The following is a 72089-nucleotide window of genomic DNA, read 5'->3' on the forward strand; positions in this document are numbered from 1 at the left end:
ATTTTCCAAAGCTACCAGATCTGTTAGTTGGTATGTATTCTCCAAAGCTACCAGATCTGTTAGTTGGTATGTATTCTCCAAAGCTACCAGATCTGTTAGTTGGTATGTATTCTCCAAAGCTACCAGATCTGTTAGTTGGTATGTATTCTCCAAAGCTACCAGATCTGTTAGTTGGTATGTATTCTCCAAAGCTACCAGATCTGTTAGTTGGTATGTATTCTCCAAAGCTACCAGATCTGTTAGTTGGTATGTATTTCTCTAAGGCCTTTTTCTCTAAGAAAAGGAATTACTTATAAAACATGTATATGTAGGATTGTTCAATAATAACGTGTAATATGTATGCATTTAGGTACTAAAGATTGAAAAAAAATGTAATTTACATAGCCTGATATTTCATTCAATCTCTGTGTCTCTCTCTCTCTTCGTGTGTGTTGACAAGGATCTGTAGCGTCAGGGGGGAGCTAATGACCCCTGTCACCCCCCAACATGTGGTTGTGTTGTAATGACCTGTTACCCCCCAACATGTGGTTGTGTTATAATGACCTGTTACCCCCCAACATGTGGTTGTGTTATAATGACCTGTCACCCCCCAACATGTGGTTGTGTTGTAATGACCTGTCACCCCCCAACATGTGGTTGTGTTGTAATGACCTGTCACCCCCCAACATGTGGTTGTGTTATAATGACCTGTTACCCCCCAACATGTGGTTGTGTGTTGGGAGGTCGTTCGGTTACAAACAGAGAAACATGCTGATAACATTATTTTCTAAGAAAGGAATTAAAGAATATGTAAACATTTAAAGGATATAAATGGCATATATGTATTAACATTTCAGGGTTATAATAAAGGGTTTTAAAAAATGAAAGTGTATTTATCTTCAATGAATGACCCTTTAAAATCATTCATTTACTAAACTAAGTAATTCACAGAAAGGCATACAAAGAAATGGTAGAGGAATGTGCCCTAGTGGGCTAAACCGGCATGACGGCTTGTTAACCTCTATGGCTTCACGGCTGGATAAAAAACGTACCCGATTTAATCTGGTTACCACTCCTACCCAGTAACTAGAATATGCATATACTTATTACATATGGATAGAAAACACCCTAAATTTTCTAAAACTGTTTGAATGGTGTCTGTGAGTATAACAGAACTCAAATGGCAGGTCAAAACCTGAGAGATTCCTTTACAGGAAGTGGCCTGTCTGACCATTTCTTGAACTTCTTTGCCATCTCTATCTATTACAAAGGATCTCTGCTCTAACGTGACACTTCCTACGTCTTCCATAGGCTCTCAGAGCCCGGGAAAAACCTGAATGTCGTCATTCCAGCCCCAGGCTGAAACACATTTATCGCCTTTCTCAAGTGGCCGATCAAGGGACTGTGGGCTTAGGCGCGTGCACCGGCCGCCCCCGTCTTTGTGATTTTTCCTCTGTTTGCCGAAAAGGAGATTCCCGGTTGGAATATTATCGCTTTTTTACGAGATGAATTGCATAAAAATTGATTTTAAACAGCGGTTGACATGCTTAGAAGTACGGTAATGGAATATTTAGACATTTTTTGTCACGAATTGCGCCATGCGCACGACCCTGATTTACCATTTCGGATAGTTTCTGGAACGCACGAACAAAACGCCGCTATTCGGATATAACGATGGATTATTTGGGACCAAACCAACATTTGTTATTGAAGTAGCAGTCCTGGGAGTGCATTCTGACGAAGACAACAAAGGTAATAACATTTTTCTTATAGTAAATCTGACTTTGGTGAGTGCTAAACTTGCCGGGTGTCTAAATAGCTAGCCCTGTGATGGCTGGGCTATGTACTTAGAATATTGCAAAATGTGCTTTCACCAAAAAGCTATTTTAAAATCGGACATATCGAGTGCATAGAGGAGTTCTGTATCTATAATTCTTAAAATAATTGTTATGCTTTGTGTGAACGTTTATCGTGAGTAATTTAGTAAATTGTTAGTAAATTCCCCGGAAGTTTGCGGGGGGTATGCTAGTTCTGAACGTCACATGCTAATGTAAAAAGCTGTTTTTTGATATAAATATGAACTTGATTGAACAAAACATGCATGTATTGTATAACATAATGTCCTAGGTGTGTCATCTGATGAAGATCATCAAAGGTTAGTGCTGCATTTAGCTGTCTTCTGGGTTTATGTGACATTATATGCTAGCTTGAAAAATGGGTGTCTGATTATTTCTGGCTGGGTACTCTGCTGACATAATGTAATGTTTTGCTTTCGCTGTAAAGCCTTTTTAAATCGGACAGTGTGGTTAGATAAAGGAGAGTCTTGTCTTTAAAATGCTGTGAAATAGTCATATGTTTGAAAAATTGAAGTTTTTGTATTTTTGAGGAATTTGTAATTCGCGCCACGCCTATCATTGGATATTGGAGCAGGTGTTCCGCTAGCGGAACGTCTAGATGTAAGAGGTTAAAGATACACTTCTCGTTAATCCAACCACATTGTCCGATTTCAAAACGGCTTTACGGCGAAAGCATAGTATTAGATTATGTAGATTAGAGTATTAGTTCGTTAAGGAAGGCTTGCTCATTAAAGTTTTTTAGCAAGCGTCTATCCAGACAGGTTGTTTCACTGAGCAGCCATTACGAACACAGGCTGTAAAACAATGATCACTAAGGTCATTACAGAAAACACCAGGCTGATACCTATCAGGATTATTTATGAGGATAACATCGAGGAGAGTAGCCTTTTCTGGGTGTTTGGAGTCATACCTTGTGGGATTGGTGATAATCTGAGAAAGATTTAGGGAGTCCTATTGCTTTCGGACTTGGTCAGGTGGTTTAAGCATATCCCAGTTTAGGTTACCAAATTTAGACTTGGTGTAAGGGACCAGGAGAGAGCTTAGGACAGGTAGGGTACAGGCCGGTGCTGATGGAGGACGATAACACCCAGCAACAGTCAACAAAGAGCTATTGGAAAGTTTAATTCTTAAAACCAGCAAATCACATTTTTTGGGGACAGACTTGGTGGAGACAACTGAGCACTGAAGGTGATCCTTGGTAAATATTGCCACTCCCCCACCTTTGGAAGATCTGTCTTGCTGAAAAAGGTTATAACCAGAAAGGTTAACATCAGTGTTGAAAACACTCTTCCTTAAACACATCTCAGTAATGACCAACACATCTGGATTGGAGCTGTGAACCCACACTTTCAATTGATCCATTTTAGGTAATAAGTTTCTAGTGTTAATGTGCAGAAAACCCAGGCTTTTACGAGAGCAGAAATCAATGCAGCAGATATCAGAGCACAAGTCAGAATTGGGTCTAGCAACAGTAGGTGGGCCAGGGTGCACATTTCCAGATATCATCAACAGTAATACAATCAAGACACGGCAGAGGACAGGGAGAGCTCTGCAGTGCTGATTTATGACATCTGAATGTGCACCAGATGGCAACAAGATCATATTGTACAGCAATTTCATCAGGTAACATGAATACAAAGCTGGTCAGAGATGGTTAGAATAGGATGGGAGGCCAAAAGTCTGTGTAACCAATAGAGAGTCAGAGTCCCGAGTGTGGGAACAAACATAGTCTGTCCCACGGTTGGGTAAAGACAGTTTGTTGTCAACAAAGTATGCAGGAGTCATGAGGCAAATAGCAAAATGCATAAGATTTTTTTAAAATATTTAACGCTTGGTGATTGTTGGGGCACGTTTGGCAGGAGCTTCAGTGATGAAGACTGCTGAACTTGCTGATGTTTCACAATATGCCACGGCCGTCTCAGTCACCAGGTCTCAACACAATTGAACACCACCATCAACAAAACACCAAATGATGGAATTTATTGTGGAAGAATGGTTTCACATCCCTCCAATAGACTTCCAGACAGTTGTAGAATGTTTGTCAAGGCTCATTGTAAGAGCTGTAAAGAGAGAGGGACTCGGAGAGAGAACAGGCAGAACCTGATATGTAAATGAGCAGAGCAAACGAAAGTAACTTTCTACAACCTAATGATCATTCAGACTCTGTTTCTATTGAGGGATAAAAGGTAAGACGACGATCGTGTATTAATATAGTTGATGATATTGTTATGTGTATTCATATAGTTGATGATATTGTTGTGTGTATTAATATAGTTGATGATATTGTTATGTGTATTCATATAGTTGATGATATTGTTGTGTGTATTAATATAGTTGATGATATTGTTATGTGTATTCATATAGTTGATGATATTGTTATGTGTATTCATATAGTTGATGATATTGTAATGTGTATTAATATAGTTGATGATATTGTAATGTGTATTCATATACTTGATGATATTGTTATTTGTATTGTGAGCAGACCAAGTACCTTAAGGTTGCTCTAAAGCGGAAAGGTGGAATAAACGAGTCAGGAAAAAAAAAGTTATCTATTGAGGTATTTCTTTCTTCTTAATCACTCCAACACAATCAAGGATTATCTCCCATGGAAAACAAACATCTTCTTCTTCACAAGAACAAGGTACATAACGAGAGTATCTTTAAACTGTGACACAAATCACAGGTGTGTCACCGCCTTAACGATCCGTCCGTGGAGAGCTCCCTTCGGGTGGTGGCCATTCCCCAGAGGTAGTTTGTTCCCTTCGTCTCCCTGTCGAAAGGTAGGTCCCTTGGAGAAGAAACACTTTTTTTTCTTCTCCCCTCTCTTTTGTAGGGGAAAGAGAATAGCTCATTAGTACCATCAGCTGTGCTTAATTTCCTCTGATCACCTTGACTCACATGCCAGGCTGGGCTACTGTCCATGGGAGCAGCCTGCCCTCTGGTGGTCCTTCCACAGTAATCAAATAGTTTTTTATTTTACCTTTATTTAACTAGGCAAGTCAGCTAAGAACAAATTCTTATTTTCAATGACGGCCTAGGAACAGTGGGTTAACTGCCTGTTCAGGGGCAGAATGAAATATTTGTACATGGTCAGCTCAGGGATTTGAACTTGCAACCTTTAAATTGCTAGTCCTACACTCTAACTACTAGGCTTCCCTGCCGCCCCAAACTGTTGATGATATTGTTATGTGTATTCATATAGTTGATGATATTGTTGTGTGTATTCATATAGTTGATGATATTGTTATTTGTATGAAAGACTTCAGGACAAATAGTTGGAAGGACCCCCGTGGAGAAGCCAGTACCAAGTTCTTCTGACCACCCCCACTTTGGTAAAGGTTGCTGAGAGAGAATCCTGGACACACCTGTCACACTGCAGACGAGTTCCTGATCCAGAAGAAGATGGGGCCTCACCAGTTCCTGATCCAGAAGAAGATGGGGCTTAACCAGTTCCGGTGGTGCAGTGTGGCCCTCATCTGCGTTAGCACAGGAATGCTAATAAGAACAGTAGGTTGTCCTCTTGTGGGAAAACTGACAGATGGTGAGATAAGCCCCGAGCCAAAGGGGCCAATGCAGGCCCAGAGTAGTGGCCCAGAAGTAAATGGTAATGACAGAATGAGTCCTGAGTCAAAGGGGCTATCACTGGCCCAAAGTAGTGGCCCAGAAGTAGATGGTAATGACAGAAGGAGTCCTGAGCCAAAGGAACCAACGCAGGCCTGTAGTAGTGGCCCAGAAGTAGATGGTAATGACAGAAGGAGTCCTGAGCCAAAGGAACCAACGCAGGCCTGTAGTAGTGGCCCAGAAGTAGATGGTAATGACAGAAGGAGTCCTGAGCCAAAGGAACCAATGCAGACCTGTAGTAATGGACTAGAAGTAGATGGTCATCGTAGAAGGACAGCCCTGCTGGGACCTCACCAACATGAGGACAATTTGTTCTTATCTAGAGCAGAAATGGTTGCCAACAAGACATCCAAAGAAAATGACTGTTGGGTGTGTGGGATGGGTCCGGTTAAGGTAGGGGCAGGCTTGACACTTATGGGAGTCCCAATATGGGTAAACTTTACTATAGCATTGGCAGGAAAAATACCTTTTAATACTATGACCAACAATGTTAAGGTATATAATCAACCCAATATATCCTATTACCTGAGGCCTGGTAATGTCTCAATCTTGCCCATTTCAGTGGCTGGGGTGATGACTGCCCCTTGGTGTATTAGAGGATATGGAGATCATCATTTGGGTGAATTGAAATGTAATTGTACTATGAATCTTAATGGATCAAATGCTTGCGATTTAACAGTAATACAGGAGAATGGTCAGGCAGATAAGGAACCATTTAAAATGTGGGTTGACAGACATAGTACAACTCTGAGAGGAGCCCCAAATGGCACCTATTGGCTGTGTGGTAAGATGGCTTACTATAGCCTGCCCTCGAACTGGGGAGGTACTTGTACTGTTGGGTTTGTGGTAACAGCTATGAGAACCGTTCCAAATAAGGAGAGGGATCTGATGGCTCTGTTTAAACACTACAAACTTCCTGGAATGAGGAGAGATAAGAGGTCTCTAGCTGACGTCACTCACGCTCAGGCACCTGCCTCCAGGTTCTTTGGTGTGTTTTTCTCTGGGTATGGAGTTGTATGTGCCCTAGACCAAATTCATGACATCTCTAGACACAGAGAGAAAATTGGCAATGCTAGTAGAAATGCCCTGGAACAATTGAATAGGGAACTAAAAGAATTGCTTAAGTTATCTCTGCAAAACAGAGAGGCTCTTGACTATCTTCTGGCAGGTCAAGGGGGCTCTTGTGCAATCATTGGCAATGAATGTTGTATTTTTGTTCTCCCAGATCACTCTCCTAATGTGACTGATCTCGCCACTGCTGCTAAGAAAAATCCCCCAAAACCAGAGTGGATGCTTGCAACTTGGTTGGAATCCCTGTTTGGAAGTTGGGGTTGCAGCGGTGGCTGGGCAGCAGCGTGCATTTTTTGCTTAGTTTGCCTGATTATTATTAACTATATATTATTGTTATTATTATAAGGCTATCTGTGCCTCCTAATAGTAAAGGCTAATAAGATCTCAGCAGCTGTCATGTTTAATGCTCCTTTCAGAGGACGATTGGACTGATGAGCTGCAGACTCTGGATGAGCTTCCATTTCCCCCTGTAGAGAAGGATGATGAGTAATGATTGAAGCTTGTTTTCGTTTAACAAGGTTAGAAGGTAAATTCATTGAAAAGACAGCACCAATTTTATGAAGGGGTGTCCACCTTGTAGTGTACCGTGGTTCGTCCTTTAAAAGACAGCTTGTATGGTGCCGCAGAATTCTATGGCACGTTATTTAAGTGTCAGCCACTTTTACCATTAACCTGTTGTGGACAGACGTTCCGCCAGGGGAACCCCGTTCCGCCAGGGGAACCCCTAGCCAACAGCCAATGGAACAGCAGGGCGTGATATTCAAAACATAAAAAAATCTAATAATAAACATTTCTCAAACATAAAACTATTTTACACCATTTGAAAGATAAACCTCTTCTGAATCCAACCACGTTGTCCGATTTCAAAAAGGCTTTACAGCGAAAGCAAAACATTAGATTATGTTAGGATACCACCACAGCAAAAAAACAACAACACAGCCATTTTCTTAGCAAGGACAGACATTTTCAAAGCAAGGGTCGCCGTCCAAAAGCACAAAACCAGCTAAAATGATGCACTAACCTTTGACGATCTTCATCAGATGACACTCCTAGGACATTATGTTAGACAATACATGCAATTTTTGTTCCATCAAGTTCATATTTATATCCAAAAAACCCATTTTACATTGGTGCGTGACGTTCAGAAAATGTATTCACCCCAAAATATCCGGTGTATGGGCACCATAATTTACAGAAATACTCATCATAAACATTGACAAAATATATAACAATTAATTAAAACCTCTTACATCTAGACGTTCCGCTAGCGGAACACCTGCTCCAATATCCAATGATAGGCGTGGCGCGAATGACAAATTCCTCAAAAATACAAAAACTTCAATTTTTCAAACATATGACTATTTCACAGCATTTTAAAGACAAGACTCTCCTTTATCTAACCACACTGTCTGATTTCAAAAAGGCTTTACAGCGAAAGCAAAACATTAGATTATGTCAGCAGAGTACCAAGCCAGAAATAATCAGACACCCATTTTTCAAGCTAGCATATAATGTCACAAAAACCCAGAAGACAGCTAAATGCAGCACTAACCTTTGATGATCTTCATCAGATGACACACCTAGGACATTATGTTATACAATACATGCATGTTTTGTTCAATCAAGTTCATATTTATATCAAAAAACAGCTTTTTACATTAGCATGTGACGTTCAGAACTAGCATACCCCCCGCAAACTTCCGGGGAATTTGCTAACAATTTACTAAATTACTCACGATAAACGTTCACAAAAAGCATAACAATTATTTTAAGAATTATAGATACAGAACTCCTCTATGCACTCGATATGTCCGATTTTAAAATAGCTTTTTGGTGAATGCACATTTTGCAATATTCTAAGTACATAGCCCAGCCATCACGGGCTAGCTATTTAGACACCCGGCAAGTTTAGCCTTCACCAAAATCAGATTTACTATTACAAAAGTTTGATTACCTTTTGTTGTCTTCGTCAGAATGCACTCCCAGGACTGCTACTTCAATAACAAATGTTGGTTTGGTTCCAAATAATCCATCGTTATATCCGATGGGGGGCGTTTTGTTCGTGTGTTCCAGAAACTATCCGAAATGGTAAATCAGGGTCGAGCGCATGGCGCATTTCGTGACAAAAAAATTCTAAATATTCCATTACCGTACTTCGAAGCATGTCAACCGCTGTTTAAAATCAATTTTTATGCAATTTATCTCGGAAAAAAGCGATAATATTCTGACCGGGAATCTCCTTTTCGGTAAACAGAGGAAAAAACACAAAGACGGGGGCGGCCAGTGCACGCGCCTAAGCCCACAGTCCTTTGATCGGCCACTTGAGAAAGGCGATAATGTGTTTCAGCCTGGGGCTGGAATGACGACATTCAGGTTTTTCCCGGGCTCTGAGAGCCTATGGAAGACGTAGGAAGTGTCACGTTAGAGCAGAGATCCTTTGTAATGGATAGAGATGGCAAAGAAGTTCAAGAAATGGTCAGACAGGGTACTTCCTGTACAGAATCTTCTCACGTTTTGGCCTGCCAAATGAGTTCTGTTATACTCACAGACACCATTCAAACAGTTTTAGAAACTTTGGAGTGTTTTCTATCCAAAGCTAATAATTATATGCATATTCTAGTTTCTGGGCAGGACTAATAATCAGATTAAATCGGGTACGTTTTTTATCCAGCCGTGAAAATACTGCCCCCTAGCCATAAAAGGTTAACTAGGAGGTCGGGGCACCAAGGAAAATATTCAGATTACAAAGTTATAATTTCCCTAATATAACTTTCAGACATTATAATATCTGATCTATGAGTCCTCTGATTTAATGATGTATTTTTACCTCGTCAGTCTCATTCCAAGCGTCGTAAATTGTTAATTATCTGCACGAACCCAGTCCTCACTGTGAGTCATCCATACGTCAATTGTCTTAAAATCATTTATTTACTAAACTAAGTAATTCACAGAAAGGCATACAAAACAGTAGGTATCGTTACAAAGAAATGGTAGAGGAATGTGCCCTAGTGGGCTAAACCGGCATGGCGGCTTGTTAACCTCTCTGGGCTAGGTGGCACCAAATCGTCCTACCTACGTAAAAGCCAGTTGAATCCTGTGGCGCGATTTTCAAATACCTTAGAAATGCTATTACTTCAATTTCTCAAACATATGACTATTTTACAGCATTTTAAAGACAAGACTCTCGTTAACCTCTATGGGCTAGGTGGGACGCTAGCGTCCCACCCGTGGTGCACTCCATCAACAGCAGGTGCATTTCAAGAGCGGCAAATTTGAATCCAAATAAATGTCAAAATTCAAATTTTTCAAACATACAACTATTTTACACCCTTTGAAAGATAAACATCTCCTTAATCTATCCACGTTTTACGATTTCAAAAAGGTTTTACGGCGAAAGCATAAATTTAGAGTATGTTAGGACAGTACATTTACAAGAGTTGTGTGTAATGTTTTGTCAATTCAAAGACAGGGTCACCAAAACCATAAAACCAGCTAAAATGATGCACTAACCTTTTACAATCTCCATCAGATGACACTCCTAGGACATTATGTTAGACAATGCATGCATTTTTAGTTCTATCAAGTTCATATTTATATCCAAAAACAGCGTTTTACTATGGCATTGATGTTGAGGAAATCGTTTCCCTCCAATAACCGGCAGTCAAGTCAACACCACAAATTAAATAATTAAAATTAGAAAACATTGGTAAAATATTATATTGTCATTTAAAGAATTATAGATTTACATCTCTTGAACCCAATCAACTTGCCAGATTTAAAAATAACCTTACTGGGAAATCACACTTTGCAATAATCTGAGCACTGCGCCCAGAAAAATACGCGTTGCGATACAGACTAGACGTCATGTTGGGGAGATCTAAAATCGAAAATACTATGTAAATAATCCATTACCTTTGATTCTCTTCATCAGATGTCACTTCCAGGTATCACAGGTCCATAACGAATGTAGTTTTGTTAAAAAAAGCTCATCATTTATGTCCAAAAATCTCCGTCTTGTTAGCACATGATCTAAGCCAGCCGGACTTCTCGTCATGAACGAGGGGAAAAAATATATTTACGTTCGTTCAAACATGTCAAACGTTGTATAGCATAAATCATTAGGGCCTTTTTTAACCAGAACATGAATAATATTCAAGGTTGACGAATGCATACTCTTTTATAACGTATTGGAACGAGGGTACCCAACATGAACTCGCGCGCCAGGTGTCTAATGGGCCATCATCGTTCCATGGCTCTTGTTCGGTCAGATCTCCCTCCAGAAGACTCAAAACACTTTGTAAAGGCTGGTGACATCTAGTGGAAGCAATAGGAAGTGCCAAAATATTCCTCAGCCCCTGTGTTTTTCAATGGGATAGGTTTAAAGGTAATACAACACATCAGGTATCCACTTCCTGTCAGAAAATGTCTCAGGGTTTTGCCTGCCAAATGAGTTCTGTTATACTCACAGACACCATTCAAACAGTTTTAGAAAATTTAGGGTGTTTTCTATCCATATGTAATAAGTATATGCATATTCTAGTTACTGGGTAGGAGTGGTAACCAGATTAAATCGGGTATGTTTTTTTATCCAGCCGTGTCAATACTGCCCCCTAGCCCTAACAGGTTAATCTAACCACACTGTCCGATTTCAAAAAGGCTTTACAACGACAGCAAAACATTAGATTATGTCAGCAGAGTACCCAGCCAGAAATAATCAGACACCCATTTTTCAAGCTAGCATATAATGTCACAAAAACCCAGAAGACAGCTAAATGCAGCACTAACCTTTGATGATCTTCATCAGATGACACACTTAGGACATTATGTTATACAATACATGCATGTTTTGTTCAATCAAGTTCATATTTATATCAAAAAACAGCTTTTTACATTAGCATGTGACGTTCAGAACTAGCATACCCCCCGCAAACTTCCGGGGAATTTACTAACAATTTACTAAATTACTCACGATAAACGTTCACAAAAAGCATAACAATTATTTTAAGAATTATAGATACAGAACTCCTCTATGCACTCGATATGTCCGATTTTAAAATAGCTTTTTGGTGAAAGCACATTTTGCAATATTCTAAGTACATAGCCCAGCCATCACGGGCTAGCTATTTAGACACCCGGCAAGTTTAGCCTTCACCAAAATCAGATTTACTATAAGAAAAATGTTATTATCTTTCCTGTTCTTCGTCAGAATGCACTCCCAGGACTTCTACTTCAATAACAAATGTTGGTTTGGTCCCAAATAATCCATCGTTATATCCAAACAGCGGCTTTTTGTTTGTGCGTTCTAGACACTATCCGAAATGGTAAATCAGGGTCGTGCGCATGGCGCATTTCGTGACAAAAAATGTCTAAATATTCCATTACCGTACTTCAAAGCATGTCAACCGCTGTTTAAAATCAATTTTTATGCAATTTATCTCGTAAAAAAGCGATAATATTCCGACCGGGAATCTGCGTTTCGGTAAATAGAGGGAAAAACAGAAAGACGGGGGCGGCCAGTGCACGAGCCTAAGCCCTTTGTCCTCTGATAGACCACTTAGCAAAAGCGCTCGTGTGTTTCAGCCAGGGCTTTGAATTACGTCATTCAGCTTTTTCCCGGGCTCTGAGAGCCCATTGGAGCCGTAGGAAGTGTCACGTAACAGCAGAGATCCTTTGTAATGGATAGAGATGAGAAAGAAGGCCAAGAAATGGTCAGACAGGCCACTTCCTGTAAAGGAATCTCTCAGGTTTTTGCCTGCCATATGAGTTCTGTTATACTCACAGACACCATTCAAACAGTTTTAGAAAATTTAGGGTGTTTTCTATCCATATCTAATAAGTATATGCATATTCTAGTTACTGGGTAGGAGTGGTAACCAGATTAAATCGGGTATGTTTTTTATCCGGCGGTGTAAATACTGCCACCTAGCCCTAACAGGTTAAACAAAAGAGTTGGTTCAGAGATGAATATTATACAATTGGAATGCTAATCCTTTGCACATGAACGCTCACTCATTCGGGAACAATTGCAATCAATATATATATTTACGCTCAGGGTGTCGTCGGGATGTTGAAAAGTTCTGTTCTGTTGGAGAGTTCTTGTCCTCGCGTTCTCTCTCTCTCTCTCTCTCGGTTAGACTGGATCTTTCAAAGTGACATTCATTAATGTCGTTATAGAAGAGATGTTTCGGCGGTCTTCGCGTTCAATGATACCGAATTCCTAGCTGCAGACTAGTAATTAATATCAAAGACTTGTTCTTATTCTGTCGGTAGTCTAATAGTTTAAGCATGTGGTATGGTTAAAGTTCAGTAGAGGAATGCATGGTCAAACCTTGGCCCTCTTGTTATGGAGGTAAGCTGGTCTGGCGAAATAAACCCTGGGTGGGGGTTCATATACTGAACGTAGAAAAGGCTGTCACATGACGCCTTGTCCTGTCTGTGTCCCTGGGGGCGTGCCGATGACTTGGTAAAACTTTAAACAGAAAATACAATTCTCTCACATTAATATCTTACAAGCATCCCAACATATTCCAAATAGCTTTATCCTTATTCATTAATTTTATACAACCATTCGATGTAAGTCTCATCGCTGAGGCTAGTATATAAACCTTATTATGGTAATATGGCCGTATTGTCTCTCATGAGTTTCACAAAATTGTACCAAACGGACCAGTTCGTAGCTGGAGTCTTCACCGATCTTTTATACCTTCTCCAGAACATAAATGTCGTTCGGTTCCCCCGTCCTGTGAGGTGGAAGAATTACTTTGTCTCTCTATGAAACCACTCTGTCTCAAAACTGTGGCCATGAGGCAGGACATTCCCTTTGGAATTTACGACCGCCTTCTGACCACAGCAGCCTGGGTGTAGGAGACAGAGGGAGATGGTGCAGAAGTAGGGGGATGGTGCAGGGGGAGGGGGTCAACTGTGCTCGCTGTACCCAAAGAGGGCAACGTCATGACATATGCATATCCTACCTTCTGAGTCTGAGTAGGAGGCAGTTTAATTTGGGTACGTTTTTCATCCGGCCGTGAAAATACTGCCCCCTATAGTGAAGAGGTTAATGCTAGTTTGTGCTAGTTTGACCACCAGATGGTATCTTTGAGAATCATTCGATAGCCTTCAATAGTGGCTGTACTAGAGAATTTAAAACCTTTTTTTGTAAGAACATACTACCTTCAGGCTCTGATCAGGCCCTACACCCAAGCGAGGGCACTGCGTTCATCCACCTCTGGCCTGCTGGCCCCCCTACTTCTGCGGAAGCACAGTTCCCGCTCAGCCCAGTCAAAACTGTTCGCTGCTCTGGCACCCCAATGGTGGAACAAGCTCCCTCACGACGCCAGGACAGTGGAGTCAATCACCACCTTCCGGAGACACCTGAAACCCCACCTCTTTAACCTGTTAGGGCTAGGGGGCAGCATTGACACGGCTGGATAAAAAACATACCCGATTTAATCTGGTTACCACTCCTACTCAGTAACTAGAATATGCATATACTTATTACATATGGATAGAAAACACCCTAAATTTTCTAAAACTGTTTGAATGGTGTCTGTGAGTATAACAGAACTCAAATGGCAGGTCAAAACCTGAGAGATTCCTTTACAGGAAGTGGCCTGTCTGACCATTTCTGGAACTTCTTTGCCATCTCTATCATTTACTAAGGATCTCTGCTCTAACGTGACACTTCCCACGTCGTCCATAGGCGCTCAGAGCCCGGGAAAAAAGAGAATGTCGTCATTCCAGCCCCAGGCTGAAACACATTATCGCCTTTCTCAAGTGGCCCATCAAGAGACACTAGCTTATGCGCGTGACCCCGACCGCCCCCGCCTTTGGGATTTTTTCCTCTGTTTGCCGAAAAGGAGATTCCCTGTCGGAATTTTATCGCTTTTCTACGAGAAAAATGACGTAAAAATTGATTTTAAACAGTGGTTGACATGCTTCGACGTACGGCAATGGAATACTTTGAATTTTATTGTCAGGAATTGCGCCAAGCGCGCGACACTTCTTTACTATTTCGGATAGTGTCTGGAACGCACGAACAAAACGCCGCTATTCGGATATAACGATGGATTATTTTGGACCAAACCAACATTTGTTATTGAAGTAGACGTCCTGGGTGTGCATTCTGACGAAGACAACAAAAGGTAATGACATTTTTATAATAGTAAATATGATTATGGTGAGTGCTAAACTTGCCGGGTGTCTAAATAGCGAGCCCGTGATGCCTGGGCTATCTACTGAGAATATTGCAAAATGTGCTTTCACCAAAAAGCTATTTTAAAATCGGACATATCGAGTGCATAGAGGAGGTCTGTATCTATAATTCTTAAAATAATTGTTATGCTTTTTGTGAACGTTTATCGTGAGTAATTTAGTAAAATGTTAGCGAATTCCCCGTAAGTTTGCGGGGGGTATGCTAGTTCTGAACGTCACATGCTAATGTAAAAAGCTGGTTTTTGATATAAATATGAACTTGATTGAACAAAACATGCATGTATTGTATAACATAATGTCCTAGGGTTGTCATCTGATGAAGATCATCAAAGGTGAGTGCTGCATTTAGCTGTCTTCTGGGTTTTGGTGACATTATATGCTGGCTTGAAAAATGGGTGTCTGATTATTTCTGGCTTGGTACTCTGCTGACATAATCTAATGTTTTGCTTTCGTTGTAAAGCCTTTTTGAAATCGGACAGTGTGGTTAGATTAACGAGAGTCTTATCTTTAAATGGCTGTAAAATAGTCATATGTTTGAGAAATTGAAGTAATATGATTTTGAAGATTTTGAAAATCGCGCCACAGGATGGCAGTGGCTGTTACGTAGGTGGGACGAATTCGTCCCGCCGGTCCCATAGAGGTTAAGGAATACCTAGGATAGGATAAAGTAATCCTTCTAACCCCCCCCCCCCTAAAAAGATTTAGATGTTCTATTGTAAAGTGGTTGTTCCACTGATATCATAAGGTGAATGCACCAATTTGTAAGTCGCTCTGGATAAGAGCGTCTGCTAAATGACTTAAATGTAAATGTAAATGATCCAAAGCCATGAATGAGGTGCCGGGGCTATATAACTGTCCCATCATCTTGATAATATATACAATATTTTGGAGATGATTTCGTTTTCAAAAAAAGAATATCATGGAATATAATTGAACATTTTCGTTTCTCCATCCTTGTCTCAGAGCAGAGCGAAACGGTGCTGAAATAGTCATCCACATTGGGTAGGCTATATATAACGATAATCTGGAGATATTTAGTTCTCAATAAAACTAAAGTAAGCGATTGTAATCTGAACGAAGGATAAAATAATATTTATAAACGGCAAAATATTTATTGATGTTTTTAGAGGGAGAGAAGAACATCCCGGCCAGCCAAAACCTCCCCTGACACAGATGATGCTTGATACAGCCAACCTAATAAATACATTTGACGATAGAATTCTCCCCCTGCCCTCCTTCTAGGCAAGTCTATTGTTCTGCTAATAGCCCTGCTAATAGACAAGTCTATTGTTCTGCTGATAGCCCTGCTAATAGACAAGCCTATTGTTCTGCTAATAGCCCTGCTAATAGACAAGTCTATTGTTCTGCTAATAGCCCTGCTAATAGACACTTCTATTGTTCTGCTAATAGACAAGCCTATTGTTCTGCTAATAGCCCTGCTAATAGACAAGCCTATTGTTCTGCTAATAGCCCTGCTAATAGACAAGTATATTGTTCTGCTAATAGCCCTGCTAATAGACAAGTGTATTGTTCTGCTAATAGCCCTGCTAATAGACAAGTCTATTGTTCTGCTAATAGCCCTGCTAATAGACAAGTCTATTGTTCTGCTAATAGCCCTGCTAATAGACTAGTCTATTGTTCTGCTAATAGCCCTGCTAATAGACAAGGCTATTGTTCTGCTAATAGCCCTGCTAATAGACAAGTATATTGTTCTGCTAATAGCCCTGCTAATAGACAAGCCTATTGTTCTGCTAATAGCCCTGCTAATAGACAAGTCTATTGTTCTGCTAATAGCCCTGCTAATAGACATGTCTATTGTTCTGCTAATAGCCCTGCTAATAGACACTTATATTGTTCTGCTAATAGACAAGCCTATTGTTCTGCTAATAGCCCTGCTAATAGACAAGCCTAGTGTTCTGCTAATAGCCCTGCTAATAGACAAGTCTATTGTTCTGCTAATAGCCCTGCTAATAGGCAAGTCTATTGTTCTGGTAATAGCCCTTCTAATAGCCATAATGGAACTGTACTAGTATTTTCCAGTAAGCAACAATTTGTTTACCTTCATTAGACAACTTTATTCCAATATTTCTGTAATCGATATTTATTCCCATATTAATTCATTATGGATCCATAACTAAATAAACATCTGCATTTTGAAAGAGAATTTTTATCATTATTTTATTAAGGAAAGCATAAAGATGCTGATGAAGAAATACAGTACTGTACAGCTTTATATGACATTTTGCGGTTGCATGAGGTCACCCACACACACTGTAAACATTTGGATAATAAAGCATTTAAAGCATTTTCATGATAGAAGCTGCCTGCATTTGTTTATTAGGCTACTGTCTGACAAGTAAACATAGTCTACAGTACATACTGTAGTAAACACAGCCTACAGTACATACTGTAGTAAACACAGCCAACAGTACATACTGTAGTAAACACAGTCTACAGTACATACTGTAGTAAACACAGCCTATAGTACATACTGTAGTAAACATGCCAATACCGCCTGTCTCTGGACCAATGCATCAGCTGTCACCTCTATTTCCAGAGAGACTATTCAAGCCATCGATTCACTGATGAATGAAGATGATGAGCGATCGGTCATCTGTAATATGCTGGCTTCATGGCACATCAACATCACTCTAATCACAGTCAGAAGACAGTTGAAGAAACTGGAGTGGACTTATGGTAAGGCTCAGTAAGACATGGTCCATGTAAACAGTGGGGGGAAAAAGTATTTGATCCCCTGCTGATTTTGTACGTTTGTCCACTGATAAAGAAAGGATCAGTCTATAATTTTAATGGTAGGTTTATTTGAACAGTGAGAGACATAATAACAACAAAAAGATCCAGAAAAACTCATGTCAGAAATGTTATAAATTGGTTTGCATATTAATGAGGGAAATAAGTATTTGACCCCCTCTCAATCAGAAGATTTCTGGCTCCCAGGTGTCTTTTATACAGGTAACAAGCTGAGATTAGGAGCACACTCTTAAAGGGAGTGCTCCTAACCGCAGCTTGTTACCTGTAAAAAAGACACCTGTCCACAGAAGCAATCAATCAATCAGATTCCAAACTCTCCACCATGGCCAAGACCAAAGAGCTCTCCAAGAATGTCAGGGACAAGATTGTAGACCTACACAAGGCTGGAATGGGCTACAAGACCATCGCCAAGCAGCTTGGTGAGAAGGTGACAACATTTGGTGCGATTATTCGCAAATGGAAGAAACACAAAAGAACTGTCAATATCCCTCAGCCTGGGGCTCCATGCAAGATCTCACCTCGTGGGGTTGCAATGATCATGAGAACGGTGAGGAATCAGCCCAGAACTACACAGGAGGATCTTGTCAATGATCTCAAGGCAGCTGGGACCATAGTCACCAAGAAAACAATTGGTAACACACTACGCCGTGAAGGACTGAAATCCTGCAGCGCCCGCAAGGTCCCCCTGCTCAAGAATACATATACATGCCCGTCTGAAGTTTGCCAATGAACATCTGAATGATTCAGAGGACAACTGGTGAAAGTGTTGTGGTCAGATGAGACCAAAAAGGAGCTCTTTGGCATCAACTCAACTCGCCGTGTTTGGAGGAGGAGGAATGCTGCCTATGACCCCAAGAACACCATCACCACCGTCAAACATGGACGTGGAAACATTATGCTTTGGGGGTGTTTTTCTGCTAAGGGGACAGGACAACTTCACCGCATCAAAGGGACGATGGACGGGGCCATGTACCGTCAAATCTTGGGTGAGAGCATCCTTCCCTCAGCCAGGGCATTGAAAATGGGTCGTGGATGGGTATTCCAGCATGACAATGACCAAAAACACACGGCCAAGGCAACAAAGGAGTGGCTCAAGAAGAAGCACATTAAGGTCCTGGAGTGGCCTAGCCAGTCTCCAGACCTTAATCCCATAGAAAATCTGTGGAGGGAGCTGAAGGTTCGAGTTGCCAAACGTCAGCCTCGAAACCTTAATGACTTGGAGAAGATCTGCAAAGAGGAGTGGGACAAAATCCCTCCTGAGATGTGTACAGACCTGGTGGCCAACTACAAGAAACGTCTGACCTCTGTGATTGCCAACAAGGGTTTTGCCACCAAGTACTAAGTCATGTTTTGCAGAGGGGTCAAATACTTATTTCCCTCATTAAAATGCAAATCATTTAATAACATTTTTGACATGCGTTTTTCTGGATTTTTTTGTTGTTTCTGGACTTTTTTGTTGTCTCTCACTGTTCATTTCTTTGTAAGTGGGCAAACGTACAAAATCAGCAGGGGTCAAATACTTTTTTCCCCCACTGTATATATATATTACCTGCAGACTCCCAATCCAAAGGTTGTGTGTTCAATTCCTGCGCTAGAAAGGTTTATGTTGTATTAAAGCTTTTCCAAACCTTAACGCTAATCTTAACTATTCAGAATCAATGGCTGAATTTAAGTTTTAGTTTCACGTTTGCCGAGTTTGACTGACAGCTAAAATATGGCAACACGTGGTGTAATTAAAACTTCAAGCCATGGTGTAATTCTGCTACTGCAGTTACATCACGGGTGTGTGTTTTATTTCAGGACTGGATTGTTATTGTTACAACTATTTATAAGGAAAACACAGACACATTTTATATGTGCAAATCATGTAGGAAAACAATGAAAGCATAATGTTTTGTTGTTACCATATAAAACTCGGTACAGTCCAAGGACAATTGTAGAGGGTCAAACCAAATGTGGTAAAGTGGAGGGGGATTTTTTAACAGGGTTTGATCCTCTGACACTGTTTAAAACACTCCTCCACCACACGGGCCACAAGACCACCCTTGGCCTCAATCACCACCCCGGTCCTCAATCTCTTAGCAAGCCGCCAGCCTACTAGATGGTAATAGCCACTCACGTTGCCCCTACTAGATGGTAATAGCCACTCACGTTGCCCCTACTAGATGGTAATAGCCACTCACGTTGCCCCTACTAGATGGTAATAGCCACTCACGTTGCCCCTAGTGCACGGTGTAGCTTCCACATTTCACCAGGTCCATAACTAATCTGGTACCTGCTGAATATGCAACAATAAGATTTAACAGTGATATGCTCTAGGACGCTCTGACCAAATGAACACACGTCGGTAAGCCTTTCCCCACTGCAGACACGTTACAAAGGACCATGGAATACAGGATGGAGTAAAGGACCATGGAATACAGGATGGAGTAAAGGACCATGGAGTAAAGGATGGAGTAAAGGACCATGGAGTAAAGGACTATGGAATAAAGGACCATGGAATAAAGGATGGAGTAAAGGACCATGGAATAAAGGATGGAGTAAAGGACCATGGAATACAGGATGGAGTAAAGGACCATGGAATAAAGGATGGAGTAAAGGACCATGGAATAAAGGATGGAGTAAAGGACCATGGAATAAAGGATGGAGCAAAGGACCATGGAATAAAGGATGGAGTAAAGGACCATGGAATAAAGGATGGAGTAAAGGACCATGGAATAAAGGATGGAGTAAAGGACCATGGAATAAAGGATGGAGCAAAGGACCATGGAATAAAGGATGGAGTAAAGGACCATGGAATAAAGGATGGAGTAAAGGACCATGGAATAAAGGATGGAGCAAAGGACCATGGAATAAAGGATGGAGTAAAGGACCATGGAATAAAGGATGGAGCAAAGGACCATAGAATAAAGGATGGAGTAAAGGACCATGGAATAAAGGATGGAGTAAAGGACCATGGAATAAAGGATGGAGCAAAGGACCATGGAATAAAGGATGGAGTAAAGGACCATGGAATAAAGGATGGAGTAAAGGACCATGGAATACAGGATGGAGTAAAGGACCATGGAATAAAGGATGGAGTAAAGGACCATGGAATAAAGGATGGAGTAAAGGACCATGGAATAAAGGATGGAGTAAAGGACCATGGAATAAAGGATGGAGCAAAGGACCATGGAATAAAGGATGGAGTAAAGGACCATGGAATAAAGGAGGGAGTAAAGGACCATGGAGTAAAGGATGGAGTAAAGGACCATGGAATAAAGGATGGAGTAAAGGACCATGGAATAAAGGATGGAGTAAAGGACCATGGAATAAAGGATGGAGCAAAGGACCATGGAATAAAGGATGGAGTAAAGGACCATGGAATAAAGGATGGAGTAAAGGACCATGGAATAAAGGATGGAGCAAAGGACCATGGAATACAGGATGGAGTAAAGGACCATGGAATAAAGGATGGAGTAAAGGACCATGGAATAAAGGATGGAGCAAAGGATGGAGTAAAGGACCATGGAATAAAATATGTGAACACATGGATTATGTAGAAGCACTGAACCTCACGGGTTAATATAATATCTGATGTTACTGAGATATACATAAAGAGATTCAGGTGTGTGTGTGCTTTGATATTCTTACCCTATAGGGTTTAGCATAGGGGCTAGGACATAACAAGTCAACAAGAACAGAAGAGAAACAATCAGATTAAGCTTCCAGTCTGGTGGTTCTGTTGTAGTGCAGAGTTCCACAGAGGGGGTCAGCACTACAACAGAACCACCAGACTGGATCAGCTGACTCCCTCTGTGGAACTCTGCACTACTACAGAACCACCAGACTGGATCAGCTGACCCCCTCTGTGGAACTCTGCACTACAACAGAACCACCAGACTGGATCAGCTGACCCCCTCTGTGGAACTCTGCACTACAATAGAACCACAGGACTGGATCAGCTGACCCCCTCTGTGGAACTCTGCACTACAACAGAACCACCAGACTGGATCAGCTGACTCCCTCTGTGGAACTCTGCACTACAACAGAACCACCAGACTGGATCAGCTGACCCCCTCTGTGGAACTCTGCACTACAACAGAACCACCAGACTGGATCAGCTGACTCCCTCTGTGGAACTCTGCACTACAACAGAACCACCAGACTGGATCAGCTGACTCCCTCTGTGGAACTCTGCACTACAACAGAACCACCAGACTGGATCAGCTGACCCCTCTGTGGAACTCTGCACTACAACAGAACCACCAGACTGGATCAGCTGACCCCCTCTGTGGAACTCTGCACTACAACAGAACCACCAGACTGGATCAGCTGACTCCCTCTGTGGAACTCTGCACTACAACAGAACCACCAGACTGGATCAGATGACCCCCTCTGTGGAACTCTGCACTACAACAGAACCACCAGACTGGATCAGCTGACCCCTCTGTGGAACTCTGCACTACAACAGAACCACCAGACTGGATCAGCTGACCCCCTCTGTGGAACTCTGCACTACTACAGAACCACCAGACTGGATCAGCTGACCCCCTCTGTGGAACTCTGCACTACTACAGAACCACCAGACTGGATCAGCTGACTCCCTCTGTGGAACTCTGCACTACAACAGAACCACCAGACTGGATCAGCTGACTCCCTCTGTGGAACTCTGCACTACAACAGAACCACCAGACTGGATCAGCTGACTCCCTCTGTGGAACTCTGCACTACAACAGAACCACCAGACTGGATCAGCTGACCCCCTCTGTGGAACTCTGCACTACAACAGAACCACCAGACTGGATCAGCTGACCCCTCTGTGGAACTCTGCACTACAACAGAACCACCAGACTGGATCAGCTGACCCCCTCTGTGGAACTCTGCACTACTACAGAACCACCAGACTGGATCAGCTGACCCCCTCTGTGGAACTCTGCACTACTACAGAACCACCAGACTGGATCAGCTGACCCCCTCTGTGGAACTCTGCACTACTACAGAACCACAGGACTGGATCAGCTGACCCCCTCTGTGGAACTCTGCACTACTACAGAACCACCAGACTGGATCAGCTGACTCCCTCTGTGGAACTCTGCACTACAACAGAACCACAGGACTGGATCAGCTGACCCCTCTGTGGAACTCTGCACTACTACAGAACCACTGGACTGGATCAGCTGACCCCCTCTGTGGAACTCTGCACTACTACAGAACCACCAGACTGGATCAGCTGACCCCTCTGTGGAACTCTGCACTACAACAGAACCACCAGACTGGATCAGCTGACCCCTCTGTGGAACTCTGCACTACTACAGAACCACTGGACTGGATCAGCTGACCCCCTCTGTGGAACTCTGCACTACTACAGAACCACTGGACTGGATCAGCTGACCCCCTCTGTGGAACTCTGCACTACTACAGAACCACCAGACTGGATCAGCTGACCCCCTCTGTGGAACTCTGCACTACTACAGAACCACTGGACTGGATCAGCTGACCCCCTCTGTGGAACTCTGCACTACTACAGAACCACCAGACTGGATCAGCTGACCCCTCTGTGGAACTCTGACTACAACAGAACCACCAGACTGGATCAGCTGACCCCTCTGTGGAACTCTGCACTACTACAGAACCACCAGACTGGATCAGCTGACCCCTCTGTGGAACTCTGACTACAACAGAACCACCAGACTGGATCAGCTGACCCCCTCCCTGTCAGAGAAGGTGATTCATCCTGAAGACATTCAGCAGCAAACAGACATGTTGTCATGGCTGTGACTTACGGAACTCAGGCTTTCCTTGTCTTTGAGACAGAATGTCTTTGGAGATCTTGAGGCAAAAACAAAGGTCAGAGTTGACAGACAGATGGTCTCTCTCATGTCACAAAGACAAAGGTCAGAGTTGACAGACTCTGACCCTAGGAACTAACTCCTAGCCACTACCTCCTAGGAACTAACACCTAGCCCCTACCTCCTACGAACTAACTCCTAGCCCCTACCTCTTAGGAACTAACTCCTAGCCCCTACCTCCTAGGAACTAACTCCTAGCCCCTACCTCTTAGGAACTAACTCTTAGCCCCTACCTCTTAGGAACTAACTCCTAGCCCCTACCTCTTAGGAACCAGCTCCTAGCCCCTACCTCTTAGGAACCAGCTCCTAGCCCCTACCTCTTAGAAACTAACTCTTAGCCCCTACTCCTAGGAACTAACTCTTAGCCCCTACTCCTAGGAACTAACTCTTAGCCCCTACTCCTAGGAACTAACTCCTAGCCCCTACCTCTTAGGAACCAGCTCCTAGCCCCTACCTCCTAGGAACTAAGTCCTAGCCCCTACCTCCTAGGAACTAAGTCCTAGCCCCTACCTCTTACGAACTAACTCCTAGCCCCTACCTCTTAGGAACTAACTCCTAGCCCCTACCTCCTCTCCTAGTCACTAACTCCTACCCCTTGCCTCCTAGGCACTAACTCCTAGCCCATAACTCCTAGGGAACTAACTCCTAGCCCCTACCCCTAGGTACTAACTCCTAGCCCCTACCTCCTAGGAACTAACTCCTAGCCCCTAGGCACTAACTCCTAGCCCCCCCCCTCTCTCTCTCTCTCTCTCTCTCTCTCTATATATATATATATATATATATATATATATATATATGTATATATGTATGTCTGCTCTCTATCTCTCTCTCTGCTCTCTCTCTCTATATATCTTCTCTCTATCTCTCTGCTCTCTCTCTATATATCTGCTCTCTATCTATCTCTCTATCTCTATCTCTATCTATCTCTATCTCTATCTATCTCTCTGCTCTCTCTCTATATATCTGCTCTCTATCTATCTCTCTGCACTCTCTCTATATATCTGCTCTCTCCATCTCTCTCTCTGCTCTCTCTCTGCTCTCTCTCTCTCTCTCTCTCTCTCTCTATATATATATATATATATATATATATATATATATATATATATATATAGATATATATATATATCTGCTCTCTATCTGTCTCTCTGCTCTCTCTCTCTCTATTTCTGCTCTCTCCATCTCTCTCTGCTCTCTCTCTATATATATATCTGCTCTCTCCATCTCTCTCTCTGCTCTCTCTCTCTATATATATGCTCTCTATCTATCTCTCTGCTCTCTCTATATATATCTGCTCTCAATATCTGCTCTGTGGGATCAATAGCACCCAATTTATGCATCCAAAATCGCTCCTTAGTCTGTCTGTGTGTTAACAACCGCCCTTGGTTAGATTCCAACCCTGCTATTCTTAGCTGAGCTACTGGATGAGATCTATAGTGGGGTTTTGCTAGACTCTTTACTTATATGATATAGGTGTTAGGGGTTTTGACAGACTCTTTACTTATATGATATAGGTGTTAGGGGTTTTGACAGACTCTTTACTTATATGATATAGGTGTTTGGGGTTTAGACAGACTCTTTACTTATATGATATAGGTGTGTGGGGTTTAGACAGACTCTTTACTTATATGATATAGGTGTTTGGGGTTTAGACAGACTCTACTTATATGATATAGGTGTTTGGGGTTTGACAGACTCTACTTATATGATATAGGTGTTTGGGGTTTTGACATACTCTACTTATATGATATAGGTGTTTGGGGTTTAGACAGCTCTTTACTTATATGATATAGGTGTTTGGGTCTGGCTTCCAAGGAGTTCCTGGTTTCTCCAGTATACACTTATCTACATTGTAGACATTCAATACAATATACAATGTTGGTGGTCTTCAGTTGAAAAACCTCCCATACTGGAGCCCCTAAACCTGACAATTTGTTATGAATATATTTTACTTGTCTAAAATGTAATCCACTCCACACTGCCTTATCCCTAAATCCAGAGTGTACCAGCATATCTTTCAAATGTGTATATCACTGGTATGCTGATATTACTCTGAATTGTGGGAGAACCTCCACCTCCTCTGCTGGAAAGGACCCTTCACTACAGAGTTAAACTTCATAGAAGACTGTGAATATGTGGTGACCAATGGGATAACACTTCCCTCATTACTGGTCCCCTCATGTATAGGTTCAGTTCCAAACATAGTGCTCACCTCTGTTCTTATGGTGCAGAGGAAACATTTGAAATAACCTCTGGGCCTAAGAGCCTTAAATTATTCCTATATCCTCCTTCACATGTTTTCCTGTGTACAAATCCTGTGAAATCTGATAAGCTGTGACTTTATCAAGCCTCTGTATGTGTGTTTTGGATGAAAACTCGTTTTGTGTAAGAGGGCATGAGTGTCCGTAGGTTTGAAATAAACCTTTGTTGCTAATTGCTTCATGTTATCACTACCTTCTACAGAAAATACCTCAGTGTCCAAAAATTATATTTGTTCCGGCTGAACATTATGTTTAATCGTGATTGACGGATGATGTGTACTCAAAATCTGCACAAATTCCATAAATTCGAAATACCGTAGATACAAGGGTGTAAGATTTATGCATTTTTGGAAGACTAATTTTTCCCATTCAGCCATACAAATATTGGCATATGACGGGGTGAACTTCTTCCCCATAGCTGTACCATGCATTTGAAGAAAACAATTAGATTTGAATTCAAAGTAATTTCTTGTTAGGCTGAGTTCTAGTAATTGTAATAATGCCTCATCAGTTCTATCTATGTCCAGATATCTATGATTTTATTTTTAAATTGCTCTAAGACCCAAGTTGGTGTCAATGTTGGTGTACAAACATGTCAATATTTATTGAGAAAAACAGTTTCATGAGGCACACAAATTTCTTTCAGTTTTCTCACAAATTCATAAGTGTTTTTGATGAAGCTTGGATGTTTCCATGACAGGATTTATAAAATGATCTAAGTCCTCAGCTATTCTATATGATTCAGAGCCACAATCAGATACAATCCGCCTACCGCATAAAACCTCAGAGGGGATTGTCCAAGTCTCAGGAGTTTTATGGATTTTAGGCAACAAATAAAATTGTCTAGAGCATGGGGTATCTGGTCCATATAAGTAAAACATTTGTTTGTCAGTAATGTAGTTGTTCTCATAGAGTTCCCCTATAATCTGCCTAATTTGTCTCTGGGTCTCCTGCTGCAGTGAATGAGTCAGTGGTCTAGAATGTTTTGACTCAATTGTCTTTTAGCCTCTATGAGGTACTGGGTTTAATCCAACATAACAATCTTTGATCCTTTATCCGCTGGTTTTAAAACTACGTTAGAATTCTTACTTAAGGACTTTAATGCTTTACGTTCCTGTTTTGTCTGATTATCTGTCCCTGCCACATAAAACCTAAATGTACTAAAAGATGTGGAGTACTTTTGAATGAAGGTCTGCATCATATGAGACACTAACTGCAGCGTGGGTTCCCAGTGGGATGAACTAATAAACGGTTTGATTATCAGTATCACAATTAAAATGATCAAGTAGTTTTAATTTCCTGTGATACGTATGAAGATCCCTCCTGAGCTCCATGTGATCTACCTCAGCAGGGTGTCGGGATAAACATCAGGCGCTTCTCCAGAAGGTTCTGCTACTGTAAGTGTAAAAGTAATCCATAAGTTAAGTACATTGGAGTGTTGGGGAGTAACCCCTCTTCCCCTCTTAATAGTTTAACTGGGTTAGGGTTATGGTTGGGTTTGGTTCCACCCTTCCACAAGCGCTGTCAGGATAATGTCTCCACAGCCCCCTCCACCTCCGACTGTTCCTGAATATCTAGGAACAGAGGAACCAGCCCAGATTAGACTAGAATCCTACCGTAGACACAGGTTTTCTGTCCACAAACCTTCATTTAATAACAACTGGTTCATATGAAGAGAGTGTCTGGAATACTTGGTTACTGAAGATGTGGCATTGCTGGAAGTTCTGTGTGGGGTCCATCTATTGTTCAACCCCATTAAAATGACCATAAAGTCTATATACAACCTTTAAGTTAACACCTCACAGATCTGTTCATGGCAAAGCAGTTCAATGAATGATACTAATTGATTCTTAAAGAATATAACTTATAAATCATCTCGAGGAGTCACCTGTGACAGTATTCATAAAGAGTAGGAGATCTGATCTAGGATCAGTTTAGCCTTTTAGATCATAATGAATCAGATTACATGGAGAGGATTGACCTGATCCTATATCATAATGAATCTGATTACATGGAGAGGGGGGACCTGATTCTAGATCATAATTAATCAGATTACATGGAGAGGGGGGACCTGATCCTATATCATAATGAATCAGATTACATGGAGAGGGGGACCTGATCCTAGATCATAATGAATCAGATTACATGGAGAGGAAGGACCTGATCCTAGATCATAATTAATCAGATTACATGGAGAGGGGGGACCTGATCCTATATCATAATGAATCAGATTACATGGAGAGGGGGACCTGATCCTAGATCATAATGCATCAGATTACACGGAGAGGAGGGACCTGATCCCAGATCATAATCAGATTACATGGAGAGGGGGGAGCTGATCCTAGATCATAATGAATCAGATTACAAGGAGAGGAGGGACCTGATGCTAGATCATAATGAATCAGATTACATGGAGAGGGGGGACCTGATCCTAGATTATAATGAATCAGATTACATGGAGAGGGGGGGGACCTGATCCTAGATCATAATGAATCAGATTACATGGAGAGGGGGGACCTGATCCTATATCATAATGAATCAGATTACATGGATAGGGGGGACCTGATCCTAGATCATAATGAATCAGATTACATGGAGAGGAAGGACCTGATCCTAGATCATAATTAATCAGATTACATGGAGAGGGGGGACCTGATCCTATATCATAATGAATCAGATTACATGGAGAGGGGGACCTGATCCTAGATCATAATGCATCAGATTACACGGAGAGGAGGGACCTGATCCCAGATCATAATCAGATTACATGGAGAGGGGGGAGCTGATCCTAGATTATAATGAATCAGATTACATGGAGAGGGGGGGACCTGATCCTAGATCATAATGAATCAGATTACATGGAGAGGGGGGACCTGATCCTATATCATAATGAATCAGATTACATGGAGAGGGGGGACCTGATCCTAGATCATAATGAATCAGATTACATGGAGAGGGGGGACCCAATCCTAGATCATAATGAATCAGATTAAATGGAGAGGAGGGACCTGATCCTAGATCATAATGAATCAGATTACATGGAGAGGGGGACCTGATCCTAGATCAGCACTCCTCCTCTGGGACACTGCCTGTATAAAACAGAACACATTGTTGTAAAGTCTAGGTTCAGCAGGTGTTTACTGCCATCTAGTGGATGATACCAATAAAACACTTTATTTTCAGGGTGGGGAGACGGCTGATTGAAACCGAAAGTAAAGTTGTTCTTTTGTTCAGGATCCATTTTGAGACGACAGAGCAGAAGACACTATATGGAGATTATTGAAAAATAAAGTAAGTATTTCTGAACAATAATCTATTCTAATGGACAGAGTAAGAGAATGAATACTAGGAATGATATATTACTAGTTAGTAGAACTGCTACTTGAGCTGAGTTGCTGACAGACAGCAGTTTTCAAAGTGGAAACTAATCAGTAGGTCTACATGTTATCAGTAAAACGTCTGGTAAAGATGGTGGAGGAGCTTTTACATTATATGGTTTTATGTTTATCTCAGGGTTTATCAATCCTTTTGTTCTTACCAGCACTTACACACCTGATTCAACTAATCATTAAATATTTCAAGACAGTTTAATATTTGAGGCATACAAATGAACATTCTCAAATTAAAACCTTTTGGGTTTGTAGGCCTGTTAACAATTATTATAGTCCTACAGTAATTCACATTCTGGAGGAAAAAACACAGCTAAACTTGGTTACGAGTAAATGATATGTTTATCTAAAATAATGTAAGAGAGACGTCTTGAAGAAACGCTTCTGGGTTTAGAACTCTGTGTCTCAGTGCCTTGCGACAGTGGGAAGTTCGTTTTGCATGGCCCGGTGCTACAGGTGAGTGGAGTTTTATTTTAAGGAACAATAGAATGGTCTAAAATGCGTAAACTCTGCGCACCCGGGGAGCCGGGCAATGCAAAACGAATTCACCCAGTGACCGTTACTTTATTTCCTTATATGAAACTGAAAGTAACTTTGTAGCCTGCGCAGTTACAAAATGTCTGTTGACACTGTGGCTCATATGTCTCTAGAATATTAGAACAGTGGTGGAAAAAGTACTCAATTCTCATACTGGAGTAAAAGTAAAGATACCTTAATAGAAAATGACTCAATTAAAAGTGAAAGTCACCCAGTAAAATACTTCTTCAGTAAAAGTCAAAGTATTTGGTTTCAAATATAATTAAGTATCAAAAGTAAATGTAATTGCTAAAATATACTTAAGCATCAAAAGTAAAAGTAAAGTAGTGATAATTTAAAATTCCTTTTATTAAGCAAACCAGACGGCACAATTTTCTTGTTATTTTAATTTACGGATAACCAGGGTCACACTCCAACACTCAGACGTCATTTAAAAATGAAGCATTTGTGTTTAGTGAGTCTGTCAGATCAGAGGCAGGGGATGACCAGGGATGTTCTCTGTTTAGTGAGTCCTCCAGATCAGAGGCAGTAGGGATGACCAGGGACGTTCTCTGTTTAGTGAGTCCTCCAGATCAGAGGCAGTAGTAATGACCAGGGATGTTCTCTGTTTAGTGAGTCCTCCAGATCAGAGGCAGTAGGGATGACCAGGGATGTTCTCTGTTTAGTGAGTCCTCCAGATCAGAGGCAGAAGGGATGACCAGGGATGTTCTCTGTTTAGTGAGTCCTCCAGATCAGAGGCAGTAGTAATGACCAGGGATGTTCTCTGTTTAGTGAGTCCTCCAGATCAGAGGCAGTAGGGATGACCAGGGATGTTCTCTGTTTAGTGAGTCCTCCAGATCAGAGGCAGTAGGGATGACCAGGGATGTTCTCTGTTTAGTGAGTCCTCCAGATCAGAGGCAGTAGGGATGACCAGGGATGTGCTCTGTTTAGTGAGTCCTCCAGATCAGAGGCAGTAGGGATGTTCTCTTGATAAGTGTTCAAATTGGACCGTTTTCTGTCCTGCTAAGCATTCAACATGTAACGAGTACTTTTGGGTGTCAGGGAAAATGTAAGGAATAAAAAGTACATCATTTTCTTCATGAATGTAGTGAAGTAAAAGAGAAAGTTGTTAAAAATATATTTCTCAAAGAGATAATAAATGAATGAGAACAATTGACATTCAAGAATTAGTCACTGTGTTAACCACAACCAACATGCTGGATCTCTGTTTAGTTGTTACTGTGTTAACCACAACCAACATGCTGGATCTCTGTTTAGTTGTCACTGTGTTAACCACAACCAACATGCTGGATCTCTGTTTAGTTGTCACTGTGTTAACCACAACCAACATGCTGGATCTCTGTTTAGTTGTCACTGTGTTAACCACAACCAACATGCTGGATCTCTGTTTAGTTGTTACTGTGTTAACCACAACCAACATGCTGGATCTCTGTTTAGTTGTCACTGTGTTAACCACAACCAACATGCTGGATCTCTGTTTAGTTGTCACTGTGTTAACCACAACCAACATGCTGGATCTCTGTTTAGTTGTCACTGTGTTAACCACAACCAACATGTTGGATCTCTGTTTAGTTGTCACTGTGTTAACCACAACCAACATGCTGGATCTCTGTTTAGTTGTCACTGTGTTAACCACAACCAACATGTTGGATCTCTGTTTAGTTGTCACTGTGTTAACCACAACCAACACGCTGGATCTCTGTTTAGTTGTCACTGTGTTAACCACAACCAACATGCTGGATCTCTGTTTAGTTGTCTCTGTGTTAACCACAACCAACATGCTGGATCTCTGTTTACAGGGGTCAGTGCTCTAAAATGAGTCTCTCTGGGGAGAGAGAGGAGGGGGGCCCTGCCTCCAAAATGCATCTCTCTGGGGGACATGACACCAAAGCTAAGAGGTGAGATAACAATTTTATGATAACAATATTGAGCCGGTCGGTCACATTTGAGAGTGAGGGAGATATATAACATTTTGCATAAAAAAACATGATTTTTGTCTCTCTGAAATGAAACCATCAAGTGATAGATTTTAAACAAATCCTTGTCTGTGAGAGATGTAATAATTAATACATAATTTCTTTAAACAATAAAAGCTCATTTCTGTAAAGTGATATGTAGCGTTTTGGAACTCTTCTTATGTTTCCCATCTGAGATCAGAGTAGATGAGAGATGTAATGTTTGTCTCTGTTGTGTTGAAGCCCAATCAAGCAGGAGAGACCAGCCTCCCCTGTCCCCAGCTGTGTGTCCATGAAGAGTGACCGGTCTATGGGTACACCTATAGTGTTTAGAGAGGGAGACTTTTCTACTGAACAAAGGTAAGAAGAACTCATGGGTCATGGTCTGTGAGTTAAACAACACTGTCTCTAGTCATTTCTCCTCTCACATTTTCACATTTCTTTTTGTTGTTTTCATAATCCATAGGCTAATACTTTTGTCCATTTTCATAGTCCTAAAACAATATTAATTAAACAAACACAATATTCCCTCCCTGTGTGTGTGTGTGTGTGTGTGTGTGTGTGTGTGTGTGTGTGTGTGTGTGTGTGTGTGTGTGTGTGTGTGTGTGTGTGTGTGTGTGTGTGTGTGTGTGTGTGTGTGTACTGTAATCTCATGTTTTGTCCACAGAAACCAACAGGAGAGATCAGAGTCAGAGATTCTCAGTGGTCAGTCTTCCCAGAGTCATCAAACAGACCTGGACTCCATATTCAGTGTATGTGATCCTGTTATGTACATTTGTTTTTGTTTTCCTCAAGTAAAGTTGATCTGTCAATTATTCATGAATGTGTTAATGAGAAAGCATTTCTTCTCTTGCTTAACTTATTTACTTGATTTATTTTAGTTGCTTGAAGAGAAAATTATGACATTTGTGAAGAACGAGCTGAAAATGTTCAAGAGGATTCTTAGTCCTGAACTCCCAGAAGGCTTTGAGATTCCGAAGCAGGATAAGGAAGTGGTGGATGCTGAAGATGAGAAGCAGGAGAGCAGTGCCAGAGAGGGGGCTCTCAAGATCACACTGCACGTCCTGAGGAAAATGAACCAGAAGGAGCTTGCTGACACACTGGAGAAATGTAAGATCTGTCTGCCTCATGTTGAATGATGTTTTATAACGTTTAACCTCTATGGGCTAGGTGGGACGCTTGCGTCCCACCTACGTAACAGCCACTGGCAGCCTGTGGCGCGATTTTCAAAACGTTAAAAATCCTATTACTTCAATTTCTCAAACATATGACTATTTTACAGCTATTTAAAGACAAGACTCTCGTTAATCTAACCACACTGTCCGATTTCAAAAAGGCTTTACAACGAAAGCAAAACATTAGATTATGTCAGCAGAGTACCAAGCCAGAAATAATCAGACACCCATTTTTCAAGCCAGCATATAATGTCACCAAAACCCAGAAGACAGCTAAATGCAGCACTCACCTTTGATGATCTTCATCAGATGACAACCCTAGGACATTATGTTATACAATACATGCATGTTTTGTTCAATCAAGTTCATATTTATATCAAAAACCAGCTTTTTACATTAGCATGTGACGTTCAGAACTAGCATACCCCCCGCAAACTTCCGGGGAATTCGCTAACATTTTACTAAATTACTCATGATAAACGTTCACAAAAAGCATAACAATTATTTTAAGAATTATAGATACAGACCTCCTCTATGCACTCGATATGTCCGATTTTAAAATAGCTTTTTGGTGAAAGCACATTTTGCAATATTCTAAGTACATAGCCCAGGCATCACGGGCTCGCTATTTAGACACCCGGCAAGTTTAGCACTCACCATAATCATATTTACTATTATAAAAGTTTGATTACCTTTTGTTGTCTTCGTCAGAATGCACACCCAGGACTGCTACTTCAATAACAAATGTTGGTTTGGTCCAAAATAATCCATCGTTATATCCGAATAGCGGCGTTTTGTTCGTGCGTTCCAGACACTATCCGAAATAGTAAAGAAGTGTCGCGCGCATGGCGCAATTCGTGACAATTAAATTCTAAATATTCCATTACCGTACTTCGAAGCATGTCAACCGCTGTTTAAAATCAATTTTTACGACATTTTTCTCGTAGAAAAGCGATAATATTCCGACAGGGAATCTCCTTTTCGGCAAACAGAGGAAAAAATCCCAAAGGCGGGGGCGGTCGGGTCACGCGCCTAAGCCCAGTGTCCCTTGATCGGCCACTTGAGAAAGGCGATAATGTGTTTCAGCCTGGGGCTGGAATGACGACATTCTGTTTTTTCCCGGGCTCTGAGCGCCTATGGACGACGTGGGAAGTGTCACGTTAGAGCAGAGATCCTTAGTAAATGATAGAGATGGAAAAGAAGTTCAAGAAATGGTCAGACAGGCCACTTCCTGTAAAGGAATCTCTCAGGTTTTGACCTGCCATTTGAGTTCTGTTATACTCACAGACACCATTCAAACAGTTTTAGAAAATTTAGGGTGTTTTCTATCCATATGTAATAAGTATATGCATATTCTAGTTACTGGGTAGGAGTGGTAACCAGATTAAATCGGGTATGTTTTTTATCCAGCCGTGTCAATACTGCCCCCTAGCCCTAACAGGTTAAAAGCTGTAGCTAAAGTACAGCTAAAGTAGCTGTGTAACTCAATGATATTGTAGCAACCTTAACACAACACCTAGTGACCTCATCAAGTAGCAGAAGGGATGTGTTGTGGTGATTCATTTAGAGAGACAGAGAGAGACAACATTAATAATACCATCAATAATACCAATAATAATATAATCAGTCACACCAGTCTGTAATGCATTATGAAAACATTTAACATTTATACAGTCAGTTAAGAGAATAAATGATTATAATTTAAACTTTATAACAGTCCTACAATACTGTAGGCATTAAAACAGACGTAATATTAATATCCTCTGTGTTATTTCTAGATTCAGATGATCCTGCTGTGATTTGCCAACGTGAACTCAAATCTAATCTAAAGAAGAAGTTTCAATGTGTATTTGAGGGGATCGCTAAACAAGGAAACCCAACACTTCTCAATAAGATCTACACAGAGCTCTACATCACAGAGGGAGGAACAGGAGAGGTCAATAATGAACATGAGCTGAGACAGATTGAGACAACAACCAGGAAACAAGCAAGACCAGAGACTGCAGTCAAATGTAACGACATCTTCAAACCCTTAACTGGACAAGACAAACGTATCAGAACTGTGCTGACAAAGGGAGTCGCTGGCATTGGAAAAACAGTCTCTGTGCAGAAGTTTATTCTGGACTGGGCTGAAGGAAAAGCAAATCAGGATGTTCAATTTGTGTTTTCATTCCCTTTTCGGGAGCTGAATTTGATGAAAGGGGACAAACACACTTTGATTGAACTTCTCTATCACTTCTCAATGGAAATCAAACAATCAAGAATCTCCAACTACGACAAGTACAAAGTTGTGTTCATCTTTGATGGTCTGGATGAGTGCCGACTGCCCCTAGACTTCCAGAAGAACAAGATCTGTTGTGACGTCACAGAGTCAACCTCAGTGGATGTTCTGCTGACAAATCTCATCGAGGGAAATCTGCTTCCCTCTGCTCTCCTCTGGATAACTACCCGACCTGCAGCAGCCAATAAGATCCCTTCAGGGTGTGTTGACCAGGTGACAGAGGTACGAGGGTTCAATGACCCACAGAAGGAGGAGTACTTCAGAAAGAGATTCAGTGATGAGGACCTGGCCAGCAGAATCATCTCACACATAAAGACATCAAGGAGCCTCCACATCATGTGCCACATTCCAGTCTTCTGTTGGATTTCTGCAACAGTCCTCGAACACATGCTGAAACATAAGACAGAAATGATGCCCAAGACTCTGACTGAGATGTACACACACCTTGTGGAGTTTTATACCAAACAGAAGAATGAAAAGTATCTTGGGAAAGAAGAGACAGGTCCACACTGGAATAACGAGAGCATTCTGTCACTGGGAAAACTGGCTTTTCAACAGCTAGTGAAGGGCAATCTGATTTTCTATGAAGAAGACCTGAAAGAGGCCGGCATTGATGTCAATGAAGCCTCAGTGTACTCAGGATTGTGCACACAGATCTTTAAAGAGGAATGTGTTCTGTACCAAGACAAGGTGTACTGCTTTGTTCATCTGAGCATTCAGGAGTTTCTGGCTGCTGTGTATGTGTTCCTCTCATTCATCAACAACAATGAGAATCTCATGGACAAACAGCAAATAAAGTACAGTATATTTTCTTTGCTGTACAGAGATAAGTCTGAAGTTACTGTCTACAAGAGTGCTGTGGACAAAGCCTTACAAAGTGAGATTGGAAACCTGGACCTGTTCCTCCGCTTCCTTCTGGGACTCTCACTGGAGTCCAATCAGAAGCACTTACGAGGTCTACTGACAAAGACAAGAAGCAGCTCACAGAGCAATGAAGAAACAGTCAAGTACATCAAGGAGAAGATCAGGGAGAATCTCTCTCCAGAGAGGAGCATCAATCTGTTCCACTGTCTGAATGAACTGAATGACCATTCTCTAGTGGAGGAGATCCAAAGCTACCTGAGCTCAGGAAGTCTCTCAGAACCCAACCTGTCACCTGCACAGTGGTCAGCTCTGGTCTTTGTGTTGCTGACTTCAGAAAAGGAGCTGGATGTGTTTGACCTGAAGAAATTCTCCAGATCAGAGGAAACTCTTCTGAGGCTGCTGCCAGTGGTCAAAGCCTCCAGAGCTGTTCTGTGAGTAAATAAAATAACATATAAGAAGTATTCATCAGGAAGAAATATTATGTTTAGAGAAAAATATGTATTATAATATGTATATTGAAAAACATATTGAATAAATGCATTGATGGAAGATGAATCTATATGTTGTTTGGGAATATGAACCACATGCATCTACCGTTGTCCTTCTACACTACTGGTGTTAAATTAACAGTGTGTTTGTGAAGTCATGATGATCTCGTTGCAGGCTGTCAGGCTGTGGAGTCACAAAGAAAGGCTGTGCTTCTCTGGTCTCAGCTCTGAAGTCAAACCCCTCACACCTGAGAGAGCTGGACCTGAGTAACAATGACCTGAAGGATTCAGGAGTGAAGCTGCTCTCTGCTGGACTGGGGAATCCCAACTGTAAACTGGAGACACTGAGGTCAGTATTCCTGTAGTTGGTCAACAAGTGATAACTGTTCACCAGATCCACATGTGTTTACCAGAAACACATAGTCCACACCATATGTGTTTGGACAGTGAAGCTTATAGTTTTAAATGTGGTGCTATGCTCCAGCATTTTGGATTTGAGATAGAATGTTTCATATTAGGTGACAGTACAGAATGTCACCTTTTATTTGAGGGTATTTTCATACATAGCTGTGTTACTGTTAAGAAAGGAAAGCACTTTATGTATTTAGTTCTCCCATTTGAAAAAGTTGTACATATTCGGACAAATTCACTTATATTGTATTAAAGTTGTCATAAGTTTAGTATTTGGTCCCATGTTCCATGCCTGCAGTGATTACATCAAGCTTGTGATTCTACTAACTTGTTGAATTCATTTGCAGTTTGTCTTGGTTGTGTTTTGGATGATGTTTTTCCTAATAGAAACTGAATGGTAAATAATGTCCTGTCATTTTGGAGTCACTTCACTTGTATTGTCAGTAAGAATAGAAGATGTTTCAGAACACTTCTACATTCATGTGGATGCTACCATGATTATGAATAATCATGAATGAATCATTAATGATGTTTATTGTAAAGGACCACAGGTCCAGGGCTCAGCAGGTGTTTATTGTAAAGGACCACAGGTCCAGGGGCAGGCAGAAGATCAAAAAGGGTCCAAAAAGGCAACAGGCAGGGAAAAGGCCGTGGTCCGGGAGATCAGGCAATAGGTTGATAACAGGAAATCCTATAGGCTAAGGTACAGGCAGGGAATAGGTTGATAACAGGAAATCCAATGGGCTAAGGTACAGGCAGGGTATAGGTTGATAACAGGAAACCCTATAGGCTAAGGTACAGGCAGGGAATAGGTTGATAACAGGAAATCCAATGGGCTAAGGTACAGGCAGGGAATAGGTTGATAACAGGAAATCCAATGGGCTAAGGTACAGGCAGGGAATAGGTTGATAACAGGAAATCCAATGGGCTAAGTTACAGGCAGGGAATAGGTTGATAACAGGAAATCCAATGGGCTAAGGTACAGGCAGGGAATAGGTTGATAACAGGAAATCCAATGGGCTAAGGTACAGGCAGGGAATAGGTTGATAACAGGAAATCCAATGGGCTAAGGTACAGGCAGGGAATAGGTTGATAACAGGAAATCCAATGGGCTAAGGTACAGGCAGGGAATAGGTTGATAACAGGAAATCCAATGGGCTAAGGTACAGGCAGGGAACAGGTTGATAACAGGAAATCCAATGGGCTAAGGTACAGGCAGGGAATAGGTTGATAACAGGAAATCCTATAGGCTAAGGTACAGGCAGGGAATAGGTTGATAACAGGAAATCCAATAGGCTAAGGTACAGGCAGGGAATAGGTTGATAACAGGAAATCCAATGGGCTAAGGTACAGGCAGGGAATAGGTTGATAACAGGAAATCCAATGGGCTAAGTTACAGGCAGGGAATAGGTTGATAACAGGAAATCCAATGGGCTAAGGTACAGGCAGGGAATAGGTTGATAACAGGAAATCCAATGGGCTAAGGTACAGGCAGGGAATAGGCAAAAGGTGTCGTTAGGGAGGCAGGCAAAAACATCATACACGGGAGGAGTAAATTAAAGGAAACTCAGCGCTCCGCATAGCCTTGTGTCACAAATCAAACATTACATCACAATGATGGGGGTGCAAAGAACTGAACTAAATGGTTATAATGACATACAGGTGTGTGAACAGGTGATCAGAATTCAGGTGATTCAGATCTACGTCTTTGAGAGTTGCAAGCAGACGTTACACCATCCACTATTTTAATATTGGGCAAAACACAACCCATAACACAACCCAAAACACAACCCATAACACAACCCAAAACACAACCCAAAACACAACCAAAACAAACTGCAAATGCAACCAATGAGTTTACAACCAAACACTAAACTTTTGACTACTTTAATACACTATAAATGAACTGGTCAGAATACTTATGACTTCTTCAAATAGGAGGACTAGATACATAAAGTGCTTTCATTTTTCTAAATGGTGAAACAGATATGTATTAAAATACCCTCAAATAAAAGGTGACATTATATACTGTCACCTCATATGAAACATTTGATCTGAAATTCAAAATGTTGGAGTTTAGAGCCACATTTAAAATGTTATCTTCACTGTCAAAATAGATATGGTGTGGACTGTATACTCAATACAATCTAAATCTGATACCTCACTGTCTGTCTTTTGACTGATACTGCTTTTAAACTGGTCTGGTCAGTCTACTCAAATATTCATACTGTACATATTTCTCTCTACAAGTAATATGATAATTTAAAATAAAGATACATTAATTTATAAATAGATGTGGCAGGTTTCAGGACACTGATGTATCTGAATATGATGAAAAAATATACTGCCACTATTTTCATCACAAAGAATATCAGTGTGGTTTTAAAATGATTTGACTCTTTGCAGGCTGTCAGGCTGTCTAGTCACAGAGGAAGGCTGTGCTTCTCTGGTCTCAGCTCTGAGGTCAAACCCCTCACACCTGAGAGAGCTGGACCTGAGTAACAATGACCTGAAGGATTCAGGAGTGAAGTTGCTCTCTGCTGGACTGGAGGATCCACACTGTAAACTGGAGACTCTGAGGTCAGTATTCCTGTAGTTGGTCAACAAGTTTTTGTATTTGTATTAATTGGATCCCCATTAGCTGCTGCCAAAGCTAAAATATTTGTACTATACATTTTTCTCTCTACAAACAATAATTTGATAATTTGTCATTTCTAAAAATGATACATTCATTTCTGAATAGATATGGCAGGTTTCAGGACACTGATGTATCTGAATATGTTGAAGAAATATACTGCCACTATTTTCACCACCAAAGAATAGCAGTGTGGTTTTAATATGATTTGACTCTTTGCAGGCTGTCAGGCTGTCTAGTCACAGAGGAAGGCTGTGCTTCTCTGGTCTCAGCTCTGAGGTCAAACCCCTCACACCTGAGAGAGCTGGACCTGAGCTACAATCACCCAGGAGACTCAGGAGTCAGACTGCTCTCTGCTGGACTGGAGGATCCACACTGCAGACTGGAGAAACTCAAGTATGTAGAGGGTTTATGTCAATGTTCATATCAGACATGATTGACTTTTCAGGCTAGGTAATACAAACATTCTGACCACCACTTGGACAAAGTTATATGCGTGTGTGTGTGGTGTGTGTGTGTGTGTGTGTGTGTGTGTGTGTGTGTGTGTGTGTGTGTGTGTGTGTGTGTGTGTGTGTGTGTGTGTGTGTGTGTGAGAGAGTTCAGGTGTATCCCTCAATGACTGTCTGTTTTTCTGCTTATCGCTACAGTGTGGAAAATAGTGGAGAGAACAGAATGAAACCTGGACTTAGAAAATGTGAGTGTTGACTGCTGTGAAGAATATGACTAAGAATAAGTCTTAATTCAAGTTAAGTCAAAGACCACCATCATTACTGACTTGGTCATATTAAACATCAGCTGTAGTTCTACAGAAGCAGAAATCAGGGACACCAACGTTTACAAAGAGTTGATATGACAGTGTGTGTGTGTGTGTGTGTGTGTGTGTGTGTGTGTGTGTGTGTGTGTGTGTGTGTGTGTGTGTAATTAATGTGAATAAGTGTGTATTATATTACCATACAGTATAACATATGATCATTCAACAAGTCTCAAGTTACCTTAACTTCTCCTTTTGATACCTAGAAACATCTACATTAAATGAATTAGTGAAAAGTGAGTTAACATTCTAATGTGAATGATGATGATTTCTAATATTGTGTCTGGTTTCATCCATCAGATGTCTGTGATCTCACACTGGACCTAAACACAGTAAACAGACACCTCTCTCTGTCTGAGGAGAACAGAAAGGTGACATGGAGGAGAGAGGAGCAGCCGTATCCTGATCACCCAGAGAGATTTGAGGACCGCGGACAGGTGCTGTGTAGAGAGGGTCTGACTGGGCGTTGTTACTGGGAGGTAGAGTGGAGTGGGAGAATGGGGGCTGATATAGGAGTGACATATAAAGGAATCAGCAGGAGAGGATGGGGTGATGACTGTTGTCTTGGATGTAATGACAAGTCCTGGAGTCTGATCTGCTCTGACAACAGATACTCTGCCAGGCACAATAATAATCTCACTACCATAGACGTCCCCTCCTCCAGCCCCCACAGAGTAGGAGTGTATCTGGACTGGCCAGCCGGCACTCTGTCCTTCTATAGAGCCTCCTCTGACACACTGACCCACCTGATCACATTCACCTCCACATTCACTGAGCCCCTCTATCCAGGATTTAGGGTTTATGATGTTGGCTCTTCAGTGTCCCTGAAATAACACACACACAAACACACACAAACACACACACACACACACACACACACACACTGGACACACACACACACACACACACTGGACACAAACTGGACACACACACACACACACACACACTGGACACACACAAACACACACACACACACACACACACTGGACACAAACTGGACTCACACTGGACACAAACTGGACACACACACTGAACACACACACACTCAACACACAGACACACACTCAACACAGACACACACTGAACACACACACACACACACACACACACACACACACACACACACACACACACACACACACACACACTGGACACACACACACACTCAACACAGACACACACTGAACACACACACACACACACACACACACACACACACACACACACACACACACACACACACTGGACACACACACACACACACACACTGAACAAACACACACTCTGGACATACACAAACACACACACTGGACACACAAGACACACACACACACACACACACACACACACAGGAAACACACACACACTGGACACACACACTCACTGGACACACACAGACACACACCGACACACACACACTGACACACACACACTGGACACACACACGCTTGACACACACACACTTGACACACTGGATACACACACACCAACACACTGGATACACACACACACACACACACACACACACACACACACACACTGGATACACACACACAAACACACACACTGACACACATAAACACTGACACACACACACACAATGGACAAACACAATGGACAAACACACACTGGACACTCACACATGTCAGGCTTGTAATATTTTCTGATCTTTTACCACTTTGCATTTTTTATGATATATTTTACTGTTTGTGTTTGTACCACAGGAGGTTGGTGGGACCTTATTTAGGGAGGACAGGTTTGTAATGGCTGGAGTGGAATAAGTGGAATGGTATCAAACACGTGGTTTCCATGTGTTCCATTTCATTCACTCTGTTCCAGACATTATTATGAGCCGTCCTCCCCTCAGCAGCCTCCACTGGTATGTACTGTCCTGTATGTGAGAGAGATCCAACAAGGAATTACAATGTATGTATTACTTTTAATACCTGCAAATGGCAAATAAACTACTGGAACTCCTTATGAATGTCTGCAGCCGACAAAAGGTGAAAATATTACCGGAATATTCTGCAAAATGTTGATGAAGACGTCACTCAATCCACCCAAAACAACATGCAGTCTTTCCACAAGACTCCCATGAAGTTATAGTGTGACGTTATGAGTCGACGTTAAAGTAACATTCTCACAACATACTGCACTTGTTTTATACTGTTTTAGATGTATCCTCTGTTTAAACATTTAAACTCTTACAATAACACTGTTAAAATACCAATGTGATCATTTCTTGTCTTTTATGTTGGAAAAACAAATTGTACAATTATATGTGGACACACGCTCCATAGTTGTACAAGTATACATGGATATATTGTACTTTTCATAATAAAACATATTTGAAACAAGAAAAAGCATGTTAATTGTGAAAACAATTTCGTTATTGATTTTTACATTGCTTCTCCCTGTCTCATGTTGACGTTTGTCATGAATCTTGACCTGGAGGCAGAACTGTGCGATTTCCTCTAGATATGTCAGCTGCAAAGTCAGAATTGGATGTGGAAAATAATGTTGATTTATGGTCTTAATTTAAGGGAAGGATTAGCAGTGTGGTTAGGGTTGAGGTTAGGATTAAAATCGGATTGTATTACTTTGTGCCTGTGCCAGCTAGGGAATACTTTGCTGAACTGCCTCCAGGGCAAGATTCATGACAATAAATGCCAGCCTGCCTCCAGGGCAAGATTCATACCAATAAATGCCAACCTGCCTCCAAGGCAAGATTCATGACAATAAATGCCAACCTGCCTCCAGATAAAGATTCATGACAATAAATGCCAACCTGCCTCCATGGCAAGATTCATGACAATAAATGCCAACCTGCCTCCAGGGCAAGATTCATGACAATAAATGCCAACCTGCCTCCAGGGCAAGATTCATGACAATAAATGCCAACCTGCCTCCAGAACAAGATTCATGACAATAAATGCCAACCTGCCTCCAGGGCAAGATTCATGACAATAAATGCCAACCTGCCTCCAGGGCAAGATTCATGACAATAAATGACAACCTGCCTCCAGGGCAAGATTCATGACAATAAATGCCAACCTGCCTCCAGAACAAGATTCATGACAATAAATGCCAACCTGCCTCCCAGTCGTCCCCTCCTTATCTTTACAAGGCTGCAGAACCTGCAAGCTAGTGATGTGTGGGTTCTCTCATAACCCTCAGTCCCCAGGTGGGTAGATGGCAGGTTGAATAAAGAGAAGCTAGTGATGTGGGGGTTCTCTCATAACCCTCAGTCCCCAGGTGGGTAGATGGCAGGTTGAATAAAGAGAAGCTAGTGATGTGGGGGTTCTCTCATAACCCTCAGTCCCCAGGTGGGTAGATGGCAGGTTGAATAAATAGAAAACAATAGGCTACATAAAACATTCCATAAATGTATAATTATTATGTAATTAACCTGTTGGGTCTAGGGGGCAGCATTTGCACGTCTGGATAAAAAAAATGTACCCGATTTAATCTGGTTACTAATCCTACCCAGTAACTAGAATATGCATATACTTATTATATATGGATAGAAAACACTCTAAAGTTTCCAAAACTGTTTGAATGGTGTCTGTGAGTATAACAGAACTCATTTGGCAGGCAAAACCCTGAGACATTTTCTGACAGGAAGTGGATACCTGATGTGTTGTATTGACTTTAAACCTCTCCCATTGAAAAACACAGGGGTTTAGGAATATTTTGGCACTTCCTATTGCTTCCACTAGATGTCACCAGCCTTTACAAAGTGTTTTGAGTCTTCTGGAGGGAGATCTGACCGAACAAGAGCCATGGAACGGTGATGTCCCATTAGACACCTGGCGCGCTACTTCATGTTGGGTACCCTCGTTCCAATACGTTATAAAAGGCTATGCATTCGTCCACCTTGAATATTATTCATGTTCTGGTTAAAAAAGGCCCTAATGATTTATGCTATACAACGTTTGACATGTTTGAACGAACGGAAATATATTTTTTCCCCTCGTTCATGACGAGAAGTCCGGCTGGCTTACATCATGTGCTAACGAGACGGAGATTTTTGGACATAAATGATGAGCTTTTTTGAACAAAACTACATTCGTTATGGACCTGTGATACCTGGAAGTGACATCTGATGAAGAGAATCAAAGGTAATGGATTATTTACATAGTATTTTCGATTTTAGATCTCCCCAACATGACGTCTAGTCTGTATCGCAACGCGTATTTTTCTGGGCACAGTGCTCAGATTATTGCAAAGTGTGATTTCCCAGTAAGGTTATTTTTAAATCTGGCAAGTTGATTGCGTTCAAAAGATGTAAATCTATAATTCTTTAAATGACAATATAATATTTTACCAATGTTTTCTAATTTTAATTATTTAATTTCTGACGCTGACTTGACTGCCGGTTATTGGAGGGAAACGATTTCCTCAACATCAATGCCATAGTAAAACGCTGTTTTTGTATATAAATATGAACTTGATAGAACTAAAAATGCATGCATTGTCTAACATAATGTCCTAGGAGTGTCATCTGATGGAGATTGTAAAAGGTTAGTGTATCATTTTAGCTGGTTTTATGGTTTTGGTGACCCTGTCTTTGACTTGACAAAACATTACACACAACTCTTGTAAATGTACTGTCCTAACATACTCTAAATTTATGCTTTCGCCGTAAAACCTTTTTGAAATCGTAAAACGTGGTTAGATTAAGGAGATGTTTATCTTTCAAATGGTGTAACATAGTTGTATTTTTGAAAAATTTGAATTTTGACATTTATTTGGATTCAAATTTGCCGCTCTTGAAATGCACCTGCTGTTGATGGAGTGCACCACAGGTGGCACGCTAGCGTCCCACCTAGCCCCAAGAGGTTAACACAAAACATTAAGGACACCTTTCTTTCCATGACAAACTGACCAGGCGTAACTCAATATTAGGAAGGTATCCTTTATATTTTGTCCACTCAGTGGCTCTGACCCTTTACGTAACTGTCAATCCTCTTTGCCAGGAACCTTCTGTAACGGTTGGCGTCGGATAAAGCGGACCAAGACGCAGCGGGGAAATGTGCACTAATCTTATTTTTTGATTTAATTGGCAAAGAAGGTGAACCAAAAATAAACACATACACCAAAAAAGACACAACGACCTGCCTCCAATTGAGAGTTCAACACCCAAATACCTAACATAGAAATACTAAACTAGAGAGAACATAGAAATTCAAAAAACATAGAACATAACCCAAAACCCAGAAATAATAAATCAAACACCCTTCTAAGCAAACCACCACCCCGAACCACATAAAACAAATACCCTCTGCCACGTCCTGACCAAACTACAATCACAAATAACCCTTATACTGGTCAGGACGTGACACCTTCTTTAAATGTTCCCAAATGCTCCCACACTGATGCTCTCTCACAGCTGCTCCAGGGCCTCTTGGGTTGAGGAGTCATTCTCTTCTAACCTGATCACAGCTGCTCCAGGGCCTCTTGGATTGAGGAGTCATTCTCTTCTAACCTGATCACAGCTGCTCCAGGGCCTCTTGGGTTGAGGAGTCATTCTCTTCTAACCTGATAACAGCTGCTCCAGGGACTCTTGGGTTGAGGAGTCATTCTCTTCTAACCTGATCACAGCTGCTCCAGGGCCTCTTGGGTTGAGGAGTCATTCTCTTCTAACCTGATCACAGCTGCTCCAGGGCCTCTTGGGTTGAGGAGTCATTCTCTTCTAACCTGATCACAGCTGCTCCAGGGCCTCTTGGGTTGAGGAGTCATTCTCTTCTAACCTGATCACAGCTGCTCCAGGGCCTCTTGGGTTGAGGAGTCATTCTCTTCTAACCTGATCACAAACAAAGACAAGATTCAAACAAATAAACATGATGGTCCAACATAATAGGGGGGGGGGGGTAGAGGGAAGGTAGAGGAGAGGAGGGGGGTAGAGGGAAGGTAGGGGAGAGGAGGAGGGTATAGGGAAGGTAGGGGAGAGGAGGGGGGTATAGGGAAGGTAGGGGAGAGGAGGGGGTATAGGGAAGGTAGGGGAGAGGAGGGGGTATAGGGAAGGTAGGGGAGAGGAGGGGGTATAGGGAAGGTAGGGGAGAGGAGGGGGTATAGGGAAGGTAGGGGAGAGGAGGGGGGTATAGGGAAGGTAGAGGAGAGGAGGGGGTATAGGGAAGGTAGGGGAGAGGAGGGGGGTATAGGGAAGGTAGGGGAGAGGAGGGGGGTAGAGGGAAGGTAGGGGAGAGGAGGGGGTATAGGGAAGGTAGGGGAGAGGAGGGGGTATAGGGAAGGTAGGGGAGAGGAGGGGGGTATAGGGAAGGTAGGGAGAGGTGGGGTCATAGGGAAGGTAGGGGAGAGGAGGGGGGTATAGGGAAGGTAGGGGAGAGGAGGGGGTATAGGGAAGGTAGGGGAGAGGAGGGGGGTTTAGGGAAGGTAGGGGAGAGGAGGGGGTATAGGGAAGGTAGGGGAGAGGAGGGGGTATAGGGAAGGTAGGGGAGAGGAGGGGGGTTTAGGGAAGGTAGGGGAGAGGAGGGGGTATAGGGAAGGTAGGGGAGAGGAGGGGGTTTAGGGAAGGTAGGGGAGAGGAGGGGGTATAGGGAAGGTAGGGGAGAGGAGGGGGGGTATAGGGAAGGTAGGGGAGAGGAGGGGGTATAGGGAAGGTAGGGGAGAGGAGGGGGTATAGGGAAGGTAGGGGGGTATAGGGAAGGTAGGGGAGAGGAGGGGGTATAGGGAAGGTAGGGGAGAGGAGGGGGGTATAGGGAAGGTAGGGGAGAGGAGGGGGGTATAGGGAAGGTAGGGGAGAGGAGGGGGGTATAGGGAAGGTAGGGGAGAGGAGGGGGGTATAGGGAAGGTAGGGGAGAGGAGGGGGTATCGGGATTAGGGTTAGGGTTAGGGTTAGGGTTAGGGGTTAGGGTTAGGGTTAGGGTTAGGGGAGAGGAGGGGGTATAGGGAAGGTAGGGGAGAGGAGGGGGGTATAGGGAAGGTAGGGGAGAGGAGGGGGGTATAGGGAAGGTAGGGGAGAGGAGGGGGGTATAGTGAAGGTAGGGGAGAGGAGGGGGGTATAGGGAAGGTAGGGGGAGGTGGGGGGTATAGGGAAGTTAGGGGAGAGGAGGGGGGTATAGGGAAGGTAGGGGAGAGGAGGGGGGTATAGGGAAGGTATGGGAGAGGAGGGGGGTATAGGGAAGGTAGGGGAGAGGAGGGGGGTATAGGGAAGGTAGGGGAGAGGAGGGGGTATAGGGAAGGTAGGGGAGAGGGGGGGTATAGGGAAGGTATGGGAGAGGAGGGGGGGATAGGGAAGGTAGGGGAGAGGAGGGGGCATAGGGAAGGTAGGTGAGAGGAGGGGGTATAGGGAAGGTAGGAGAGAGGAGGGGGGTATAGGGAAGGTAGGGGAGAGGAGGGGGTATAGGGAAGGTAGGAGAGGAGGGGGTATAGGGAAGGTAGGGGAGAGGAGGGGGTATAGGGAAGGTAGGGGAGAGGAGGGGGTATAGGGAAGGTAGGGGAGAGGAGTGGGGGCATAGGGAAGGTAGGGGAGAGGAGGGGGGACTTCCTCCATGTCAGGTAAGCAGCCTCCAAGTCTACCCTCACCAACTGACCAGACTGAGTGTGTTCTGAACATCCCTCTCTGTCCTCTGATGTTGCGTCCAAGTCTTCTTTGGTCTTTCTGGTGTCTCTGTCTTGACTCTTTAGTGAGTTTTTTCAGTTCTTTCCCAGGCTGCCTGAAAAACACAAAAAGATGGCAACTACATAAGAGTTATAAACTATCAAAATAAAGAGAATCCCACACTCCATATATAAACTCCCAGTAATTTATTGGGTATTTACCAACGTTTCAGCATCACTGTGACTTCTTCAGGGTGATGTCATCAATACTTCAACCAGGTTATGTAGACAAACAGTGCAATTAGTGCAACCAATGACAATAGAGAGGGGTGTGTCATAATGATTAAGTTAATTACAATGAATTTATGAAACTGTTAACCTGTTGGGGATAGGGGGCAGTATTGACACGGCTGGATAAAAAACGTACCCGATTTAATCTGGTTACCACTCCTACCAGTAACTAGAATATGCATATACTTATTACATATGGATAGAAAACACCCTAAAGTTTCTAAAACTGTTTGAATGGTGTCTGTGAGTATAACAGAACTCATTTGGCAGGCAAAAATGTGAGAAGGTTTCATTCAGGAAGTGGCCTGTCTGACAAGGTGTCGTTCTTCTTGTCTCTGTTTATTGAAGAGTGAGGGTCTTAGCTGTCCCGTGACACTTCCTACGGCTGCCATAGGGTCTCAGAAGGCGGTAAAAAGCTGAATCGTGGCTTTGCAGGCTCTGGCTGAAAAAAAGTAGCGCGTTTGGGTAGTGGCTGGTTACAGTACTGTGAGACTCAGGCTCGTGCCCGCGTCGACCGAAAGCTTTGTTTACTTTCCTCAGTTTAGCTAAATGGACATTCCCGGTCAGAGTATTATCGCTTTTCTACGAGAAAAATGGCATAAAAATGGATTTTAAACAGCGGTTGACATGCTTCGAAGTACGGTAATGGAATATTTAGATTTTTTTTGTCACGGATTGCACCATGCGCCCGACCCTTCTTTACCATTTCGGATAGTGTCTGGAACGCACGAACAAAACGCCGCTATTCGGATATAACGATGGATTATTTTGGACCAAACCAACATTTGTTATTGAAGTAGCAGTCCTGGGAGTGCATTCTGACGAAGACAACAAAAGGTAATCAAACTTTTATAATAGTAAATATGATTATGGTGAGTTCTAAACTTGCCGGGTGTCTAAATAGCTAGCCCGTGATGCCTGGGCTATGTACTTAGAATATTGCAAAATATGCTTTCACCAAAAAGCTATTTTAAAATCGGACATATCGAGTGCATAGAGGAGGTCTGTATCTATAATTCTTAAAATAATTGTTATGCTTTTTGTGAACGTTTATTGTGAGTAATTTAGTAAAATGTTAGCGAATTCCCCGGAAGTTTGCGGGGGGTATGCTAGTTCTGAACGTCACATGCTAATGTAAAAAGCTGGTTTTTGATATAAATATGAACTTGATTGAACAAAACATGCATGTATTGTATAACATAATGTCCTAGGGTTGTCATCTGATGAATATCATCAAAGGTGAGTGCTGCATTTAGCTGTCTTCTGGGTTTTGGTGACATTATATGCTAGCTTGAAAAATGGGTGTCTGATTATTTCTGGCTTGGTACTCTGCTGACATAATCTAATGTTTTGCTTTCGTTGTAAAGCCTTTTTGAAATCGGACAGTGTGGTTAGATTAACGAGAGTCTTGTCTTTAAATAGCTGTAAAATAGTCATATGTTTGAGAAATTGAAGTAATAGGATTTTTAAGGTTTTGAAAATCGCGCCACAGGCTTCAAGTGGCTGTTACGTAGGTGGGACGAATTCGTCCCGCCTAGCCCATAGAGGTTAAAATAGCTTTTCGGTGAAAGCACATTTGCAATATTCTCAGTAGATAGCCCGGCATCACAGGGCTAGCTATTTAGACACCCAGCAAGTTTAGCCTTCACCAAAATCAGATTTACTATTACAAAAGTTTGATTACCTTTGTTGTCTTCGTCAGAATGCACTCCCAGGACTGCTACTTCAATAACAAATGTTGGTTTTGTCCAAAATAATCCATCGTTATATCCAAATAGCGGCGTTCGTGCGTTCCAGACACTATCCGAAATGGTAAATCAGGGTTACGAGCATGGCGCAATTCGTGACAAAAAAATTCTAAATATTCCATTACGTACTTCGAAGCATGTCAACCGCTGTTTAAAATCCATTTCTATGCCATTTTTCTCGTAAAAAAGCGATAATATTCCGACCGGGAATCTCCGTTTAGGTAAGATCTTTCGTCTGAACTATCCTCACCGGTCCTTGGCTCTGGATGACTACACGGGTAATGTCCGTTTTATCAGGGGTACTACTGGTATTCTGGCTGGCGGTAGAACTATCTCCTGTCCTAACCTCTACTACTCGGAATGGTACCGCAGTGTCGACAATGGTCTGGTCAAGGCCAACATACCATAACCCTAAATCCTCTTTCTTTATGCTTTTAATGGTCATTCCTATCTTCAAGCAATACTTCCCTTGCTCTGGATTGCAGTCAAAAACCCTGGCCTTCACTATACACCATCTGTTTCTATATTGGGTGTGTGGATAGACATAGCCTTCTCTCTCTGTGTGAGCTATGACCTGATTCCATGAGTTACACCAGGATCTACACATATCTTCCCCATGAAGTCCGAGTCCTAGACTGCCAGGAGGTTAGGGACCCCATTTGGTCTGCAGAGAACTCTATTGAGACATCCTTCCCTAACTCTACTCTCACTTCCTTTTTATCCAGATCGAGTGACCTTTTGTACCTAGGCCATAAAAACTCCTCATCTTCTACACTATGGGTCAAGTTACCACTTTCTGACTTCTCGAGTGGTTCATGGTGTATTAGGAATATGGCTCCCACAATCAGACAGCTCAGACTGACCAGTACCCCTGTAAAGCCCCACCCCCTCCCGGTGAATATATCACTGGCTAGAGGCCAACCCACACTTTCACTTCTATGAACGCACACAGTGAGGATCGGGCGGGTTAGGGAATCTTCGTTAGAGAGGTAACCCCCGAACCTTATTGGTATTCGGTTCTTCTCCTAACTCTGATTGTTCGACAGTGTCAGTGTGTCTTACCCTACCGCAATGTGTGATATGAACCCAGGTAGCTCTTTCAGCTATTCTCACCGCGAAGGCTATTACCAGGAACACTTGGTATGGGCCCTCCCACCGTGGCTGCTTCCAGTTCTTTTCTCCTCAGGGACTGGATCCACACCCAGTCTCCTGGTTGGATTGAGTGAATCATCTTCTCCTGTAATTCACCTGTTGGACACAAAGTCTCGGACATACGGGTTTGGTTAACCATGTGTTCTGTTAGTATATCTTCAACTTCTATGTCTACCTGTTCTGGCCTCCCTAACTCTGGCATTCTATATGGTTTACCTGATCAGCTAAAATGTAATCCATAATTTAAAGAGATAGATCCTAGTAAACCAACTACCCTAATCGTGTCCACCCAGTAAGTTGGGACCGCTTCTTCCCATTTAATATACTTATCTATTATAAAAAATGTTTTTTTAAGTAGTTCGTTATCCAATAGGCCACAAAGTGTTTCCGAACCTGCTCTACTATCCCCCCCAGTTGACACATGGCTCTGCCCATGTGTCAATCTTGCCGCATCTCTAAACAATGACTTAGGTAGTATTGGTAACTTATCATGATACCAAATACCGTCCTTATATAAATTGCTCCTAACTTCTCCCTTTTCGAAATCCCTTTCACTGGTGCTCTAGACTGACAATTTTAATATAGCTTTGTCTATGTTTACTTCCTCTTTTAAGAACTGCTGTGTCGATGGCTGCGGTTTAACCTCTATGGGCTAGGTGGGACGCTAGCGTCCCACCCGTGGTGCACTCCATCAACAGCAGGTGCATTTCAAGAGCGGCAAATTTGAATCCAAATAAATGTCAAAATTCAAATTTTTCAAACATACAACTATTTTACACCCTTTGAAAGATAAACATCTCCTTAATCTAACCACGTTTTACGATTTCAAAAAGGTTTTACGGCGAAAGCATAAATTTAGAGTATGTTAGGACAGTACATTTACAAGAGTTGTGTGTAATGTTTTGTCAATTCAAAGACAGGGTCACCAAAACCATAAAACCAGCTAAAATGATGCACTAACCTTTTACAATCTCCATCAGATGACACTCCTAGGACATTATGTTAGACAATGCATGCATTTTTAGTTCTATCAAGTTCATATTTATATCCAAAAACAGCGTTTTACTATGGCATTGATGTTGAGGAAATCGTTTCCCTCCAATAACCGGCAGTCAAGTCAGCGTCACAAATTAAATAATTAAAATTAGAAAACATTGGTAAAATATTATATTGTCATTTAAAGAATTATAGATTTACATCTCTTGAACGCAATCAACTTGCCAGATTTAAAAATAACCTTACTGGGAAATCACACTTTGCAATAATCTGAGCACTGCGCCCAGAAAAATACGCGTTGCGATACAGACTAGACGTCATGTTGGGGAGATCTAAAATCGAAAATACTATGTAAATAATCCATTACCTTTGATTCTCTTCATCAGATGTCACTTCCAGGTATCACAGGTCCATAACGAATGTAGTTTTGTTCAAAAAAGCTCATCATTTATGTCCAAAAATCTCCATCTTGTTAGCACATGATCTAAGCCAGCCGGACTTCTCGTCATGAACGAGGGGAAAAAATATATTTACGTTCGTTCAAACATGTCAAACGTTGTATAGCATAAATCATTAGGGCCTTTTTTAACCAGAACATGAATAATATTCAAGGTGGACGAATGCATACTCTTTTATAACGTATTGGAACGAGGGTACCCAACATGAACTCGCGCGCCAGGTGTCTAATGGGCCATCATCGTTCCATGGCTCTTGTTCGGTCAGATCTCCCTCCAGAAGACTCAAAATACTTGGTAAAGGCTGGTGACATCTAGTGGAAGCAATAGGAAGTGCCAAAATATTCCTCAGCCCCTGTGTTTTTCAATGGGATAGGTTTAAAGGTAATACAACACATCAGGTATCCACTTCCTGTCAGAAAATGTCTCAGGGTTTTGCCTGCCAAATGAGTTCTGTTATACTCACAGACACCATTCAAACAGTTTTAGAAAATTTAGGGTGTTTTCTATCCATATGTAATAAGTATATGCATATTCTAGTTACTGGGTAGGAGTGGTAACCAGATTAAATCGGGTATGTTTTTTTATCCAGCCGTGTCAATACTGCCCCCTAGCCCTAACAGGTTAACTAAACAATCTAAAAAAATATATCACCTCTACTCCAACAACGTTCTGCCTTTCCTCTATCGTAAGAGTAAAACCAACTTTTCAACTTTCTCTTCTCTTTCGGCTTCACAATTATGAAATGTCCAAGACTTAAAAGTAACATGTAAATTGCCAAACCAACTTTTCAACTTTCTTAGTAACTTCCTTTTTCTTTTCACCCTCTGCTCTCTTCCTCGTTGTTTCTGTCTCTTTTTCCCCTTCTCAGAATTTAGGAATAATTACTATTGTGACTTTTGATAAGTTATTAGGTCTCACACATACACAAGTTACTTTTAACTGGTCAGTAAACCTATCTCAAACGGACATAATTTTTTCGCTGCTGATATCCTTCTTCAACTTTCTCTCTCTCTTTCTCTACACTTGCCTTCTCACCTTCTTCTCCAGGCTTCAGACAGCCACACCCTGGCTATGTCTAACCCTCGACCTGCTGTTTCCCTGTCTTGTCCCCACATACCTTATGTATCTTTCTTATCATTAGTCCCGACTTTTCTATGTCCAAACTTCCATCAAATTCATACTTCCTTCTCCACATCGGACTGAAATAAATATTTATTTTATAACATTTAACTCCATATACTGCTCATCTCCAGTTAATTCCTGCACCTCCTTTGAGGGTTTGCCACCCATGGTTATTCAATAACTATTTATTATTAGGTTGCACAATCTATGCGTGTGTTTCTATAATCTGTTATTATCTTTAATCTATGTATATATACTTTTACTCTGTTTCCATTTAAACCTTCTATGTGTATCACAATCTATGTGTTTATCACTCCTCTCTGTGTGGGTGCTCACACTCTATGCACACGATCTCTGTGTATGTGCTTTTCACAATCTATGTGTGTGTGCTTCCTCCTTCCATAGAATAGTCAGACCAATTTTTTGCGCCCTGTTAGATCTCGACTACCCTCCCCGCTAATATACTCTAGATCAGTTATCCTTTAGATCTATGCGCATTAGCTTGCCTAATGTATATCGACCAGTTTAACCTTTAGGTCTCAACATTAGATAGTTTACATTGGTAGTGGCCACAGATACCTAGGGTCATTATGGACCCCCCCACACCTTGCCTAGGATGGCTCTACACCCAATTCCTCTCTTCCAATTGCATAGAATACTACCTATATCAGGGTTCTCCACACAATATTCTAAAGACAGGTCACCAGGTTAGTATGCCCCAACGGATATTTCGGTGTTTAACACCTAGACTACACTAACTCCCTTATCCACTACATGCAATCATAAAGGTATTACTCCCCAAATCCGCGTAAATAAAGATTTACTGACCTTTGTCTTGTAGGCTGGGAAAAGCAATGTAGGTTGGATTCCGTCACCGTCCCTGTCGATCTTAGATATTTACCGGCCTGATATGGAACCCCAATTTCAGGGGACAGGACAGTTTACGAGTCAATGACCTGCCCGTGCACGGTTTTCGGCGTGTTACCTTAGGAAGACAGGGACAGATGTTGGAATCCGGCTCGAAGGACCAAATTGTCATGGGAATTCTGTTCCCAATGTTCATAAACCGAACTTCAATTAAACTACTCAGTCTGCCCCCCAGAGGGTGTAAGATTCTGGTTGAATGAAGCAGACGGAGAGCCAGCCTACAATTGGTCAGAATGTTTATTTACGAGAGCTCTGAATATCATACAATGTACACAGCCTTTTATACCTGACATTTGGTCATACCATATGTCATACCCCTTACAAATGCCCCTCCTCTTCTTTAACACTGTCAATGCTTATTTACAAGTCTTCTCCATCTCATACATTGCTTATCATATCCTGCCCCATGTTACATAATCTACTGCAAGCCTAAAGGTTTCTCCCCTCCCTGGGTGGGGAGACCTTCTTCCTGTTATCAGTTTCACAGTGGTCACAAGTTGTCTGCTGTCTGGTTGCTTATATTGCTAAATCATTAAGCTTCAACTTTTCCGACACACACACATTAGTACATTCGTCTTATAATCACTCGGTTATACCTTTTCAGGTTGAAATCATTTAGTCAAACATTTAATCATATTATTTCCATTACAATCCACCCTATTGGCTAAATATTTCACATACACTATAACACATCTATTTTTATTGGATTCAGAAATGTCACACAAAATCAAACTAGATCAAAGAAAACGAATACATGTATTTTCATTACATACTTACCAATGACTGTTCTAAGCCTATGTCCAGTCATAACTCTTCGGATTAGGATTTTTGCTATGACCTTCATTTAGAGAAACAGTCTTGCTAAACATGGGCTCCTCGTAATTGAATGAATCCTGCACCAGGCTCGGCGGTAGGTATTTGTCATCCCACTGGTCTGAACTTGGAATCGGTCCGTATCTCACCATCTGCTCCGTCATCGATTTCTCCAGAGCCCTGGAAATGAGACCTCTCGCACAAGGGACCAAACAACAACCACATAATATCAACACAGTCATACAGGTGAAAGCAGCCCACGACACAGTGATTACAACCTTTTTCCATTTTCCGAACGTACTATCAAACCATCCCGTGAGTGCCGTGTCCACCCCGGAATTTTCTGCTAACTCCTGAGCTAAATTGTTTAGACCGGCCAGGGCCTTGGTCACTGATCCATCTGGAGCTGTGTTCTCAGGGATGAAAGTACAGCATTCAGATCCGAACATCACACACACACCACCCTTTTCAGCCAGAAGCATATCCAAAGCTATTCTATTCTGCAATACCATCAAAGTGGTCGCAGCTGTCTGTTCTGCTAACCCTTGAATTGCCTCTCTGGTATAGTTGATGAAACGCTGTTGGTTATAATAAATGTAATTTATCCAATCCATATTTTTATTGAGAGTCGACCACCAAAAAAGACTTGATTCCAATCCAGCCCATATCTGATTCCTAGCTTTAAACTCATAAGGCACCCCCCTTGGTAGCCCAATGCTATCAATGTAAATTCTATCGTCAAAGGACCCTGACGGAGCACTCCTCCCCTCTCTTTCACCTGGCACTAGGTCTTTGTGTTGTATAAGGGTGAAGGGCATGCCTAACTGTACCAATGCACAAATACCAGTCCAATTTGCAGGCACGTTTGGCTACAGCTTCATACCTCCACACAACCACCAGACATCCGCTCTCGGCCTTTTTATCTTACTAAAGTCCTCGGAACTCAACCACCCAGTCAGGTCCCTCATTGTCTCGTCAGTTGTAACATTCTCTGTCCTATTACATGTTCTTACTTCCCCTACGTTCCATCCGTGTGTGTTGTGTCGAGCCACACAATAATAGTCTCCTCCTGCGACTGTGAAAGGGGGAAGTCTGGATCTAATGAGCACATAGGATACAGATAATGCAGATCAGTGCAACTGTCTGGCTTCCTTGCCTTCATGAACAGATTTACCATACAGGCCATTCCCCTTGGTAAATTAATTCCATCGAGTAGAAAGGGGATGGTTGTCAACTGAAGTTTGGCTGTTGCGCAGGCATAACCTTCTTCTTTAGCTACTGATCTAGCTGTATACTGAATCCATTCCAGCCATAGGTTGGAATCCCCAAACCAAGTCTCCACCTCAATCACTTCCTTAACCTGTTAGGGCTAGGGGGCAGCATTTGCACGTCTGGATAAAAAAAATGTACCCGATTTAATCTGGTTACTAATCCTACCCAGTAACTAGAATATGCATATACTTATTATATATGGATAGAAAACACTCTAAAGTTTCTAAAACTGTTTGAATGGTGTCTGTGAGTATAACAGAACTCATTTGGCAGTCAAAACCCTGAGACATTTTCTGACAGGAAGTGGATACCTGATGTGTTGTATTACCTTTAAACCTATCCCATTGAAAAACACAGGGGCTGAGGAATATTTTGGCACTTCCTATTGCTTCCACTAGATGTCACCAGCCTTTACAAAGTGTTTTGAGTCTTCTGGAGGGAGATCTGACCGAACAAGAGCCATGGAACGATGATGTCCCATTAGACACCTGGCGCGCGAGTTCATGTTGGGTACCCTCGTTCCAATACGTTATAAAAGAGTATGCATTCGTCCACCTTGAATATTATTCATGTTCTGGTAAAAAAAGGCCCTAATGATTTATGCTATACAACGTTTGACATGTTTGAACGAACGTAAATATATTTTTTCCCCTCGTTCATGACGAGAAGTCCGGCTGGCTTAGATCATGTGCTAACAAGACGGAGATTTTTGGACATAAATGATGAGCTTTTTTGAACAAAACTACATTCGTTATGGACCTGTGATACCTGGAAGTGACATCTGATGAAGAGAATCAAAGGTAATGGATTATTTACATAGTATTTTCGATTTTAGATCTCCCCAACATGACTTCTAGTCTGTATCGCAACGCGTATTTTTCTGGGCGCAGTGCTCAGATTATTGCAAAGTGTGATTTCCCAGTAAGGTTATTTTTAAATCTGGCAAGTTGATTGCGTTCAAGAGATGTAAATCTATAATTCTTTAAATGACAATATAATATTTTACCAATGTTTTCTAATTTTAATTATTTAATTTGTGACGCTGACTTGACTGCCGGTTATTGGAGGGAAACGATTTCCTCAACATCAATGCCATAGTAAAACGCTGTTTTTGGATGTAAATATGAACTTGATAGAACTAAAAATGCATGCATTGTCTAACATAATGTCCTAGGAGTGTCATCTGATGGAGATTGTAAAAGGTTAGTGCATCATTTTAGCTGGTTTTATGGTTTTGGTTACCCTGTCTTCGAATTGACAAAACATTACACACAACTCTTGTAAATGTACTGTCCTAACATACTCTAAATTTATGCTTTCGCCGTAAAAACTTTTTGAAATCGTAAAACGTGGTTAGATTAAGGAGATGTTTATCTTTCAAAGGGTGTAAAATAGTTGTATGTTTGAAAAATTTGAATTTTGACATTTATTTGGATTCAAATTTGCCGCTCTTGAAATGCACCTGCTGTTGATGGAGTGCACCACGGGTGGCACGCTAGCGTCCCACCTAGCCCATAGAGGTTAAGGTCTTTCGTCTGAACTATTCTCACCAGTCCTTGGCTCTGGATGACTACACGGGTAATGTCCGTTTTATCAGGGGTACTACTGGTATTCTGGCTGGCGGTAGAACTATCTCCTGTCCTAACCTCTACTACTCGGAATGGTACCGCAGTGTCGACAATGGTCTGGTCAAGGCCAACATACCATAACCCTAAATCCTCTTTCTTTATGCTTTTAATGGTCATTCCTATCTTCAAGCAATACTTCCCTTGCTCTGGATTGCAGTCAAAAACCCTGGCCTTCACTATACTCCATCTGTTTCTTTATTGGGTGTGTGGATTGACATAGCCTTCTCTCTCTGTGTGAGCTATGACCTGATTCCATGAGTTACACCGGGATCTACACAGATATCTTCCCCATGAAGTCCGAGTCCTAGACTGCCAGGAGGTTAGGGACCCCATTTGGTCTGCATAGAACTCTATTGAGACATCCTTCCCTAACTCTACTCTCACTTCCTTTTTATCCAGATCGAGTGACCTTTTGTAACTAGGCCATAAAAACTCCTCATCTTCTACACTATGGGTCAAGTTACCACTTTCTGACTTCTCGAGTGGTTCATGGTGTATTAGGAATATGGCTCCCACAATCAGACAGCTCAGACTGACCAGTACCCCTGTAAAGCCCCACCCCCTCCCGGAGAATATATCACTGGCTAGAGGCCAACCCACACTTTCACTTCTATGAACGCACACAGTGAGGATCGGGCGGGTTAGGGAATCTTTGTTAGAGAGGTAACCCCTGAACCTTATTGGTATTCGGTTTTTCTCCTAACTCTGTGATTGTTCGACAGTGTCAGTGTGTCTTACCCTCCCGCAATGTGTGATATGAACCCAGGTAGCTCTTTCAGCTATTCTCACCGCGAAGGCTATTACCAGGAACACTTGGTATGGGCCCTCCCACCGTGGCTGCTTCCAGTTCTTTTCTCCTCAGGGACTGGATCCACACCCAGTCTCCTGGTTGGATTGAGTGAATCATCTTCTCCTGTAATTCACCTGTTGGACACAAAGTCTCGGACATACGGGTTTGGTTAACCATGTGTTCTGTTAGTATATCTTCAACTTCTATGTCTACCTGTTCTGGCCTCCCTAACTCTGGCATTCTAAATGGTTTACCTGATCAGCTAAAATGTATTCCATAATTTAAAGAGATAGATCCTAGTAAACCAACTACCCTAATCGTGTCCACCCAGTAAGTTGGGACCGCTTCTTCCCATTTAATATACTTATCTATTATAAAAAATGTTTTTTTAAGTAGTTCGTTATCCAATAGGCCACAAAGTGTTTCCGAACCTGCTCTACTATCCCCCCTGTTGACACATGGCCCTGCCCATGTGTCAATCTTGCCGCATCTCTAAACAATGACTTAGGTAGTATTGGTAACTTATCATGATACCAAATACCGTCCTTATATAAATTGCTCCTAACTTCTCCCATTTCGAAATCCCTTTCACTGGTGCTCTAGACTGACAATTTTAATATAGCTTTGTCTATGTTTACTTCCTCTTTTAAGAACTGCTGTGTCGATGGCTGCGGTTTAACCTGTTTAGGATAGGGGGCAGTATTTTCACGGCCGGATAACAAACATTCCCGATTTAATCTGGTTATTACTCCTGCCCAGAAACTAGAATATGCATATAATTGTTTGATTTGGATAGAAAACACCCTAAAGTTTCTAAAACTGTTGGAATGGTGTCTGTGAGTATAACAGAACTCATATGGCAGGCCAAAACCTGAGAAGATTATATACAGGAAGTGCCCTCTCTGACCATATCTTGGCCTTCTATAGCCTCTTTATCAAAAACAGAGGATCCCTGCTGTAACGTGACATTTTCTAAGACTCCCATAGGCTCTCAGAAGGCGCCAGAACGTTGAATGATGACTCTGCAGTCCCTGGCTGAAAAACAGTAGCACATTTGGATAGTGGTCGATCTGAGAACAATGAAATGGGCGCACGCATGCACGTGAAGAGTCCATTTTACATTTTCAGTCTTTGAACGAAAACAACGTCGCCCGCTTGGAATATTATCGCTATTTTACGAGAAACATCGCATAAAAATTGATTTTAAACAGCATTTGACATGCTTCGAAGTACGGTAATGGAATATTTAGAATTTTTTTGTCACGATATGTGCCGGCGCGTCACCCTTCGGATAGTGTCTTGAACGCAAGAACGAACGCAGCTATTTGGATATAACTATGGATTATTTTGAACCAAACCAACATTTGTTGGTGAAGTAGAAGTCCTGGTAGTGCATTCTGACGAAGAACACCAAAAGTAATCCAATTTTTCTTATAGTAAATCTGAGTTTGGTGAGTGCCAAACTTGATGGGTGTCAAAATAGCTAGCCATGATGGCCGGGCTATCTACTCAGAATATTGCAAAATGTGCTTTCACCGTAAAGCTATTTTAAAATCTGACATAGCGATTGCATGAAGGAGTTCTGTATCTATAAATCTTAAAATAATTGTTATGTTTTTTGTGAACGTTTATCGTGAGTAATTTAGTAAATTCACCGGAACTTTCGGTGGGTATGCTAGTTCTGAACGTCACTTGCTAATGTAAAAAGCTGTTTTTTGATATAAATATGAACTTGATTGAACAAAACATGCATGTATTGTATAACATAATGTCCTAGGAGTGTCATCTGATGAAGATCATCAAAGGTTAGTGCTGCATTTAGCTGTGGTTTTGGTTTTTGTGACATTATGTGCTGGCTTGAAAATGAGTGTGTGATTATTTCTGGCTGGGTAGTCTCCTGACATAATCTAATGTTTTGCTTTCGTTGTAAAGCCTTTTTGAAATCGGACAATGTGGTTAGATAAAGGAGAGTCTTGTCTTTAAAATGGTGTCAAATAGTCATATGTTTGAACAATGGAAGTTTTGGGATTTTTGAGGAGTTTGTAATTCGCGCCACGCCCTATCATAGATGTTAACCTGTTAGGGCTAGGGGGCAGTATTGACACGGCTGGATAAAAAACATACCCGATTTAATCTGGTTACCACTCCTACCCAGTAACTAAAATATGCATATACTTATTACATATGGATAGAAAACACCCTACATTTTCTAAAACTGTTTGAATGGTGTCTGTGAGTATAACAGAACTCAAATGGCAGGTCAAAACCTGAGAGATTCCTTTACAGGAAGTGGCCTGTCTGACCATTTCTTGAACTTCTTTTCCATCTCTATCATTTACTAAGGATCTCTGCTCTAACGTGACAATTCCCACGTCGTCCATAGGCGCTCAGAGCCCGGGAAAAAACAGAATGTCGTCATTCCAGCCCCAGGCTGAAACACATTATCGCCTTTCTCAAGTGGCCGATCAAGGGACTCTGGCCTTAGGCGCATGACCCGACCGCCCCCGCCTTTGGGATTTTTTCCTCTGTTTGCCGAAAAGGAGATTCCCTGTCGGAATATTATCGCTTTTCTATGAGAAAAATGGCGTAAAAATTGATTTTAAACAGCGGTTGACATGCTTCGAAGTACGGTAATGGAATATTTAGAATTTTATTGTCACGAATTGCGCCAAGCGCGTGACACTTCTTTACTATTTCGGATAGTGTCTGGAACGCACGAACAAAACGCCGCTATTCGGATATAACGATGGATTATTTTGGACCAAACCAACATTTGTTATTGAAGTAGCAGTCCTGGCTGTGTATTCTGACGAAGACAACAAAAGGTAATGAAATTTTTATAATAGTAAATATGATTATGGTGAGTGCTAAACTTGCCGGGTGTCTAAATAGCGAGCCCGTGATGCCTGGGCTATGTACTTAGAATATTGCAAAATGTGCTTTCACCAAAAAGCTATTTTAAAATCGGACATATCGAGTGCATAGAGGAGGTCTGTATCTATAATTCTTAAAATAATTGTTATGCTTTTTGTGAACGTTTATCGTGAGTAATTTAGTAAAATGTTAGCGAATTCCCCGGAAGTTTGCGGGGGGTATGCTAGTTCTGAACGTCACATGCTAATGTAAAAAGCTGGTTTTTGATATAAATATGAACTTGATTGAACAAAACATGCATGTATTGTATAACATAATGTCCTAGGGTTGTCATCTGATGAAGATCATCAAAGGTGAGTGCTGCATTTAGCTGTCTTCTGGGTTTTGGTGACATTATATGCTGGCTTGAAAAATGGGTGTCTGATTATTTCTGGCTTGGTACTCTGCTGACATAATCTAATGTTTTGCTTTCGTTGTAAAGCCTTTTTGAAATCGGACAGTGTGGTTAGATTAACGAGAGTCTTGTCTTTAAATGGCTGTAAAATAGTCATATGTTTGAGAAATTGAAGTAATAGGATTTTTAAGGTTTTGAAAATCGCGCCACAGGATAGCAGTCGCTGTTACGTAGGTGGGACGAATTCGTCCCGCCTAGCCTAGAGAGGTTAACTAAACAATCTAAAAAAATATATCACCTCTACTCCAACAACGTCCTCTATCGTAAGAGTAAAACCAACTTTTCAACTTTCTCTTCTCTTTCGGCTTCAAAATTATGAAATGTCCAAGACTTAAAAGTAACATGTAAATTGACAAACCTACTTTTCAACTTTCTTAGTAACTTCCTTTTTCTTTTCACCCTCTGCTCTCTTCCTCGTTGTTTCTGTCTCTTTTTCCCCTTCTCAGAATTTAGGAATAATTACTATTGTGACTTTTGAAAAGTTATTAGGTCTCACACATACACCACTTACTTTTAACTGGTCAGTAAACCTATCTCAAACGGACATAATTTTTTCGCTGCTGATATCCTTCTTCAACTTTCTCTCTCTCTTTCTCTACACTTACCTTCTCACCTTCTTCTCCAGGCTTCAGACAGCCACACCCTGGCTATGTCTAACCCTCGACCTGCTGTTTCCCTGTCTTGTCCCCACATACCTTATGTATCTTTCTTATCATTAGTCCCAACTTTTCTATGTCCAAACTTCCATCAAATTCATACTTCCTTCTCCACATTAAACTGAAATAAATATTTATTTTATAACATTTAACTCCATATACTGCTCATCTCCAGTTAATTCCTGCACCTCCTTTGAGGGTTTGCCACCCATGGTTATTCAATAACTATTTATTATTAGGTTGCACAATCTATGCATGTGTTTCTATAATCTGTTATTATCCTTAATCTATGTATATATACTTTTACTCTGTTTCCATTTAAACCTTCTATGTGTATCACAATATATGTGTTTATCACTCCTCTCTGTGTGGGTGCTCCACTCTATGCATACGATCTCTGTGTATGTGCTTTTCACTTCTCACAATCTATGTGTGTGTGCTTCCTCCTTCCATAGAATAGTCAGACCAATTTTTGCACCCTGTTAGATCTCGACTGCCCTCCCCGCTAATATACTCTAGATCAGTTATCCTTTAGATCTAAGCGCATTAGCTTGCCTAATGTATATCGACCAGTTTAACCTTTAGGTCTCAACATTAGGTAGTTTACATTGGTAGTGGCCACAGATACCTAGGGTCATTACGGACCCCCCCACACCTTGCCTAGGATGGCTCTACACCCAATTCCTCTCTTCCAATTGCATAGAATACTACCTATATCAGGGTTCTCCACACAATATTCTAAAGACAGGTCACCAGGTTAGTATGCCCCAACGGATATTTCGGCATTTAACACCTAGACTACACTAACTCCCTTATCCACTACATGCAATCATACAGGTATTATTCCCCCAAATCCGCGTAAATAAAGATTTACTGACCTTTGTCTTGTAGGCTGGGAAAAGCAATGTAGGTTGGATTCCGTCACCGTCCCTGTCAACCGTAGATATTTACCGGCCTGATATGGAAGCCCAATTTCAGGGGACAGGACAATTTACGAGTCAATGACCCGCCCGTACACGGTTTTCGCCGCGTTACCTTAGGAAGACAGGGACAGATTTTGGAATCCGGCTCGAAGGACCAAATTGTCATGGGAATTCTGTTCCCAATGTTCATAAACCGAACTTCAATTAAACTACTCAGTCTGCCCCCCAGAGGGTGTAAGATTCTGGTTGGATGAAGCAGATGGAGAGCCAGCCTACAATTGGTCAGAATGTTTATTTACGAGAGCTCTGAATATCATACAATGTACACAGCCTTTTATACCTGACATTTGGTCATACCATATGTCATACCCCTTACAAATGCCCCTCCTCTTCTTTAACCTGTTGGGTCTAGGGGGCAGCATTTGCACGTCTGGATAAAAAAAATGTACCCGATTTAATCTGGTTACTAATCCTACCCAGTAACTAGAATATGCATATACTTATTATATATGGATAGAAAACACTCTAAAGTTTCCAAAACTGTTTGAATGGTGTCTGTGAGTATAACAGAACTCATTTGGCAGGCAAAACCCTGAGACATTTTCTGACAGGAAGTGGATACCTGATGTGTTGTATTGATTTTAAACCTATCCCATTGAAAAACACAGGGGTTTAGGAATATTTTGGCACTTCCTATTGCTTCCACTAGATGTCACCAGCCTTTACAAAGTGTTTTGAGTCTTCTGGAGGGAGATCTGACCGAACAAGAGCCATGGAACGGTGATGTCCCATTAGACACCTGGCGCGCTACTTCATGTTGGGTACCCTCGTTCCAATACGTTATAAAAGGCTATGCATTCGTCCACCTTGAATATTATTCATGTTCTGGTTAAAAAAGGCCCTAATGATTTATGCTATACAACGTTTGACATGTTTGAACGAACGGAAATATATTTTTTCCCCTCGTTCATGACGAGAAGTCCGGCTGGCTTACATCATGTGCTAACGAGACGGAGATTTTTGGACATAAATGATGAGCTTTTTTGAACAAAACTACATTCGTTATGGACCTGTGATACCTGGAAGTGACATCTGATGAAGAGAATCAAAGGTAATGGATTATTTACATAGTATTTTCGATTTTAGATCTCCCCAACATGACGTCTAGTCTGTATCGCAACGCGTATTTTTCTGGGCACAGTGCTCAGATTATTGCAAAGTGTGATTTCCCAGTAAGGTTATTTTTAAATCTGGCAAGTTGATTGCGTTCAAAAGATGTAAATCTATAATTCTTTAAATGACAATATAATATTTTACCAATGTTTTCTAATTTTAATTATTTAATTTGTGACGCTGACTTGACTGCCGGTTATTGGAGGGAAACGATTTCCTCAACATCAATGCCATAGTAAAACGCTGTTTTTGTATATAAATATGAACTTGATAGAACTAAAAATGCATGCATTGTCTAACATAATGTCCTAGGAGTGTCATCTGATGGAGATTGTAAAAGGTTAGTGTATCATTTTAGCTGGTTTTATGGTTTTGGTGACCCTGTCTTTGACTTGACAAAACATTACACACAACTCTTGTAAATGTACTGTCCTAACATACTCTAAATTTATGCTTTCGCCGTAAAACCTTTTTGAAATCGTAAAACGTGGTTAGATTAAGGAGATGTTTATCTTTCAAATGGTGTAACATAGTTGTATTTTTGAAAAATTTGAATTTTGACATTTATTTGGATTCAAATTTGCCGCTCTTGAAATGCACCTGCTGTTGATGGAGTGCACCACAGGTGGCACGCTAGCGTCCCACCTAGCCCCAAGAGGTTAACACTGTCAATGCTTATTTACAAGTCTTCTCCATCTCATACATTGCTTATCATATCCTGCCCCATGTTACATAATCTACTGCAAGCCTAAAGGTTTCTCCCCTCCCTGGGTGGGGAGACCTTCTTCCTGTTATCAGTTTCACAGTGGTCACAAGTTGTCTGCTGTCTGGTTGCTTACATTGCTAAATCATTAAGCTTCAACTTTTCCGACACACACACATTAGTACATTCATCTTATAATCACTCGGTTATACCTTTTCAGGGTGAAATCATTTAGTCAAACCTTTAATCATATTATTTCCATTACAATCCACCCTATTGGCTAAATATTTCACATACACTATAACACATCTATTTTTATTGGATTCAGAAATGTCACACAAAATCAAAATAGATCAAAGAAAACGAATACATGTATTTTCATTACATACTTATCAATGACTGTTCTAAGCCTATGTCCAGTCATAACTCTTCGGATTAGGATTTTTGCTATGACCTTCATTTAGAGAAACAGTCTTGCTAAACATGGGCTCCTCGTAATTGAATGAATCCTGCACCAGGCTCGGCGGTAGGTATTTGTCATCCCACTGGTCTGAACTTGGAATCGGTCCGTATCTCACCATCTGCTCCGTCATCGATTTCTCCAGAGCCCTGGAAATGAGACCTCTCGCACAAGGGACCAAACAACAACCACATAATATCAACACAGTCATACAGGTGAAAGCAGCCCACGACACAGTGATTACAACCTTTTTCCATTTTCCGAACGTACTATCAAACCATCCCGTGAGTGCCGTGTCCACCCCGGAATTTTCTGCTAACTCCTGAGCTAAATTGTTTAGACCGGCCAGGGCCTTGGTCACTGATCCATCTGGAGCTGTGTTCTCAGGGATGAAAGTACAGCATTCAGATCCGAACATCACACACACACCACCCTTTTCAGCCAGAAGCATATCCAAAGCTATTCTATTCTGCAATACCATCAAAGTGGTCGCAGCTGTCTGTTCTGCTAACCCTTGAATTGCCTCTCTGGTATAGTTGATGAAACACTGTTGGTTATAATAAATGTAATTTATCCAATCCATATATTTATTGAGAGTCGACCACCAAAAAAGACTTGATTCCAATCCAGCCCATATCTGATTCCTAGCTTTAAACTCATAAGGCACCCCCCTTGGTACCCCAATGCTATCAATGTAAATTCTATCGTCAAAGGACCCTGACGGAGCACTCCTCCCCTCTCTTTCACCTGGCACTAGGTCTTTCTGTTGTATAAGGGTGAAGGGCATGCCTAACTGTACCAATGCACAAATACCAGTCCAATTTGCAGGCACGTTTGGCCACAGCTTTATACCTCCACACAACCACCAGACATCCGCTCTCGGCCTTTTTATCTTACTAAAGTCCTCGGAACTCAACCACCCAGTCAGGTCCCTCATTGTCTCGTCAGTTGTAACATTCTCTGTCCTAATACATGTTCTTACTTCCCCTACGTTCCATCCGTGTGTGTTGTGTCGAGCCACACAATAATAGTCTCCTCCTGCGACTGTGAAAGGGGGAAGTCTGGATCTAATGAGCACATAGGATACAGATAATGCAGATCAGTGCAACTGTCTGGCTTCCTTGCCTTCATGAACAGCTTTACCATACAGGCCATTCCCCTTGGTAAATTAATTCCATCAAGTAGAAAGGGGATGGTTGTCAACTGAAGTTTGGCTGTTGCGCAGGCATAACCTTCTCCTTTAGCTAGTGATCTAGCTGTATACTGAATCCATTCCAGCCATAGGTTGGAATCCCCAAACCAAGTCTCCACCTCAATCACTTCCTTAACCTGTTGGGTGTAGGGGGTAGCATTTGCACGTCTGGATAAAAAAAATGTACCCGATTTAATCTGGTTACTAATCCTACCCAGTAACTAGAATATGCATATACTTATTATATATGGATAGAAAACACTCTAAAGTTTCCAAAACTGTTTGAATGGTGTCTGTGAGTATAACAGAACTCATTTGGCAGGCAAAACCCTGAGACATTTTCTGACAGGAAGTGGATACCTGATGTGTTGTATTGACTTTAAACCTATCCCATTGAAAAACACAGGGGTTTAGGAATATTTTGGCACTTCCTATTGCTTCCACTAGATGTCACCAGCCTTTACAAAGTGTTTTGAGTCTTCTGGAGGGAGATCTGACCGAACAAGAGCCATGGAACGATGATGGCCCATTAGACACCTTGCGCGCGAGTTGATGTTGGGTACCCTCGTTCCAATACGTTATAAAAGAGTATGCATTCGTCCACCTTGAATATTATTCATGTTCTGGTTAAAAAAGGCCCTAATGATTTATGCTATACAACGTTTGACATGTTTGAACGAACGGAAATATATTTTTTCCCCTCGTTCATGACGAGAAGTCCGGCTGGCTTACATCATGTGCTAACGAGACGGAGATTTTTGGACATAAATGATGAGCTTTTTTGAACAAAACTACATTCGTTATGGACCTGTGATACCTGGAAGTGACATCTGATGAAGAGAATCAAAGGTAATGGATTATTTACATAGTATTTTCGATTTTAGATCTCCCCAACATGACGTCTAGTCTGTATCGCAACGCGTATTTTTCTGGGCGCAGTGCTCAGATTATTGCAAAGTGTGATTTCCCAGTAAGGTTATTTTTAAATCTGGCAAGTTGATTGCGTTCAAAAGATGTAAATCTATAATTCTTTAAATGACAATATAATATTTTACCAATGTTTTCTAATTTTAATTATTTAATTTGTGACGCTGACTTGACTGCCGGTTATTGGAGGGAAACGATTTCCTCAACATCAATGCCATAGTAAAACGCTGTTTTTGGATATAAATATGAACTTGATAGAAGTAAAAATGCATGCATTGTCTAACATAATGTCCTAGGAGTGTCATCTGATGGAGATTGTAAAAGGTTAGTGCATCATTTTAGCTGGTTTTATGGTTTTGGTGACCCTGTCTTTGACTTGACAAAACATTACACACAACTCTTGTAAATGTACTGTCCTAACATACTCTAAATTTATGCTTTCGCCGTAAAACCTTTTTGAAATCGTAAAACGTGGTTAGATTAAGGAGATGTTTATCTTTCAAATGGTGTAACATAGTTGTATTTTTGAAAAATTTGAATTTTGACATTTATTTGGATTCAAATTTGCCGCTCTTGAAATGCACCTGCTGTTGATGGAGTGCACCACGGGTGGCACGCTAGCGTCCCACCTAGCCCCAAGAGGTTAAGGTCTTTCGTCTGAACTATTCTCACCGGTCCTTGGCTCTGGATGACTACACGGGTAATGTCCGTTTTATCAGGGGTACTACTGGTATTCTGGCTGGCGGTAGAACTATCTCCTGTCCTAACCTCTACTACTCGGAATGGTACCGCAGTGTCGACAATGGTCTGGTCAAGGCCAACATACCATAACCCTAAATCCTCTTTCTTTATGCTTTTAATGGTCATTCCTATCTTCAAGCAATACTTCCCTTGCTCTGGATTGCAGTCAAAAACCCTGGCCTTCACTATACTCCATCTGTTTCTTTATTGGGTGTGTGGATTGACATAGCCTTCTCTCTCTGTGTGAGCTATGACCTGATTCCATGAGTTACACCGGGATCTACACAGATATCTTCCCCATGAAGTCCGAGTCCTAGACTGCCAGGAGGTTAGGGACCCCATTTGGTCTGCATAGAACTCTATTGAGACATCCTTCCCTAACTCTACTCTCACTTCCTTTTTATCCAGATCGAGTGACCTTTTGTACCTAGGCCATAAAAACTCCTCATCTTCTACACTATGGGTCAAGTTACCACTTTCTGACTTCTCGAGTGGTTCATGGTGTATTAGGAATATGGCTCCCACAATCAGACAGCTCAGACTGACCAGTACCCCTGTAAAGCCCCACCCCCTCCCGGAGAATATATCACTGGCTAGAGGCCAACCCACACTTTCACTTCTATGAACGCACACAGTGAGGATCGGGCGGGTTAGGGAATCTTTGTTAGAGAGGTAACCCCTGAACCTTATTGGTATTCGGTTCTTCTCCTAACTCTGTGATTGTTCGACAGTGTCAGTGTGTCTTACCCTCCCGCAATGTGTGATATGAACCCAGGTAGCTCTTTCAGCTATTCTCACCGCGAAGGCTATTACCAGGAACACTTGGTATGGGCCCTCCCACCATGGCTGCTTCCAGTTCTTTTCTCCTCAGGGACTGGATCCACACCCAGTCTCCTGGTTGGATTGAGTGAATCATCTTCTCCTGTAATTCACCTGTTGGACACAAAGTCTCGGACATACGGGTTTGGTTAACCATGTGTTCTGTTAGTATATCTTCAACTTCTATGTCTACCTGTTCTGGCCTCCCTAACTCTGGCATTCTATATGGTTTACCTGATCAGCTAAAATGTAATCCATAATTTAAAGAGATAGATCCTAGTAAACCAACTACCCTAATCGTGTCCACCCAGTAAGTTGGGACCGCTTCTTCCCATTTAATATACTTATCTATTATAAAAAAATTTTTTTAAGTAGTTCGTTATCCAATAGGCCACAAAGTGTTTCCAAACCTGCTCTACTATCCCCCCTGTTGACACATGGCTCTGCCCATGTGTCAATCTTGCCGCATCTCTAAACAATGACTTAGGTTGTATTGGTAACTTATCATGATACCAAATACCGTCCTTATATAAATTGCTCCTAACTTCTCCCATTTCGAAATCCCTTTCACTGGTGCTCTAGACTGACAATTTTAACATAGCTTTGTCTATGTTTACTTCCTCTTTTAAGAACTGCTGTGTCGATGGCTGCGGTTTAACCTGTTTAGGATAGGGGGCAGTATTTTCACGGCCGGATAACAAACGTTCCCGATTTAATCTGGTTATTACTCCTGCCCAGAAACTAGAATATGCATAAAATTGTTTGATTTGGATAGAAAACACCCTAAAGTTTCTAAAACTGTTGGAATGGTGTCTGTGAGTATAACAGAACTCATATGGCAGGCCAAAACCTGAGAAGATTCTATACAGGAAGTGCCCTCTCTGACCATATCTTGGCCTTCTATAGCCTCTTTATCGAAAACAGAGGATCCCTGCTGTAACGTGACATTTTCTAAGACTCCCATAGGCTCTCAGAAGGCGCCAGAACATTGAATGATGACTCTGCAGTCCCTGGCTGAAAAACAGTAGCACATTTGGATAGTGGTCGATCTGAGAACAATGAAATGGGCGCACGCATGCACGTGAAGAGTCCATTTTACATTTTCAGTCTTTGAACGAAAACAACGTCGCCCGCTTGGAATATTATCCCTATTTTATGAGAAACATCGCATAAAAATTGATTTTAAACAGCATTTGACATGCTTCGAAGTACGGTAATGGAATATTTAGAATTTTTTTGTCACGATATGTTGCGGCGCGTCACCCTTCGGATAGTGTCTTGAACGCAAGAACGAACGCAGCTATTTGGATATAACTATGGATTATTTTGAACCAAACCAACATTTGTTGGTGAAGTAGAAGTCCTGGGAGTGCATTCTGACGAAGAACACCAAAAGTAATCCAATTTTTCTTATAGTAAATCTGAGTTTGGTGAGTGCCAAACTTGATGGGTGTCAAAATAGCTAGCCATGATGGCCGGGCTATCTACTCAGAATATTGCAAAATGTGCTTTCACCGTAAAGCTATTTTAAAATCTGACATAGCGATTGCATAAAGGAGTTCTGTATCTATAAATCTTAAAATAATTGTTATGTTTTTTGTGAACGTTTATCGTGAGTAATTTAGTAAATTCACCGGAACTTTCGGTGGGTATGCTAGTTCTGAACGTCACTTGCTAATGTAAAAAGCTGGTTTTTGATATAAATATGAACTTGATTGAACAAAACATGCATGTATTGTATAACATAATGTCCTAGGAGTGTCATCTGATGAAGATCATCAAAGGTTAGTGCTGCATTTAGCTGTGGTTTTGGTTTTTGTGACATTATATGCTGGCTTGAAAAATGAGTGCGTGATTATTTCTGGCTGGGTAGTCTCCTGACATAATCTAATGTTTTGCTTTCGTTGTAAAGCCTTTTTGAAATCAGACAATGTGGTTAGATAAAGGAGAGTCTTGTCTTTAAAATGGTGTCAAATAGTCATATGTTTGAACAATGGAAGTTTTGGGATTTTTGAGGAGTTTGTAATTCGCGCCACACCCTATCATAGATGTTAAGTCAATCTGCTTTCAGTGTAAGAGCTTCCCCTTTCTGGAATACCCTGCCATTAGACACACACTACTGTGATTAATGTGCACCGTCCCTGTAAAATAAAAATTAACTCAACCTGCAATTCAGTTTACTGACCTGACATTGTTCCCCGTAATGGAAACAGATTATAATGTTGGAATACATTACTTCCTGCTCAAATTCACTATTGT

General features: G+C 41.6%; 1 protein-coding gene and 1 long non-coding RNA gene across 2 annotated transcripts; both read left to right on the plus strand.

Moving 5' to 3' along the window:
• Window positions 1-28638: 28638 nt before the first annotated feature.
• LOC145876334 (uncharacterized) lies at window positions 28639-31843 on the plus strand. The gene is made up of 3 exons (XR_014391497.1): window positions 28639-28893; window positions 31328-31426; window positions 31727-31843. It is a non-coding gene; the product is annotated as an uncharacterized LOC145876334 (long non-coding RNA).
• Window positions 31844-39091: 7248 nt separating this feature from the next.
• Window positions 39092-42511, plus strand: LOC145876350 (stonustoxin subunit beta-like). Its single transcript, XM_082972139.1, has 4 exons — window positions 39092-39282; window positions 39560-39733; window positions 39985-40031; window positions 40449-42511. The coding sequence occupies exons 3-4, from the start codon at window positions 40010-40012 to the stop codon at window positions 40979-40981; spliced, it is 555 nt and encodes a 184-aa protein (XP_082828265.1). The 5' UTR covers window positions 39092-39282; window positions 39560-39733; window positions 39985-40009; the 3' UTR covers window positions 40982-42511.
• The last annotated feature ends 29578 nt before the right edge of the window (window positions 42512-72089 follow it).

The sequence above is a fragment of the Salmo salar genome, unplaced genomic scaffold, assembly GCF_965601325.2.
Source record: "Salmo salar unplaced genomic scaffold, fSalSal1 ptg000578l, whole genome shotgun sequence".
Taxonomy (NCBI): Eukaryota; Metazoa; Chordata; class Actinopteri; order Salmoniformes; family Salmonidae; genus Salmo; species Salmo salar.

Bases quoted from the DNA above. Each gene is read 5' to 3' on its own strand.
- LOC145876350 (XM_082972139.1), top strand. From the start codon at position 40,010: ATGAAACCTGGACTTAGAAAAT. The intron at 40,032-40,448 runs GTGAGTGTTGAC...TTCATCCATCAG, and splicing joins GAAACCTGGACTTAGAAAAT to ATGTCTGTGATCTCACACTG.